A 72,089-nucleotide genomic window follows, 5' to 3' on the forward strand; every position below is an offset into this window, starting at 1 on the left:
TGGGCAGTGCTACCCATAGACAACCTGCTGAGAGAATCAGCAACAACATTAGCTTTACCTGGATGGTAGAGGATGCTCATATCATAGTCTTTGAGTAGCTCGAGCCATCTTCTTTGCCTCAGATTGAGTTCCTTCTGGCTGAAGACGTATTGCAAACTCTTGTGATCGGTGAACACATCAACATGCACTCCATACAACTAGTGGCGCCAAATTTTTAGAGAAAATACCAAAGCTGCCAACTCAAGGTCATGAGTTGGGTAATTCCTCTCATGAACCTTAAGTTGTCTTGAAGTATAGGCTATCACCTTCCCCCTCTGCATCAACACACAGCCCAAACCGATCCTAGATGCATCACAATAGATCACAAAACCCTTTGTTCTATCGGGCAAAGTTAAAACAGGAGCAGTGGTTAGCTTGGTCTTTAATTTTTGGAAACTCTCACAAGCATCGGACCATTGGAACTTAATATTCTTTTGGGTCAGCTTGGTCAATAGTGATGATATGGATGAGAATCCCCCTACGAACCTTCGATAATAGCCGGCCAAACCCAAGAAGCTCCTTATCTCTGTCGGGGATGTGGGTCTGGGCTAATTTTTCACTGTCTCAATCTTTTGAGCATCAACCCGAATACCCTCTCCAGATACAATGTGGCCTAGAAAGGCCACTGATGCAAGCCAAAATTCACATTTTGAGAACTTTGCATACAATACCTAGACTTTCAAAGTTTACAAGACGACTCTAAGATGATGGACGTGCTCCTCCTCATTCTTGGAGTAAACCAAAATATCATCTATGAATACAATCACAAACATATCAAGATATGGTTTAAATACTCGGTTTATGAGATCCATAATAGTTGTGAGGGCATTAGTCAATCCAAAGGACATGACCAAAAATTTAAAGTGGCCATAACGGGTCCGAAAAGCTGTCTTTGGGATATCACACTCCCTCACCTTCAACTGATGGTAGCCCGATCTTAGGTCTATCTTTGAGAAACAGGTGGCACTCTGAAGTTGGTCGAATAAATCATCTATCTTGGGGAGAGGGTATTTGTTCTTTATGGTGACCTTGTTCAGCTGCCTGTAGTCAATACACATTCTAAGGGACCCATCTTTTTTTCGCACAAATAGGACCGGAGCACCCCATGGTGAGACACTCGGTCTAATGAATCCCTTATCTAACAAGTCTTTCAACTGTTCCTTTAACTCTTTTAACTCAGCTGGAGCCATTCTATACGGAGGGATAGAGATAGGCTGGGTATCAGGAAGAACATCAATCCCAAAGTCGATCTCTCTATCAGGAGGGACTCTAGGCAGATCTTCAGGAAAGACGTCAGGGAACTCGTTGACAATCGGAACCGACTCAAGGGATGGAGACTCAATACTGTCATCCCTCACCCAGACAAGGTGATAAATACACCCTTTTGAGATTAGCTTCATGGTCCTAAGGTAGGAAATAAACTTACCCTTAGGCACGACAGGACTCCCCTTCCACTCTATGACAGCCTCGTTCGAGAATTTGAACTTAACAATCCGAGTCCTACAATCAATAGAGGCATAACAGACATAAAGTCAGTCCATGCCAAGGATCACATCAAAATCAAACATGTCCAACTCAACCAAGTCAGCCAAGGTATCCCTGTGATGAATTGACGCAGTGCAATCTTTATAGACTCTCTCAGCTAAGACAAAATCACTGACAAGAGTAGCTACACTAAAAGGCTCAAAGAGACACTCAGGGATTTTATTGAATTTACTTGCCACGTAAGGAGTCACGAAAGATATGGTGTCACCCAGATCCATCAAAACATAAAAGTCAAGAGAAGAGACTCGAATCATACCCGTCACGACATTTGAAGAGTTCTCCTAATCTTGACGACTACCCATGGCATATAGATGGTTTGTACCTCCGCTCGTACTTGAAGTAGTGCATCTCTGATTACCTCTAGCTGGTGGTGCGGTGGTAGAATAGTGGGCTCTGTTCCCCCATGCTGGACATTCCTTCTGAAAATGGTCTATTTTGCCGTATTTATAACAACCAACCCTTCCCGCTCTACACTCTCCCAAGTGGAGCTTACCGCACTTGACGCATGGCGGCTTCCCTTGCGAACCTTGACCCACGCTAGCCTGGGACTGAGAACCCGAGGGTCTGAAATTCTGGCGACTCTCTCCCTGCCGATCATACCTGTTCTGCGGCATAAGTGCACTGGCGGTAGATGAGACATAGTTGGAAGGCCTCTTCTGGAAGAAGGACCTGTTGCCCTTGTTTTACCTCTGTTCATTCTCATGCCCCAATGATTTTGCCTTCTTGATCAGATACTCCTCTCTGTCTTTCCTCTTCTCTTCCTCCACTTGTTGAGCATACACCATTAATCTGGAAATATCCATGTCAGAGATCAATAATGCTGCCTTGCACTCCTTTTTCACATGTCTCCCCAATCTCGAGATGAACTTCCTCATCTTCGACCTTATATCTGGGATCATTTCTAGAGCATACCTAGACAGCTGGATGAACTTCAGGCTGTACTCCTTAAGAGTCATACCTTCTTGTTTCAGATTCACAAACTCCTCCACTTTCGCTTCCCTCAATTCTCGGGGAAAGAAGTGGTCAAGAAAGGCTCCCTCAAATTCATCCCACATAGCAGGTTCAGCATCCTCACCTCTACCTTGTTCCCATTGGTTATACCAGATGTTTGCCACGTCCTTGAGATGGTACGACACCAACTCAACCCTCTCAATCTCCGTAGCATGCATAGCTTTCAGGATCTTCCACATCTCATAAATAAAATTTTGGGGGTCTTCATCAACCGTAGAACCCGTGAATGCCGGCGGATTCATTCTCAGAAAGTCTCTAATCCTGGTGGCAACAGATGGCTCTTGGGAACTAGAGCTAAGAGTTGGAAAACTCTGGTTACCATTTCGGGCAGCCACTAATTGAGTAAGCATAGCAATCGCCCCTCAAAATGCTGCCTCTGAAGTGGGTGAGGCGGAGCAGCAGGCACTAGAGGTGCCTCCGCATATCTCGCAGGTCGGCCTCTAGCCCTCGATGGCCGTACCTCTGACTGGGGCATCTCTGCGTTATCAGTGTTCCTTTGGCTAGCAGTATATTTAGGAGGCATTATCTGTAACGTATAAACGCACAAATTAGAAAGGAATTTTATAGAGTTTAACTCTATCGCACGAATTCAAAATATGAAAGAAGTGAAACAATTCTTAATGTCTTATAGCCTCCTGATTATAAGTGTGGTGTACAACACACCCATAAGCAAGACTCTACTAGATACGGCTTCATAGACTCCCTAGGACTCTTGAACTCTGTGCTCTGATACCATATTTGTCACGCCCTGGGAGGGTACCCTAGGCGTGGCCGGCACTCGAAAGCCATTTCTGGCCTCCAAGCGAACCACCTAGTCCAGTCACACATTCATTCAAACACACTCTCTCAGCAGAAGACTCAATCAATGAAGTATTATTCATAATTTAGGGCCAAAGGCCAAATAACTATCAAATCAACCAACAGTTATAGAAGAACTACTCAAAAGAACAATCCAACATTTCTACGCTCCGGTCTATGAAGCCTCTATCAACAATCTAGGAGGTGCCAATGACAAGTCCATGGCTACCAACAATCAAAATAAGGAAATAACACAAAACTATACAGGAAACTCAACATCCTCTGGAAACTAGGAGGACTCACCAACTAGCTGGGAGCGTGTGGATCTTCAACGGTGCACTGGTTGATGATCTCTAGTACCTGTGTCTGCATCATGAAACAATGCAGGCCAAATGGCTTCAGTACATGTAATGTACGAGTATGTAAGATGGCCGAATGAAATAATATCAGAAAGGACCGAATCAACTCGGGAATCTCAACTCAAGAGAAATAACAACTCAATCAAGTGTCTTAAGTCTAAATAAGAATATAATTTAGACGGGACCAATCACATACAATTCAACTCAATTTGACTCAGAGTACTATCAAGACTTATATGGGAGTTTCTCTTACTCAACAACCATCACTTATGAGCCAGTGACAGTACAACAAACCGACGTTGTTGCCACGTCCGTTCATACTTTGCCAGGATATGAACGAATCAACCAATCATGGATCCAATCCAACTAAGTCCTATAATGTCAGGACAATAAATTTGGGGAAGCATCCGACTTTAACGATTCAATCCCTTCCTACGTTTGGCGACGTAGTTATTGGGTTCGAGTATGGACTATACTCTTACCCAATTCGGTGCTCGATACTCCTTCCAAGACTTAATGCGCATAAAACTCTATCCAATAAACTCAATCGAATCATATCGACAAGTATCATTAACAACCTTGTCAACTCATCAACTCATCAACTCTATCACAATCAAACCTCTCCCAATCATACTATCCGATCAATCTCAATCATATCTTTCAAAAGTAGATTAAATATGTATTTATAACAACATTTAAACCTATCCAATCGTTCCTCTATTCATTTAACAAATCTTTTGGGACTCAACACAACTCTAAGATTTTAAATCAACAATTCAAGATAAACAACATATTTAAGAAAATTAACATTTCTTTATCAAAATCAACATAGTTAGGAAATTAACAATATATGATCGACACCTCATCTCAATCAACTCATAACAACATGAAGCACATCACTTTCTTGACTCCACAATATCACCATAATGGAAATTAGGGTAATAGATGAAAATGACCTATTTGGACCTACCTCTATCAATAAGCTTCATTCTTATGGACAATAAATCAAAAGAAGATGTAGGGCACATGGGTGGACTCAACCCATGTTTTGAATAGCCTTACATACCTTAGTGAAGACTTGAAGAAAACCTTGATGTTGGGTCTTCAATGGAAAGCTTGAATCTTAAAGCTCTTGGAGGCACTTCTTGTTGGAGAAGGATTTGGAGAAGAAGAAGAAGAAGAAGAAGAAGAAGAGAGGGATTTCTAGGGCTTTTAGAGAGAGAGGGGGGGATTGAAAATGGTCCCAAAAATGTCCCAAGGCTGTGTATATATAATTTAGGGAAATACCCAAATTGCTCTTTCTTCGAAAATCTGGAAAAACGGCTAAAAACACCCTTGGCGCGATAGTGACGCATCGCGCCACTGCGGTGCCAAGTCGAATAGGCTAAAAACCCGCACATCTGCTAGTGGCGCGTCGCGCCAAGGACCAAACTACTGAGGCTATTTTATGGCGCGTTGCGCCCTTACAACGCCAAGCCCAAGTTTTCTAGGTTCTGGAAATTAGGCTTGAAAACCCTGCACATCTCGTAGTGGCGCGCCGCGCCAGAGACCAAACTACTGAGGCTTGTTCCTGACGCGATAGTGGCGCATCGCGCCACTGCGGCGCCAATCCCAGATTTCTAGCAGTTGCAACCCAGACCTGAAATTCCTGCCGTGCTAGTTCGTCTTAGGATCGCTATATCTTTTGACTCCGAACTCCAAATTTTGTTTTCAGTTTTGCTTTTTTGAGTTTCACTATGTTTTTCTTTTTCAAATTATCCTAAATTTATTATTTTTATAAAAATAATTCAATTTAAATGTTTAGACCATATTCAAATAATTAAATATTATTTGCTAAAATTATAACCAAACACAACTTCTTCAACTCCAATTTCAAAAATTTTAAATAAAGAGAAAAAACATTTTTGATAGTATATAGTAGCTCTTATAAATGTGACTATTTATTTTTGAGATATTACTCTTTTACAATAAATTTAATTAATATTTTTGAGATAAATTAATCAAATTGGATGTTTTTTTCGGTTTTTAAAAATTGAAAGATATAAAACATATTTTAGAAAAGTATATTTAAATTCTAAATATTTTCTTATAAAAGATATTATTAAAAATCTCTATTGAAAACGTCCCTTGTTTCTCTTTTTTATTTTTAAATCCAACACCTTATCCTCTTCACTCCCCAAAATAGCAAACTTCCATTAACTGTCCACTGTTGTCCTCCGTCTTCTGCCCGCTTCCACCGGAAAACTTTTTCTCCGACGGTAATGAATTCTCACAGCTTAACCGGAACCCGTATATTTCCTTTTTATCCATCTCTCCCAGTTCGCCGTACAATCATCAATGTCACCGATTACAACCATTTTCCCTTACCCACTTCCCGGCGCTTCAGTCTGCATCGTCTCTGCAAAACCCCAAACTTTCAGGTTGTGTACGTCTCTCATATTGTCTTACAATAACTTTTTTTTAAAATAATAATAATTAATTCTGGTGTTTTCTAATTGTGTACGTAGGTAGTTCGCTGTTCAATTCAAGAAAACAGAATATTGGAACCAGAGGATGCAGCATTGTTGATTTCGACGTGCATTACTCGTAATTTGTCTCCAGCATTAACTTTAGAACAAGGATTGGAAAAGATTAAGGAGGCTGTTGAGGAGCTTAAGGCCAAACCTCCTTGTTCTTCTATTGGGATGTTTAGATTCCAGGTACTTCGAGGCTGCACCCACGAATGATATAAATACTACTGTTGTAGTTTCCTTGTAGTTATTCCTTTTGATTCCAGTGAACTTTGTCTAGCTATTTTAAAAAAGCACCTTAATTTAGGTGATGTGCACCTTTAAGGAATGACAGCTGTGCTGCTCTGAGTCTGATCTTATTTGGTAATTAGTCTAAGATTAGTAGTAATTGTACAACTTTACTTATTAAACTATCCCTTTGGGGACATCCAATAAAATAGGGGATATTGAGATGGTTAGCAACTTAGCATAGCCGTTGCATCGCTCAAGGATGCTGCATAAAAATCTAGAAGTGATCCAAAAAGAAAACAAGAAACTTATATGTTTTCATCTGAATATGTTCAAACTAATGTCTATGGGTGCAGTATATGCATGTTTGCTTGGTTTAACTTTTAGTGTCTACTTGATGATATGTTGTGAGGAACATATACTGCCATGGGGTTACATAGGATTGGAATCTATTCCGAACATAGACAATCAAACATGGCTACACGAGTGCATTCATTTTTCAATGTTTTTCTTTTCTATCGGAGTGGATCTTCTTTCTTGATTAGTGAGAGGATGATTGCTTATATGTAGGTTGCTGTTCCTCCCAGTGCAAAATCTTTGAATTGGTTTTGCTGTCAACCAGAGTCATCAGGAGTATTCCCACAATTTTTCCTTTCCAAGGAGAGGCAAAACCCATCATGTGAATCAGTTGTATTGAGTCATACACGCGGGATCTTTGGAATTGGGGCAGCAATCAACTTGAAGGGATTTTCTTCCACTAAAGAATATGGTGAATTTGGAAGGTAATTTCAGAGCTTCATCACTGCTTCAACTTCAGCTCTGACATAACTGATTATTTTCATATTCCCTTTGAACTTTTGAACATTTATGTTATCACATTCTTGCCGATCATTTTATATGAATCCAGCTTGATTAAGGTAAGTGTAATTCGAATCAATTATTCGTGGAAATGGAGCAACCTGAGTTTCCATCTTATTATGTTTATCCTCAAAGAGTTGGTGATATAATAAAATTCATCATGAAGAGGCAATGAATGCAAACAAGTATCCTCTTCTAGTCGGATTAGAGTTAGTGAAGGTTTAATGGAGGAAAGCCTTATTTCTTCTCTGTTTGAGGAACTTGTATAAAAATGGATGTAAGAAGGAGAATGAGTGTTCCTATAGATAATTGAGGAGACATGTCCCTGCTTGAGAAAATTCAATTTTTCCTTGCTTATCATGCGAAAAGGTGGAAGAGATGCGAAAGTATGTTGGTCAGAGCTCAAGAATGTTCCTGCATAAGCATTGAAGACAATGATCCATTTCAGGAAACTTGTATATTGTTTTCTGTAAAAAATGATTCAATTATGGGAACCCGGACTAGTCCAAATATTGCTGATAAGAAATAGTTTTATTGTATAAACATCTTGAAGGTATAAACCTCAAATTTTGTCAGTGAAAATGGACACTTCTGGCTGACTCTGCATTAATGGCAATGCTTTATATGGTCCCAGCAGTAAAGCTGCAACTATCTCTCCTAAAGGTGAACATTTTTTCTTTGAAAACATGGGGGCAGTTTCATTGGAGGTAGTTTGACATATGAGATTGCTTAATAATGAAATAGATGATTTTGGAGTGCTCCTGTTGGATTAGATGATTCTGGAGTGCTGCTTATGGATACCACGGATGATTGTAATCTTGAATGAAGATAAATGGGACCCTACATTTGCTACAAGGAATTGAACACAATATAATCTTTGGGATAAATACAGGAAGCATGTGCTATATCTAGATATGGGAGAGTATTTATTATACTTTTGTGCATTATACGTGCAAGTTTTTCTGCTATCAAGATGTTTGTGGATCGTTCGTAATCTGAAAGTGCATTTTATGGCCAAAGGAATTCTTTATCTAAGTATTATGGATTCAGGATTTAATTAATTTTTGAACCCTTGAATTGGATTCTTGTAGATTTCTATTTGGTAGGTAGTATTTCCAAGCTTGCCTTAAATGTTAGTAAATTTTGGTGATAGCATCATGACTGGACTTTGTATAGTCCACTACTGTGAGTTACTCCATGACCCCTACATGAACAAAAAGCTCGTTTTTCCTACAGAGCAGATTATCAATAGTATCCCTTGTAGTTGTTCTTTGTATTAACAAGGTACCTTTCTGGATGAAAGGCCATAAGAGATGGAGATATTGAGGTTTTTTTTTTTTGGGGGGGGGGGGGGGGGGGGGGGGGGGAAGGAGAGAGCATGCTTGGAAGGTTTGCCTTGCTATTGAATTCAAATAGGTTATAGAGTGGTCTCTGACATCCAACTCTCCACATCAGGTGGTTATCACATTCTAATGGCTGAAACTGCGATTATGTCCTTGTAATTCCAGAATTATGAAAATTCTGATATCAGCATTTGTGTGTTGTTAGTAATCAAGTTGAATACCGATTATAAGGGGTTAGTTCTTGGCTAGTACCCTCAATGAAGTGCGCCAGTTGCTGTTTTACCCCACTTTCTGTCTTTCAGAAGAAAATTGCATGTGATTCTGATATCTCTTAAGAAAGAGGATGGTTTAGAAATATCATGGTTCCACACTTTACAATCATATGAAGGAACTGTGTGATTTTTCTGTCGTCTTTAATAGACATCAATAGGTTTATATTACACTGGTGCTGCTGCAGATGTTGTGCTGTTGAATCAACATCAGTGGTGGCTTATGGCTTTTTGGACCTAAGTTTTGATACAATATCATCTTCCACGAAGCAAGAAGCTGGGTTATTCTACTTCTTCGTTCCCCAGGTAAGTGAGATCTTCTTGCATGGCCATGGTTTACGCTTGAATATTTCTTCTGTTCTATCTAATGTTCATTGTTCTTTATGTGTTGAACTAATATCACCTTAGATTGAATTAGCGGAGTTCGAAGGTGCTTCTATCTTATCTGCAATGGTGGCATGGAATGACTCTTGTATATGTACCTTCGAGGAGGCTCTTCAAGCGTATGAGTCATCACTTTTGCAGGTAATATTCTATTTTCGTGTATTGTCTGCGACAATTAGACCTGAAGTTTTTCTTCAGTTAAACTGTAGCATGAGAGTTTTTCTTTTTCGTGGGATGTCATGGTCATCTCTTTGGTACTCAACTACCCTTCTTCTCGAAAGAGTATCAGCCATATTGAACCGGTTCAAATAAAAGGGAGCAATTGTGAAATGCTAATGTGTATGAGTTATTATATGTAGAAGCCGTGCTTGAAGTGATTTCTCAGTGCTCACACTAACTAGCGGAGAAGTAGGGTAGCAAATATGGCGTCTTATGCCACTTGCAACAAGTTGTCTTTGGTCAACTTTCCCATTTAAGAACCTTACTTTCACGGGATTAAATGCTCTTTCAATCTGGCCTAACCTTTTGTATTTTGCGTCATAACAAGTAATCTAGTTTTGTTCTACTACTGCTGAGAAGTTTGTTCTAGTAACAAATCATTTCCTCCATTTTCTTTCTGAGAAACCAGATAATCTGAAACCAGTAACATCCAGATTAAAAACTGTACTTTTGGTTTAATATAAGGAATAACATATCAAAAAGTATAAGGAATAACAAGGTGAAAAAGGAAATTAACTTTTCCATTCTTCATCTTATTATCTTATGCCTTGTGTATATTTAGTTCAACAACCATAATAGAAAAGTTTATAGAGATATCTGATTTCACCTATATTATTTGTTCAAGGATTAAAGCATGTTTTTCCTAACTATAAATGACAACTTTTACTAATATATCAGAAAAGTCACATCAAGATGAGGGGACGTCCTGCACATCGTCATAGCAGTATCAATCAATAACTATTACTCAATCCTAAAATAGTTGGATTCAGATACATGATCCTTGATATCCACTCCGCTCTATTCCAGCCAATTTTAGTCCTATACTGGTAAATAATATATTTTAAAGTGATTTAAGGATTGTCTAAACCTTAAAGTTCTGTAAATCTCACACTTATCCCTACCTAATATAATTAGGTGTCACAATAATTAACCCTTAATACATACTAGGTATCGCCTATATGGATCATCTGCTACCCTTGTGCTGGTCTTAGTTAAATCTACAGGTCTTTTGAGGTAACTTCCGTACATGTGATTTTAATCCACCTTGTCCCCCTTTAGCACCTAAGCCATCATAGTGTTGCATCTATGAGGTGGTGAATTTGGAGGTCTATGTGAACTATAGCTAAACCATCTCATGCACATTCTATTGCTTTATCATCTTTGTGTGTGACCTACACCCTCTATCTAAGGTGATCAATTCTAATCTTATCCTGTTTTGTGTGGCTGTAATTTATCTTAAAATATGTTGGGCTTCTAGTGTCCTACATTCATTCTCATATTGGTGGAATCTCAACCCTAGGACTTGCCCTGAATTAGGTATCCTTCTAGGGATATATTCCCGAAGACAAATCTATTTGACTAAATTTGACTCCTGTTGCTCTTGTTATCAGGAGTTGTTAACAATAAACATTATGTTGGATGTCTCTGCTTTTTCAAAAGCCCAATAGTATCTTGAGCATTGTTGTTTTATATGTCATCATGCTATGTGCAACTGACTCAACCTTTTCTCAATTTTTTCAGGCTGAACGTAATTTTACTTCTGTAGAAGATGGATACTGCAGCAATCACATTGATGCGACTATTAGAAAAGTCCATTCACAGGAGGGACAAGTCCAAATGGTAATACTAAGTTTTAAGATTGCACTATGACAAAGGGGTATTGCCTAGGAAAGGAGAAAGTAGAAATGATGGAAGAACCAGCAATTTGCCTTGACCCCCTTTGAGAAAATGCAATAATTTCATTTTGGTTCTCTCCTTCGTAAGGGTTGAAAAGAGAAAACATTTTCTAGACTTCAGAAAGAGTGCAAAAAATGAGGGAATGCCTGAGCCCACGTAACTTCCTTTATCTAATTTCCTCCAACTTCTCTTGTGCCAAACAATGTGAACTCTTTCCTTCCATTTGCTTTCCGCTTGCTGCTCCTCTTTCTTCCAATTTCCAGCCAAAGCACACCATAAGGTTCATGCTCAAAACTCTTCCTTGTTTCTCCATCTTTACAAATTCTTGTCTACTCTTCCTTTGATAAACAACAATCGTCTACACTGTATTACGACTTTCCAGATGTGCTTTCTAACAGTTATTGTTGCTAGAATGCTTTTCTGCACTGCAAACTTTTAATTTGATAGCAAGAGATTCGACAGAGTGATGATTATTCCATCACCTGACTGTTGTTTTTTCCTTAAAAGATCACTGATTAATTCATTTTTTAGGTATATGCAAATCTTCACAAACTGTTTGGAAAATACGTTGGGCCTGGTGCTGTGGAACTGGTATCCCCTTTATCCTGGTAATTATCCTTCCTCAGATACTTTTCATGTCTCATGTTTGATATGCAACAAGAAATGATCTGTCTTCTGCCATTTCTGTTCCGAAAAAAGTAGCTAACAAAAGATCATGTTCTTATCACTCATGAGCTGTGCTTTGTTTATTTATTAATTTATTTTTTCTAATTGTATTTGCTTCACACAGAAAGATGCCTCATGCTATTCCAGCCAGTTCGTTGTGAGACTATCACCTGTTCTTGCAATTTCAAATCACATGGTATGCTAATTTATGAATATTGTGAGTTAGGAGCCTTTTGTATGAATATGAAATTGCACATGCTCCCTTTCTTTTATTTTATTTTCTTCTTTGTGCTAAATTTGATGCTGCATGAGTTGCAGATCATGTGCATAGATTTGTTGTAACTTGGCAATGATTTGGAATGATGAATATCTTTAGATTCATGTGCTTATGGCCAAAGTTCTAGCAGAGATTATGTTTGGAGAATACAAATTTCTTTTACTGTCTGGTTAGTTAAGTAATGTTTATTTATATTATGCTTAATGTGTCTTGGTACTATTAAAACCTGGTGGTGGTGGCCGCTTCCGGTAAATATGGCTATGCAAATTTCAAGTATAAAGATTCAGGAAGATATATTTCCAGGAAATATGATGCCGGTGATGTTGTCTTTGCTTGTTAACTAATTTGGTGATTTAGTACTGATGTGTTTCCACACCAGTATCCCTCAGATAAGGTTACATTGGAACAGATTTACAATAGAAGTACCAAAAAGCAGCTAGCTTTGAGTTGACAAGAAAATTACCATTATATTCTAACTTGCAGGAAGAAAAACAGTTACATTTTTTTTTTATAAGGTAAAAAAAAAGGAAGTGCGCTATTGTTCTCCTCTTAGTTACCATATGTTAGCATCTAAATGCACTGTTACCACATGTGAGGAAGTAGGATATATTCCTATGTTCTCTTCAGATGTCCTTAGTTTGAGGTAAATGAGAAAAAGCTCAGCAGTAGAATCTAGTGCTGGTTCTTTTGACGTTTACTAATCCTGCATTGACCAGATTAATATTAGTTTGCAAAATATTTATGCCAAAGAAACAGTGGTTTATCCTCATTTTGGTGAAACATCTTTGTATAGCAGTAGAATCTAATACTGGGTATTATTCTTTTTTTTTTTCACCGCATAAATATTTTGCAAACTAACATTCATCTGGTCATCCTGCATTGACCAGATGAATATTAGTTGGCAAAATATTTATGCCAAAGAAACGGTGGTTTATCCTCATTTTGGTGAAACTTCTTTGTATCATGTGCAAGAATTTTTTTATTCTAAATTCAATTGCATTACCTACCGAAAAATTGCTTCTTATCACACAAATCCTTATAGGCAATTGCAGATGGTTTTGGCCTGAGCAATTTGACATGAACAAAGATCCCATATTTACCTATTGTACATATTTGAAATTATGATTTTTGAAATCTGTTGATTGAAAGATTCCATGATTTTTTTTTTCAAAAAATAAAATAAAAAATCCGTTGATTCAAAATCCTTTCTCAATCTTGTAGTTTACCAAATAATTTTTCATAGAGAAAGCTTCTTTTGTATCTTCCATCTTTTATGTCTTGTGATTTTCAAGTTCGAAACTGAGATTATTTTGCCATTTTTCTTGTGCCATTGTCCTAGCCCGTTTAATTACTTCCGTATTCCCCTTTAATTTGAAGGTCACTCTCATCCGTCATTGAGGTATTCTTTGATTCATTGGAATGCTCTGGACTGATAAACTATTACAATTAAAACCTCTAAAGGCTTTATTTTTCAGTTGTCAGTAATTAGTTAGTGAGCCTGTCCTTTATTTCTATGTTGTTCCTTTGCTAGCTCATATTGATGGAGCTTTTCTGACATTTGGGAAAGTTTTCTGCCTTTTTCAGTATCATAAGAGTTGTCACAAATTATTATAAATCTTTGCTTTACCAATGCTTTTTGTGGACTTGACTGTAATGTTAGTGTTTTCCATTTCAAAATATGTTTGTACGCACTATGAACAATATGAATCCCTTTTCGATAGATGACATTTCTATCTGTATCCAAGTAATTGGTTGAATTCATGACTAGTCACAACTTCTAGTGGCAGGGTCTTCCTTTTCTAGAAAATGCTTCTTTCATTCTAGTTGCTCTTTTTGATGTATGTTCAACTGAAAACCGTTGAGGTACTACTTTGGGTCTGTTAGAATAGAAATAGGAACAAGAATAGTATATTGAATCCTACTTAGAAAAGGATTAGTGTATAGTATCCTACTTGGAAAAGGATTGTACTTTTGTACTACAGTGTTTATAAATAGGGTCTTAATGTAATAATGTAGAGAGACAATTTAATAATACTTTTCTTCTATATTTCTCACATGGTATCAGAGCTTCTACAATCTTGGTAGAGAATCAAAAATCTTCCGTTGCCGGCAGGTGGCTCTATCCAATATGTGCTGCCCGGTTGGCCAATGATTATGTTAACAAAAGTAGGACCAATGATATATGCATGAAAACAATCATGTTGAGAGGAAGGACGAACAAAAAATAATTGAAAGAAAGTAAGACAAAACAGCCGTCGTGAGTCAAATTTTGGCTGCTTCCTAGTGTTTTGTTGTGTCAACCCCGTATCCATTATTGTTGTGCGAAAACCAACACCACCACGGGGTCCCCCAACCTCTCGCGACCATAACCACAAAATTCCACCTGCAGAAAACCTTCCATGCACTCCCACGCATTGTCGGAAGCAGCCTTGTCAAGTGAGATCTACACCACGTGCGTGAGCCTCTTTCTGACCACTTTTTCGAAAACTATCTCTGTGCATTATTCCAGCGAAATCAGCTGTCACTATGCAAATTCCGATGACTACTCGCAACTCTCTCTGTTTCTATTGGTGTTATGCAAAATCCAACACCACCACAAGGTCCAATAACCTCTGGTGACCTATGTTGCTCGAACTCTTCAAAAATGTCAACGGTTGCTTGTTGGATTCTCCAAAATTAGTGTATTTTTGGAGTATCCAACATGGATGCGACAACTAAAGTGAAGAGTCCTCGCAACTTAGCCGGTGACCAAAGCCTAATCAGCGTCGCCGATCACAGATCCCTCACGTGTAGCTAGATCTAAGGTTCCAGCGACCACGTAAATACCACACGTCGGTGCGTGAGCCTGTTCTGACTAGTTTTCTGGTGACTTTCTCGTTCAACATTTAGATATTGTGTTTTGGTAGGATGTAATTTGGTGTCCTATAAGTGTAAGAAACAAAGTGTGGTTGCTTGATCTGGTGACTTGTGAGCTAGTGTGGATCAAATAGTTGCTGAGAGAACTAAAATTTGGAGAAATCGATTAGATGAAACTTTTGTGTGTTAATCAAGCGGCCCTTCTTATTGCATCAAATCCAGTATTTCATGAGAGGACTAAGCACATTGAGATTGACTGCCACTTTCTCAGAGAAAAGATACTCTCAGGAGATATTGTTACAAAATTGTGAAGTCGAATGTTCAACTTGCAGATACCTTCACTAAGCCCCTCACTGGTCCTTGTATTAATTACATTTGTAACAAGTTTAGTACATATGACTAGTATGCATCAACTTGTGGGGAAGTGTTTGAATAGGAATAGGAACAAGAATAGTATATAGAATCTTATTTGGAAAAGGATTAGTATATAGTATCCTACTTGGAAAAGGATTGCACTATAGTATCTATAAATAGGGTTTCATTGTAATAATGTAGAGACACAATTCAACAATATTTTTCTCCTGTATTTCTCATAGGTTCATTACTGTTTTCAGCATCGACACAATGATCAGACACAATTTAGTTGCCGCTTGAAAGATTGCGCAAACATCAATATCTTGTGGGCATCGCTAATAATTGAGGAATGCACTCGACTTGGTCTGACGGTAAGACTATCTGTAACTTCTTAAATTTTATTTAATTGGACTACAAGTATCTGATTCTTCCACATATAGTATTTTTGTGTAGCTCCAGGATCACGGTCATCTCCTCTTGCTATTGCTGCTTCTACTCATCCTACTACAAGTTGTATTGCATGCATCGATGAACGCTCACTTGCATTTCATGCTGTTGGTTATGCCAGAAGTTCTCATAAACCTGCTGTTATCATCACGTCATCAGGCACAGCTGTTTCAAATCTTCATCCTGCTGTGAGTACTAAGACTTAATATTCATATTCATTCCAGCAGTTTTCAATACTATTTTGTTTCCTCATTATTTACATGTTAATTCAAATTTTAATTGACGACAACTATATTCCACAAGTAGCTTATATAAAGCAGCCAGCTTTTGCTAGTATGCTACTTCTTTAGGAGATATATATCTGCGGCTGCATGGACATGCATGTATCAGTTTAAATGTATCATATATTGCAATAGGGTAAGATGTAATATTAACCTAAGAAAGTTATCTGGCCTAGTTATGCATCATTTTAAGTTCCTCTTTAAAGCATCCACTTATAAAAAAATAAAAAATAAAAAATAAAAAGGGCAGCCCGGTGCACTAAAGCTCCCAGTATGCGCAGGGTCAGGGGAAGGGCCCTACCACAAGGGTCTATTGTATATAGCCTTACCTTGCATTTTTGCTAGAGGCTGTTTCCAAAGCATCCACTTATACAAAAACAACAACATACGCAGTGAAATCCCACAAGTGGGGTCTGGGGAGGGTAAGATGTACGCAGACCTTACCACTACCTCATGGAGATAGAGAGGTTGTTTCCGAAAGACCCTCGGCTCAAAAACATCCACTTATATTTGAGGAAAAAGTTTAATTTTCTTTAGAGATTCCCCTTCTTGAAGGTAGTATTCTATTTAGTTGCAATGTTGCATCAAGTCGTTTTAAAACTGATCCATGGAAATGCACAGGTCGTGGAAGCCAGTCAAGAATTTGTTCCGCTGCTGTTACTTACAGCAGATCGACCTCCAGAGCTGCATAATGTTGGAGCAAACCAAGCCATCAATCAGGTCAATCATTTCGGTTCATTTGTGAGGCACTTCCTCAGTCTTCCTGCGCCCAGTGATGATATTCCTGCAAGAATGGTGCTTACCTCCATTGACTCCGCTGTTCATATTGCAACTTCTTCACCAAGTGGTCCAGTTCATATCAACTGTCCTTTTCGAGAACCGCTGGAAAATAGTCCAAGAACATGGAACCCTATTTGTTTAAAAGGGTTAGACTCTTGGATGTCAACCAGTGTACCTTTTACCAGCTATATTCGAGTTCAACATTCTTATAGATGCAATCACAATACCTTTATGGATGAAGCTCTGAAGGTGATAAAAAAGGCAAATAGAGGCCTTCTATTGCTTGGCGCTATACACCGGGAGGATGACATATGGGCTTCTCTTCTCCTTGCTAAACACCTTTCATGGCCTGTTGTAGTTGACATTCTGTCAGGTCTCCGACTGAGAAAATATTTTGTTCCATTTCCGGAATTTGAAGATAGAATTCTTTTTATCGATCATCTAGATCATATGCTACTTTCAGACTCCATCAAGGATTGGATGAAGGCAGATGTGATAATCCAGGTATCTGCTTGAGTAGGTTCTCTCTGATCTAGCTGCATGCACTATGTTTGGGATGAACCTGTTTCTGTCATTGGTTCTTGACTCCTTAGGAGAAGATGTCCTTGGTTCACTTTCTCCATTTCATGCCTGTGTCTAACAATATAAAAATATTGATAGTATGATAGGAATAATACTTCTGGTTCTATCCTTCAAAATTCGGGCAAGTTGGAGCAACGTATTTTGTGATTGAAATAGGAATGACTCTTAAGAGAATTAATTTCCTGGGTCTTTCAAAATTGCTGATTATTGACCTTTCCATAGTGTCTAGTTTATTAATGACGGATGACTTATCTTAATTTCTCTTATTGTATTGAAAATGACGTGGAACCTTCTGGTTGTATATGGCCAACTAAGCAATTCAATATCATAATCGAATGAGTGGAGAAAGACTACTTTGATTTCTATATATAAGGACAAAGGATATATAAAGTCGTACACTTATTGTGGCATTAAACTAATGAATCATGTTAAAGGAATGGATCTTGGACCTAACTCAATCCGAAAAGCTAGCTCAAGAGGTGAGGATTGCCAAGTCATTTAAAGAGACCTAACATCCCGTAAGAGCCTGACGGAACAGTGACACCTCCGCATGCCTAGGACTGGACATCTGGAGTGTGGATAATATAAGATGGGCCAAACACCGGGTAAACAATGAATTGGGATGGGCATGACTTTGATACCATGTTAAAGAAATGAACTTTGAGCCTACTCAACCCCAAAGGTAGCTCAAGAGGTAAGGATTGCCCAAGCTGTAAAGAGAGATCTCCCGTCACATAAGAGTCATATGTGGGACTCTAACAAGTCATACGATGAATGTTTGCAAAAGAGTGACATAGCAACATTAAGCTTATGAATCATATGGTGAAGTTTCCGAAAGAGTGACATAGCATACATGGTAGGTAATTAGTTTGGTTTATGCCTAGTAAATTTTCAACAAAGGCAAAAGTTTTGCTCGATATTCATTTGTAGAGAGAGAACATATGATAGGGTGCCCAAAAAAGTCTTTTGGTGGTATCATATAGTGAAGTTTCCCAAAGAGTGACATAGCATACGTGGTAGGTAATTAGTCTGGTTTATGCCTAGTAAATTTGCAACAAAGGCAATAGTTTTGCTCAAAAGATTGATGGAAATGTATAGAAAGAGAAAAAAAGATTTTTATATGGTATTCATTCGCAGAGAGAGAACATATGATAGGGTGCCAAACTCAAAATGGGGAAACCACCTCGAGTTTGCTTATTTTGTAAACATCGAAAAATTGATACCAAAATCTCGCTACAATAGTGCACAATCAACAAAAAGAAAAGTAGCGAAGGAATGCTTTCCTCCATAAAGTTAAATGTAAGTACACAAAAAAATAATTTTTTTGCAATATGTTAAAGAGTCCCACATCGGTGGGATGATGCAATTATGGACTCCTAATATGGACTTGGGCAATCCTCTCTTCATAAGCTATCTTTTGGGGTTAAGTTAGGCCTAAGTGTCATTTCTTTACATGGTATCTGAGCCAAATCCATTCCAATTCTTTGTTCACTGATGTTGGGGCCCTATATTAAATTGTCCATAGGCGTGCGGGGGAGTGTTAAGAGTCCTACATCGCAAAAGGTTTGGACAATTGGTCTCCTTATATGCACTTGTACAATCCTCACCCTTTGGAGGGAGGATTGCCCAAGTTCATACAAGGAGTCCATAATTGCCTCATCCCACCGATGTGGGGCTTAACACCCTGCCTCACGCCCAGGAATGGACCTCTAGTGTGTGGACAATTTAATATGGGGACCCAACACCGGTAAATCATAAATTGGGATGGACCCTCTGATACCATGTAGAATTAGGCTTTCGACCTGACTTACACCCCAAAATCTAGCTTTTGAGGTTGGGTTAGGCCGAAGGTCCATTTCTTTACATAACAACAACAAACACGTTGAAAGTAATCTATTCTTAATCATTGAAAACAAATATGGTGTTGCAAATTTCAAAGATATTGTCAATGTAACTTTAATTGACAGAACAATGACAAGAATGTCAAGATTTAGAGGAGGGTGTTGATCACGTAGAAAGTAGAAGCATCGCCGCTAGAGAGATAGTGGCACTGGAACAGTCCCTGAAGAAATAAACTTTGCTTGAACGATTATAAAGAAATGAGCAAAAGTTGAATGACTGCTAGAAAGGAGCAATGCATGAATTTTCACAGCTGAGACGAGCGACTCCTGACACCAAAAAAGGGAAAAAGGACAGCGGGAGCTATTTTGGTTATCTACCAAGATCCTTCATAGAAAAACGGATTTGCATGTGCTAGTTCAATGAAAATAATCTCGCTCGGTGATGGGACATGTTAAAGACCATATAAATGAATACATATTTCTTGTATTAAGAGCTTAAAGTTTTAGCTGAGAGTGGAGGCAAATAACTGAAGGAGTATACTGTAGTGATGTAAATGGGGGGGGGGGGGGGGGCGTTGACCTGCTAAGATTTTGACCCGTGCTGCTGCCTTTATGCTTTCTTTCATATTTTTCTCTACATTTTTAGTTTGCAGTATTCTCTTTAGTTTTTAACTTTTTGATTTTTTATTTGAACTGTATATATTTGAAATACCAACCTTATACAATATAACCAAATTTAACCGCAATTGTTACTTTTCTCTTACTAAAGCACTAGACACGATTATGAAAAGCAAAATTAAAATTTTATTATATTCAAATTAAACAGTTGTCTATTTGATACATAATAGAAATGTTTCTTTTTTGATCCAGTCTTGTAAATTGGGTGTGAGAATTTATTACTCCAGCTCCACTTGAATTTGATAACATATATTTATGTAACTACAGAATAATGTTTCTTTAAGACAAATTGTAATTTTCCTTTTTTCTGTTGATAATGATCCTTATTTCTTTAAGACATATTATATACTAATGTTGTAATGAAATGTGCTCGCATAAAGCGGAATGGATATAAGATTATATAACACGATTGATACTCTGCTAACTTTGTGGGCTTAGGCCGTTTCTCTGAAACCCACCACCCGCCCTGCCCCATTGAAATTTTTACCAAAATAAATTTTGCCCTGCTCCACCCCATTTATGTCCTCCCCTGCCTTGCCCTGGACAGCACCTCTCTACCCCATTGCCATCCCTAAGGATACAATACTAAATCATTTGATGTCTTATTCTGACTTTCTTAAGTGAATGTATGAGCATTTGCTGGGTGTAGTTGATTTGCAGATAACTTTCCTCCATTGCTTGAAAACCTCCCCTTTGTTCATGAGTGATTGTTCTTTCTTGTAGGAAACTTTGTATTGTTTGAATCATGTATTGGAGATGAAATTAGTATTGCTAAAGTTGGATTTCAACGAGTAGGAGCAATATATTCTGATAAATTATGTGTATATGAAATTATGCTTCATGGTACATGTATTTAGTTAATTATGGACAAACAAGGAACTTCATTCAGTTGGTATATATAACAGATTGGAAGTCGGATAACAAGCAAGCGTGTGGCTCAACTGATAGAGAGCTGCTTTCCGTGTTCATATATAATGGTTGACAATCATCCAAGTCGTCATGATCCTTCACATATTGTGACACATAGAATCCAGTGTGCGATTCCTCAATTTGCAGATTATTTGATCACAGCTTGCACACCACATGCTAGGAGAAAATGGGAATGTTTTTTACAAACGTTGAATAGTGTGGTATGTAATTTAATTGACTTCATGTCATCTTCCATACTGCAAATCGTGAATCTCCATATAATGTCTATTTTTCCTGTATGTGACATATTTCCTTGAACTTCTACTCTGCCCCTTCCTCCAAATATAAGTAAAAGATAGAAAAGGATAACTCTGACATCATCAACTCTTAATTGCAGGTCTATCATTTTACTGTAATAGATATTATAGAACGAGTCTTAAAGTACCAGGAGATGTGTAGATCAAAGCTGAAACTTTTGATATTTTCCATGAATTTCTCTCTCTCTCTCTCTCTCTCTCTCTATCTATCTATCTATCTATCTATCTATCTATCTATCTATCTATCTAAGTGTGTGCTTTGTCTGCAAGCACGTGTGATATCAAATATGCGTGTATTTCTATAGATATGTTCCTCAAAATCTATTGCCAGTGTTAGTAATGCATCTGATTTTCCAGATTCCACATTTCCAGATATTGCCTTCATGGCATTGCAAAGCATCAGACAAAGCTATGAGCTGCTAAGTTAAGACTGAGGACTTTAACAGAACACTTCCTCCTATTAAGTGCCTGCATGGAATTTTATTAGAATGCAATAATATGATGCTTGCTACATAAAATCCTCAGTTTTGATGCACCCAAGGGTATGATGTAGTGGCACTCAAGGGTGTAGCCTACTGGTCAATGAAGTGGGAAGAGAACCATGAGGTCTTTGGTTCAAATCCCAGCGGAGACAAAAAACACTAGGTTATTTTTCTCATCTGTCTAATTCTTAGTGGATAGAGTACCCAGTACCTATTGCTGGTGGGAGGTAGCAGGTATCCTGTGGAATTGGTTGAGGTGAGCGCAAGTTGGTCTGGACACCGCGGTTATAAAAAAAAGTATGGTTTAGTGGTCAATAAAGTAGAAGAACCATAAGGTCTCAGGTTCAAATCCCACTAGAGGCAAAATCCACTAGATGATTTTTTTCCCATTTGCCTAAGCCTTGGGTGACAAAGTTACTCGGTGCCAGTGTTGGTGGGGGTAGCAGGTACTGGTGTAATAGTCAAGGTGTGTGCGAGCTGGCCCAGACACCACTGTCATAAAAAGAAATCCTCAATTATGATGTGGTTATTTTTGAAAGTTTCTCGAGAGAAAGTGCATAAGCTATCAGTAGTGATCGCCGATGCATTCGCCGGTCCGGTGAAGTTGTCGTCGCCTAGAATTTGCTCTCAGATCTGGGCTGCTGGAATAATTAATTAAGGAAACCAGTCAAAGAGAAAAGTAGTACAACCAGGAGCACTCATTCTAGTCTCTAGAGCCTTTTGTCTATTGTGCATATGTTTTATCCTAGGTGACAAAGTGTTTGATGAAAATCCTCAGAGAGTTTCTTTGAACAATCACTTGCTATTTGAGTATTCCCGTAACGTTTACTTTTAACTTTTAGTGTTTTTCGACGGCAACCAGGTTCATTTCAACTGGAGTTGGTACCTCCAGTTTCCATATCTTTCCATATTTATTCTTTGCTCATACAATTGTATTTACATTTTGCTGACTTTAGAACTTTGAATAATTTATTAGTTCATACGCGTTTTCGTGGCTTTGGGTAGTGATGGTAGACTAAGGTCATGTTCTCGCTCAGGGACGGGGATTGGGACAGGGACGAGGGTAAGGAGGGGTAAGTGGGTTAAAGGAGCGTCTAGACTGTGAGTAGGTTCTTGGAACATTGGGATGTTAACGGGAAAATCCATAGAGCTAGTTAAGATTCTAAAGAAGAGGAAGATTAACATAGCTTGTGTCCAAGAGACCAAATGGGTAGGTTCTAAAGCTAAGGAGGTAGACGGATATAGGCTTTGGTTCTCTGGTAGATCGAAGTATAGGAATGTGGTAGGCATTTTAGTAGACAGTGATTTAAGGGATCAGGTTGTGGAGGTTAGGAGAGTCACTGATAGGATGATGTCGATTAAGGTGGTCGTTGAAGGGATCACGTTGAACATTATTAGTGCTTATGCGCCCCAAGCGGGCTTAGGTGAGGAGGATAAGAGGCGCTTTTGGGAGGATTTGGACGAGTTAGTGGGAGGCATACCGCCTACTAAGAAGCTTTTCGTAGGAGGGGATTTCAATGGGCACATCGAGTCTATTTCGGGAGGGTATGATGATGTGCATGGAGGCTTTGGCTTCGGGGACAAATGGAGGAGGAGTTTCACTTTTGGATTTCGCAAGAGCTTTTGGGTTGTTGATAGCCAATTCAAGTTTCCCAAAGAAGGAGGACCACTTGGTAACCTTCCGTAGTTCGGTGGCTAAGACTCAGATAGATTTTTTACTCCATAGGAAGGATGATAAAGGTTTGTGCAAAGACTGTAAGGTCATTCCGATCGACAATCTTACGACCCAACATAAGCTCTTGGTGATGGATTTAGGAATCAAGATGACGAGGAAGAAGAGGGTCGGGGATGACCGACCTAGGATCAGATGGGGGAGTCTGACCACTACTAGTGCCCTAGAGATGGGAGAGAAATTGAAGGATATGGGGGCCTGAGATAGTAGTGGGGATGCGAACAGTATGTGGGATAGGACGGCTAGTTGTATTAGGGTTGTAGTAAGAAAAGTGTTGGGAGTCTCGATAGGTAGCCGTGGTCGGTATCGAGGGGACTGGTGGTGGAATGGAGAAGTTCAAGGGAAGGTAGAAGCAAAGAAGATGGCGTATGCAAAGTTGATAGAAAGCAAGGATGAGGTGAAGTGGACGAATAGGGAACTTTATAAGATAGCAAGGAAGGAGGCGAAGTCGGGGGTTTCGACGGCAAAAACGACAGCTTTTGAACGCCTTTATGCGGAACTAGAAGAGAAAGGCGGGGATAGGAAATTGTTCAGGCTAGCCAGGGCGCGGGAGAGATGGGCACGCGATGTGGATCAAGTGAAGTGCATTAAGGATGAGCATGGAAAAGTATTGGTAGAAGAGACCCTCATTAAACAGAGATGGCGGTCATACTTTCATAAACTCTTGAATGAAGAAGGGGACAGAGATTGTGTTGGGAGATTTGGAACATACAGGGAGGCGTCACGATTTTGGGTGTTGCAGGAGTATTATGGTCGAAGAGGTTAAGGGTGTTGTGCGTAGGATGCTCTAGGGAAGAGCGACCGGACCTAATGAGATTCTTGGGAAATTTTGGAAGAGTGCGAGCTCAGTAGGTTTGGAGTGGCTGACTAAGTTATTTAATGTCATCTTTAAGATGACAACGATGCCCGAAAAATGGAGGTCGAGTGTAATGATCCCTCTATACAAAAACAAGGGGGATATCCAGAGCTGCAACAACTATAGAGGTATCAAGCTTCTAAGCCATACTATGAAAGTGTGGGAAAGAGTGGTGGAGATGAGGGTGAGGAGAGGCGTGTCTATTTCAGAGAACCAGTTCGGATTTATGCCGGGTCGCTCAACTACAGAAGCCATCCATCTTATGAGGAGACTAGTAGAGCAGTATAGGGAGAGGAAGAGGGACTTGCATATGGTATTCATCGACCTAGAAAAGGCTTACGATAAATTTCCACGAGAGATACTATGGAGATGTTTGGAGGCTAAAGGTGTACCTATGACGTACATTACGGTGATCATGTATGAGGGTGCCAAAACCAGGGTAAGGACAGTAGGAGGGGACTCAGAGCACTTCCCAGTTGTGATGGGGTTGCATCAAGGATCAGCTCTTAGTCCTTTTTTATTTGCCTTGGTGATGGATGGATTGACGCGACAAATTCAAGGTGAGGTGCCATGGTGTATACTTTTCGCGGACGACATAGTCATGATCGATGAGACTTGTAGCGGAATTAACGCTAAGCTGGAGGATTGGAGACATACCTTGGAGTCTAAAGGGTTTAAGCTGAGTAGTACCAAGATAGAGTACTTAGAGTGCAAGTTCAGTGAGACACCTCAGGAGGTTGGCACGGAAGTTAGGCTTGGTGACCAGGTCATCTAAAAGAAAAGTAGTTTCAAGTACCTTGGGTCTATCATGCAAGGCAGCGGGGAGATTGACGATGATGTCACGCATCGTATTAGGGCAGGGTGGATGAAATGGAGACTCGCTTCCGGTGTGCTATGTGACAAGGTGTCACCACAACTTAAGAGCAAGTTCTACAAAGTGGTGGATAGACCGGCTATGTTATATGGGGCGGAGTGTTGGCTAGTTAAGGTCTCTCATGTTCAAAAGATGAAAGTTGCCGAGATGAGAATGTTGAGATGGATGTGTGGGCATACCAGGAGCGACAGGATTAGAAATAAGGCTATTCGGGACAAGGTAGGAGTGGCCTCGGTGGAAGACAAGATGTGGGAAATGCGACTGAGATGGTTTGGGCATGTGAAGAGGAGAGACACAGATGCCTCAGTGCGGAGGCGTGAGAGGTTGACCATGGATGATTTCAGAAGAGGTAGGGGTAGGCCGAAGAAATATTGGGGAGATGTGATTAGATAGGACATGGTGCAGTTACAGCTTACCGAGGACATGACCTTAGATAGGAGGGTGTGGAGGACCCATATTATGGTAGAAGGCTAGTACATAGTCTCGTTATTCTTCCGTATTAGTAGGCGCATTAGCGCACTATAATTTCTTGTGCTTTGATTTCTATTATTATCTATTACTTTCTGTACTTTGATTACTCTATTTTATCTGTGTCGCTTTCGTTATTTGCTTTCCCATATCGCTTTGAACTTCTTAGCCTTATCTGACCTCTTTTTATTCTTTTATTGAGCCGATGGTCTCTCGGAAACAACCGTCCTACCTTGGTAGGAGTAAGGTCTGCGTACACTTTACCCTCCCCAGACCCCACGTTGTGGGATTTCACTGGGTTGTTGTTGTCTCGAGAGAAAGTGCATGTTTATTTCTTGTTAAGTCAGCTAGTAATTATTTGAGTTTCTGGTTCCTCTTATAGTATGACTATTGCTTGTGTTTATTATTCATCCAATTCTCATAACTATTCCTTGCCACAGTCTTAGTTATTTTGTTGACTTTCATTCCTGTTATATAGGCTGCATGGGATATCTCATTTCTAATCAATTCTGAGTACTCCTTGACTGAACCTTGTGTTGCACAAATGACTCTGGAAGCTATTCACTGCGAGTCTGCTGTATTTTTGGGTAACAGCATGCCAATACGTGATGCAGACATGTATGCATGTAACGGCAACTGGGTAGAGCATACCCAGGATGCAGTCATATTCAGCTCAGAATTAGCTTGCCACTTTATTCAGGTCGCTGCTAATAGAGGAGCTAGTGGTATTGATGGTCTGCTTAGCACAGCTGTTGGTTTTGCAGTTGGATGCAACAAAAGAGTGAGTGGAGTAAACTTTGATCTAAATAACAATATTTGGTTAATAATCATTGCATTCATTGGAATCTAATTACCGAATCACATTGCTCTTACCAAGAATGTAGTGTAATAAGAACTACCATTGTGTTGGCCTTTTCTTTTTTTCATTGTATATGGTCACTGAAGTTGGTGACTTTTGTTTACTTCTTGTAACTGCTTCTCACTACAATTCTTATGCTGATTTATTTTATAGCTATTTGTGTCAAGAACAATCTTGGAGCAAATATTTTCCTTCACTGGCTGAGGTGTGGTGTAAGATATAGAATAGGCTGGCATCAATGAAAAGTAGTATGAAATATGAATATCGCACTCCACTATGGCTGGCAAAGACACCTCATATATTTTTCAAGATTGCTAAAAGCCCATTTAGTTTCTAAAACTAATACAGTTCTTAGCAATTAGATTATCACTCAGTTCAATTTACTCTAGCGTCCAGTCCCTGTACAATGTTCAACCTTCAAAACTATTAGCATGAAGTGATATCATTATCCTTTTTCTGTGGTTCACCTTTGTTCTGGAGTCTTTTCTTCTGTTATTTCATCCATTATGCACAGATGATTGTGTGGAATTTAACGTTGTGCTTCTTTTAAGGTACTTTGTGTAGTTGGAGATGTTTCTTTTCTGCATGACACAAATGGGCTGTCCCTTTTGAGAAAGCAGTGAGTAGTGTTATTTTTCTTCTCTTTCCATTCTGTTTGACATGCTTCAATGCTGCTTTGTTAGAGCTGATTCAATTATTCTCATAGAAAAATGAAGTTATGATGTGAAATTACCATTTTTAGTTTTCTTTTTCATTATCCTTATTCGCCTTTTGGGTTTTGGATGAAACATGTCATTACTTCTTATGAATGCTCCTTAAATACTGTAAACCTCCTTATCCATTGCTTGTTATGATAGGTAGTAGATTGTTTTGGTTCCTAGTACAGATCGTATGAATCATGCTTGAATTTTTCATGTGGTAGACAGATAGGCTATATATGGTTTTTACTTCTAACATAACATATGATTTTGATGATATATTATTATGTTAAGATCTTTCTGCTTCATGTATGGAAAATTACATGAAAAGTTATACTCACCAAATGATACATATTTCTATTATGTTTGAAGGATGCTGCGGAAGCCCATGACTATAGTTGTTATTAACAACCATGGTGGCGCCATATTCAGTCTTCTTCCTCTTGCGAATATGACTGCAAGAAGCATTTTAGACCAGTATTTCTACACGTCTCATAATGTTTCAATTCACAACCTATGCATGGCACATGGGTAAGAAATGTTTGTTGCCACTTCCATTAAACATCAATTTTTTTATTTGTTTGTGTTACGTATATACTGCTATTAATATGTGAGATATTAATTTTGTATTAATGTCGCAATTTCACTTCCAGTTTTCATCTCTAAAGTACATCTTGATTTTTTGCTGCTTCTGCCAACATTGACCTTCTTATCTTCTTATTCCTGATAAGATTATTCCTATGAGGTAACTGATAAGAAAATGGACCTTGCCTAACTCAACTGCAAAAGTTAGCTCATATAGTGAGGATCGCCCAAGACCATATAAAGAGACCAAGTTACACCTCCCAAACTGGTGTAGGATTCAACATCCTCCTCTCCCTTGCCCAAGACTGAACATCTGGAGCATGGAACATATAATATGAGAGTCCAACATTGCGTAAACCAATAATTGACATGGGATTAACTTTTTTCTATTTTTTTGATTGTTTTACATTGACATGGGATTAACTTTAATACAACAACAATGGACCTTGGACCTAACTCAACTCTAAATGAGCTTTGAGGATTGCCCAAGACCATATAAAGAGACTAAATTACATCTCCTACTCCGATGTGGGACTCAACAGTATCAAACGAGGTGCCAGAGTATCGTGGACAACTTGTAGAAACACCCTTGAGATGTCTCCCCTGTACAATAATCTATTCTCCTCATTGTCTTCTTTGGTTGCTACTCTCTCACAGTGTATGTTGTCCCTTCTTGGACTTGTGCCTTCCATTGCTTCGTTCTTGAGCACGGCATGTGCATGACTCAAATTTCTTGAAGAACACACATTTCTATGAGCTCAAACTGCCCGCCTTATCTCCGACTTGGATTCTGGGACCTTCATTTTTAACTTCTAGAGAGCCAATATATATCTATAACATCGCTGTTTCTGTCAGTTGCTCCATTTAATCTCTTATTATTTTCTTTTTTCCTCATTATCAGTTGCTCTTGAAACATCTATTACATGTCCTGTTCAAGTGTGACGAGGAACCTGTTGCTCCCCTTCAACTTGAATTCCCGGAACAATACGTGTCTTAGTGTGTAAGGGACCTTTATTGAAGCAAGCAGGTTCGCAGCTTCTTATCATTGAAATCAGTGTTGCATCAGGATATCTCCCCCTTTTATGATATTTTGTGCTTAATCTACTAACAAAATCTTGGACTCAAGATGTATATATGAATATCTGTTCATAAAGATTATAGTACTTCCTACTCTAGCAGCTACTTTATTATGAAGTTCACATTTTTATGTTGGGGACACTTTCGATGGGGAACTTCTTTCCTTATAGATTACTAGTTTTTTTCATTCCCCTATATCCATCCGTCATCATGCTGTCTAGAATTTAGCCACGAAGGACAAGCATTTTGTAGTGAAATTAATATGCTTCTTGTATGTTGTTTTGTTTAAATGACAATATAATTTGTATATTACTCCTTTAAAGATGGATGCATGAATTTTCTGGTTTTGACCCAAGTATATTACATCTTTAAAGATGATTCATATTATGTCTTGTTTCAGAGTTCATAATCTTAGTAGAGACTTAGTAGCTTTTGCCTATCGGCAGGGGCCGCTTAACGAAACTTTTGTTTCTCTTATTGTGAGGTAGTTAGAGGTTGAATGAATATGTTTGATGACTACTAGACAGCTGCAGGTGTCAAACATAATACAACATGTGAGTTTGTCCAATGTGAGACAATATCCAACTTAAGTACTTAAGACTTTGAGTATTCTTACTTCTAACATTACAAGACTAACACAATACTCTGACATGCCTTCTGAATGTCGAGGTGCCAAAACCGACTTGGATTTGCTTATTTTGAAAAGAGAATACATCAAATTACCCTTGAACTTGGCAGTCAAACTTACTTTAGCACTTCAACTGCACGAGCATTTATTTACCCCCCTTAACAACCTTAACAACTTTGAAGTGAATTAAATACCACCCACATAGATGATGTGGCAAATAATTTTTTAGACGTGTAAAAACGATAAAAATAAAGAAAAAAAACAAATGGGGCCCTTTCTTTTCTTTTCATTAAATATATTGTCCATTTTTCTTCCTCACACCCACCAGCCCATGCACACCCGCCCCATTCCCTTTTCTCTTTTTTCAGCCAGCACCTCCATTCCTTCTTCTTCCTCACACCCCCCGCCACCCCATCCCTGCCCTGGCCATATCTTCTTCTTCTTCTTAATCCCCACCCCCTTTCTCTTCTTCAAACGCCCTATCCCCACCCTCTTTTTCCTTTTACAAACTCCACACCACACATAATGTACATTATCCATCACTTTTTCATCAAACACACATAAAAGTCACAAGAAACTTCAACACCCACATAAAAAAAATTATTCTATACTTCCAAAATTCAAATTTAGAAAATTTTAAATTTTCTTGAAAAATAAGGACTCCCAATAGAGAAAAATGAGATTTTATCAGACAATTCAAATTTAAGAACTAATGATGACAATGGCGATGCAAGTGATTGGTAGGGAAGAAAAAAAACTTACAGTCGTCTTTTCCAACAAGCTGAATTGAAAACTTTTAATACATTTTCATGCAACTCAATTTTTTTAATTTTTTTTTATATTTTTAAAAAATTAATTAGCTTTGAAAAATCGTGCATAAACAAAAAGAAATGAAAAAAAAAAATAACAAATCAAAATTAAAATAATTTTTTACGTGGTGCTGATATGGCGCTGATGTGTTGTTGATGTAGCAATGACATGGCGCGCGTGTAATGTACTATCCATTGTGAGACTGGTATTATATTCTAAGGGTGGTATTTAATTCACTTCAAAGTTGTTAAGGGGGCAAATAAACGTCCGTATAGTTAAAGTGCTAAAATAAATTAGGCTGCCAAGTTCAAGGGTGATTTGATGTATTTTCTCTTTTGAAAAATATAAATTAGGTTGATGATGGAAAGTTTGTTCGAAAAACTTATGGAAAAGTTATTATCACCGAATATCGATGAAAAAGTTATAGTGGCAGGCATCCTGAGGAAAAACTGGCTTCCTGAGAATGGCTGGAAAGAAATATGATACCACCTAAATGGCCACTGAATAAAGAGGCAATGTGCTGCCAGAACAGTTGCCAGAAAAAAGGTGTTATGCTTCTTGAATGGTCATCGCGAATAGATGCCTCGCCATTAGAACAACCATAGAAAAGAGGCTATGTTTTGCCAAAATGATTACCGGAAAGAAACATGGTGCAGCATAACAGTCATCAAAAAAGGGTTTGATGTGGCCAGAATGTTCAGATGAAATAAAACTTGTACCGCTATAATGGTTGCCGAAAATAGAAAAGAATAGTTATACGAGGGAAAGTTAGTATGTTAGGGTGCCATGTCATATCATCCCATACTGTAGTATGGCTTGTTTCTCACACCATAATTATGTGTCTTATATCACAAAGTTATCATTACATTCTTCTAGAACTTATTTCTTTAGTAAGAAATTCGTTCTAATAAACTGAGACAAGTTTCTTCAAATTGTTTGATACAAATATTGGTTTTTAGTTGATATTGCCTTTTCACAGCCCATAGCCTTGAACATTCTTTGTCTCGAACCCCATATCCCTATAATAATGGTAGAGTCAGGGGTGGCCCCAAAGCGGAATTGACCGGTGGTGCTTGGTCGAAGCTCCAATAGGTAGCCACTCCCTTCTCAGAGAACCGTACGTGAGACTTCCGCCTCATACGGCTCCGTCCCGAGCTTCCGTCGTCGGCCTTGGCATTAAACCACTATCTATGCATGTATTTTCAGCCTGGACTGACGAATCTTTTGCTTCTTTAACCAGACTTGGTTCCTTAAATTTTTTATACTTTGTTTGCAGTGTGAAGCATTTGAAAGTACAGAGCAAAATGGAACTACAAGATGCTCTGTTAGCGTCTCAAGTGGACAAGGAAGATTTTGTTATAGAGGTTGATAGCACCATTGATGCCAATGCGGCCTTTCATAGGTAGTTATGTTAAAATCCAATGTCTTATTAATTTAACTGGTGAGAACATTCTCAACTAAGACATTTTCTTCTTTCAGTATGCTTAGAAAAGTTTCACAGAAAGGAGTGGATCATGCTTTCAATAGCCTTTCAAAACTAACTGTGTTGAATTCTACGAATGATGGGTTCATACCCCGCAAAGTTGGTAAAATGCAGTACTCAAAATATAGGTTAGTATTTATATACTGCACAGACATTTCTGTCTGGGGTCCTGAAAAGTTTACATGACTCTTCATACTGTTTTATGGTAGAATTCAGCTGTCCTCTCCTCCTACTTCATCTTCTGCAAGTCACAGATCCACTTACTACCGAGAAGGCTTTATTATAAGTTTGTATCTTGAAGATGGTAATACTGGATATGGAGAGGTAATTCACCATCATTTTTTATTCTCACCATCCTCGGGGAGGATCTCATGTTTGGTAGATAGTCTGGCATAAGCAGCTATTTGATGCATGGTTCTAGCATTTGTTCTTGAAATTTTCGTAGGTAGTATTTAGCTATGTTACATGGATCCTTTGTTTGCTTTGACGTATCAATATTGAGTGGTTATGAAATAGGTATGAGTACTTTGTACGGATTCTCCAAAATGTACTAAAAATTAACCAAATAAAATAAAATAAATGAATTAAAAGCAACTGTACTGCACCCTTATCAGAAACATATTCTTAGCTGGATTGATGCGATTTTGACTGTCCTGATGGAAGGTAGGATAATGAGGATGGGTCAAAAGGAAAGAATGGCAAGCTTTTGGGAAAAGAGGTACACATTACACCTTAGGCAATCCCACATCAAAAGGGAGAAAAAGGCGAAGTACTACATAAGATGGATCACAAGTTCACATGGTACGCGTGCTTTTGGGCTTGATGACCGCAAAGTTCATGGGACAAGTCCGTGATGCCTGTTGGGCCACAGTGGACAGTACACTTGGATTGTGACAAAATAAGTATTAGAGTCAGATTCCCATAGTATGATGGTGGGCGAACCTCGGTGAGAAAACTTAGTCCCTAAAAGGAGGTGTATGTGACGCCCTTGACAGAGGGCGGACTGATGAGAGCATGTTAAGAAGAAAGGGTAGACATCTAGTATGACGAGCTTATGAAGTAGAGTTACACATGACACCTTAGGCAAATCCACATCTGAAAGAGAGAGAAAATGCTATATAATATAGAGCACAAGTTCACATGGTGCCCATGCTTTTGGACTCGATGATGACGTAGCCCAAGGCACAAACTTGTGAGGTCTGTTGGGCCAAGGCAGACAATACGTGCCATGGACTTGGGCTGTGACAGCGGCATATACTGCGTAGAGTGCACAATTACAGCTAAATGTAAAACCTCATGATTGATATAGTATATAACATTGAGGTTGAAACCATAAACTGTTGGTGGTGATTTCAAAGTCCATGTTTTCATTCAACTCCCTTCGTTATTTGTGAATGCTTTCCAGTCCTGGGATTGCGAAATCATCTTACTATTTCTTGATATATGGTTTTTTCTTGCATACGGATGATTGACTGTGTCAATCTAATAAACTGGTCAGTGGTCATGGAAAAGGTTGACCTTAAATATTAAGTTCTCATGATGGGCTTCTCACAAGTCACAACAGAAGTTGGATGGCATGGTAATTCTCATCTTTGGCCTTGCCTTTAAGCATCATAGTCTTATTATCTAATAATCCCATTATATCATACATGCAAATTAATAGAAATATGAGAAGCTTTTAGCGTAGAGAAGGGTTACATGCAATCCAAAGTCAATAACAATGTCTTGAGCATGTCAAAAATTAGCTGCTCTAAAACTGTGATAGCCTATCAGCTTGCAACAGGAAATGATGAAGTGAGATATGCTTAGCTGAAGGTGACTGCTAATATTGCTTTTAGGCTTTGAGGATAGCTTTTCTTTTTCATACTATGATATTCCAGTTTGATACAGATGGTGCAGCTCTTCAGTAGTTAAAGGCTCAGTTGAACATTCCTTTTTGTACATAGATGCTAATAATACATGACATTGTCAGAACAGACATATTGTCGGAACAGCCATGATTTCTTTTGAAGTTGAATCAGAACAGGCATAATTTACGAGTCATTAATAGGAAACCTCGTCTGCCTCATAATTAGGATCAGGAGAAGGTGTGAAATATTGTAAACCAACAGAATCGGATATAGTAAATTGATGAGCTTTTCCTTGTATTGCTTCAGAAACATTAATTGAAGATACTTATCTAAAGTAGGCAACTTAGTCTATTTAACTTATTAAAGCATGTCATCTTGCTGTTTGTACTTTTTCACTTGAGAGAAATGAAGAGCATATACAATATTCAACTTGTAACCCAGATTTTCTTGATAAACCTAGTTTTCAAGAATAAGCTTTAAAGTATTGACAATGTATTGCTTTGTTCCTTCGTCTCCGTCTCTTAGTCCCCTTGCCTTCCTCTCTCCAATTCCTAGACAGAACTCTGGAAAGCTGAAAATTTCGCAGTTGTTATCCAATATATAAACAGGTTGCACCGCTTGAGATCCACCAAGAAAACCTACTTGATGTGGAAGAGCAGCTTCAATACCTTATTCATGTTGTGGAAGGAGCTACTATTGACCACTCCCTTCCTTTGCTGAAGGGTTCATTTTCTCGTTGGTTGTGGCAAAGCTTAGGTATCCAGGTAGGTTGATGCATCTTTTTTTTTTCTTTGAGGGATAGTTATAGGCACATCGAGAGATGTTGCAATTGAAGGGGAGCCTTGGTGTAACTGGTAAATTTTCTGCCATGTGACCAGGAGGTCATAGGTTTAAGCTGTGGAAACAACCTCTTGCAGAAATGCAAGGCAGGGCTGCGTACAATTGACCCTTGTGATCCAGCCCTTCCATGGACCCCGCACATGGCAGGAGATTAGTCCACTGGACTGCCCCTTATATCTCTCCAAATTTACTACTTCTGAATTATGTTCACTTCATTTCTAGCCCAATTCAATCTTCCCTAGTGTGAGATTTGGCTTGGAGATGGCTGTCCTCAATGCTATTGCAGCTAGAGAAGGTTCAAGCCTGTTGAATGTACTCTGCGGACAAACAGAAGAATCAACTGGGAGTTCTTTAGATGTCAAAGTTTGTGCACTGCTTGAGTCTAATGGTGGTCCCAATGAAATGGCTCTTGTTGCAACAACAGTTGTCAAAGAAGGATTTACTGCTATAAAGCTAAAGGTGGGAGTATCATTTACAAAATGTGAAACTTGGTAGTAATTTTTTAACTTCCAGTGGAAGCTTTGGTGATTCCCATTTATAAAAAAGTTTGACTACTTTTTTTCCACACAGGTGGCACGTCAAGCAGATCCCACTGTGGACATTGCAATTATAAAAGAGGTAAGAAAGAAAGTTGGTTGGGAGATTGAGCTGCGTGCTGATGCAAATCGACGTTGGAACTATGATGAAGCTGTTAAATTTGGCCTTTCTGTAAAAGATAGTGGCCTGCAGTATATTGAGGTAACTCACCAAAACACTTGTTAGATGTTTGTAAGGTAGTTATAATATCCAGCAGTTAGGGAACAAAATGCCCTCTTTAGGGCCACAACCACTGAGAACACTTCCAAGATGGAGGGAATAAGTGAAATTTGAGAAAAGAAGAAAAAGATTCTTTGTATTTCAGTATGTTCTTAGGTGCAATTACAATCTTCCTACAATCAAACTAGTAATTAAATAGGACTACACTTCCCCTCAAGTTGGTGCATAGATGTCGCACATGCCCAACTGCAAACTAGTGTATGAAAAGTTTATTTGTTGAGACCTTTGGTAAACACATCAGCTAACTGTTTTTCTGATGACACATGAAACTAACTCAAGATATCACTTGAAATCTTTTCTTTAATGAAGTGTCGATCAATTTCGATATGTTTTGTTTGATCATTCTGAACAGGATTATGAGCTATACTGATGGCAATCTTGTTGTCACAGTACAAAAAAAAAATTCCCTTTTCTAGACAGTCTCAATTCCTCTAGCAAATTTTGTAGCTAAAGAAGTTCACAAATACCTTGGGCCATAACTCCATATTCTGCTTTCGCACTTGATCTAGCAACTACACTTTGCTTCTTGTTTCTCCAAGTAGCTATGTTTCCTCCTTCAAGTGTACAATAACCAGATGTAGATCTTCTATCATCTAGAGATCCATCTCGATGCCGTCTGTAAAGGCTTCTATTTGGAGGTTATCATGTTTGGAGAAAAACAAACATTTTTCCTGGAGCAGACTTCAGATATTGCAAAATGTGGACGACACCTTACATATGAGGATCTAGGGGATCGTGCATTTACTGAATCACCAAGCTGACTAAATAGGCTATGACTGGTCTAGCATGGGAGAGAAAAAAGTGTCTACCAACTTGTGACATTTCTCCTTATCAATTGACTTCCAACCCTTGTTTCTAAATTGTGATTGCTTTCGATGGGCAATTATGTTGGTTTGTAGCTGTGAGAAATATACGAGAATTTTTTTTGTTGAATTGTGTATCTACATTATTACACTGAGCCCTATTTATAGACAATATATGACATTCCTTCTCCAAGTAGGATAATATATACAAATCATATTCCTATTCCTAGTCTAACACTCTCCGTCAAGCTGGTGCATACAAATCATATGTAATGGGCTTGCACAGATTTAGTGAGGGACTTGGTGAAAATATCTGCAAGCTGATCGTTCAATTTCACAAATTTTGTCACAATATCTCCGGAGAGTATTTGTTCTTTGACAAAGTGATAGTCAATCTCAATGTGCTTAGTCCTCTCATGAAATATCGGATTTGATGCGATATAAAGAGCCGCTTGGTTATCACACACAAGTTCCATTTGACTAATTTCTGCAAATTTTAGCTCTCTAAGCAACTGTTTAATCCAAACTAGCTCAAAGGTTGCTACAACCATTGCTCGATATTCTACTTCTGCACTAGATCGAGCAACCACACTTTGTTTCTTACTTTTCCAGGATACCAAATTACTTCCTACTAAAACACAATATCCAGATGCAGAATGTCTAATCATAATGTGATCCTGCTCAATCAACATATGAACATATCCAACAATCGGCTCATGACCTCGATCCTTAAAGAATAGTCAGTCACCCGTAGTTGACTTTATATATCACAAAATGCAAACAACTGCATTCCAATGACTATTACAGGAAGAATCCATAAATTGACTTACAACACTCACAGGAAAAGAAATGTCAGGTATGGTCACTGTGAGATAATTCAACTTACCAACTAGACGACTATATCTTCCAGGATCACTGCGTGACTCCTTCTATTCTGACATGAGTATAGCATTCAGATCCATAGGAGTGTCAATGGGTCTAAATCCCACCATTTATGTTTCCTCAAGAATGTCTAAGGCATACTTGCGTTGGAAAATAACAATACCTGATTTGGTCTAAGCAATCCTAATACCTAGAAAGTACTTTAGTCTGGAAATGCTGAAAGAGATGTTGTTTTAAATTATTGATACCATCTTGATCATTGCCAGTTACAGCGATACCTTCAACACAAACCACCAAATAAATATACAGATTTAGAGCAAAATGTTGATAAAACACAGTGTAATCAACTTCACTACGAGTCATGTCAAATTCTTGAATTACTATGCCAAACTTTCTGAACCAAGCCCGAGGATACTATTTTCGACCATAAATTGACCAGCGCAATCGACCCACTAGGCTACTAGACCTCTCCCCCCGCAGCAAAACCAGGTGGTTGCTCCATATAAACTTACTCCTCAAAGTCACCATGGAGAAAAGTAATCCTAATGTCCAGTTGATAAATAAGAGGCCAATGTCGGACAACAAGCATGGATAGAAAAAGACGGACAAATGCGATTTTAGCCACGTGAGAGAAAGTAGCACTGTATTCAATCCCAAATATCGAGTATACCCTTTGGCAACTAGGGGAGCCTTAAGTTGATCAATTTGGCCGTCCGAACCTACTTTGAATGCCTAAACCTAACGATAACCAATGTTAGATTTACTTGAGGAAGAGGAACAAGCTCAAGTGTATCAAATCCAAATAGAGGAGGAAGAAAACAATGAAAAAAGCATATTTATTAATAAGAAACGCAATGCAAAGTCTACAAGAAAGGAATACTAACAAATATCAAAATAGTGTGATAATTGAAAACACAATAAGTGACAAGAACTACAAGGGTACGACTACTATCCATTTACCCTAATACGCGACCTCCACTCCTTCCTATCTAGAGTCATGTCCTCGGTAATATGAAGTTGCGCCATGTCGTATCTAATCACCTCTCCCCAGTACTTCTTCGGCCTACCTCTACCCTTCCGCGTACTCTCTGTGACCAACCAGCTTCTTGTCATGTGGTGAAGTGACAAGTTCCTAAGTCTCATTTTCTTTCAAAGCTTCATTTCTCTACTCATAACATGCTTCTATTTAGGATCGACAATAGCTTCCCTCTAATTCTAGGAATAGACACAAAAGTATTAGGTAAAGCAAATGCTCTATAGGAGGGGGACAAGAAATTGTAGGAGACAAATTAGATAAAGGATGTTTGGTGCAAGATCTGGCTCCTTTCTTGTGAGCAAGAGGCAAATCTAACTCATTAGGAAATGTAGATAACTCACCAGTAGAAGAGGATTCCGCTTCAGGATATTGCATGATGTCTTCTTTCTGCTCTATTTCTCCTTGAGTACATAAATGCCCAATAGTCTGCTCCTAAATTCTTTCTCCAACTTTTTCCTTTATGATAATGGTATCAAGTGTTTCAATATTGAAACTAGGGAGGATCATCTCTTCCTCCTTATATTTATCTCCCTCTAAAGAGGTGCTCGTGCAATATTGAAATAGGGCTCTAATCTGAAAGGTAATATCCATGTTTCCAAAGGATCTCCTAGAGGAAGGACGATTGCATATGTACCCTTAATGTGTTGGAGAATACCCATTAAATACACATTTAAGAGCTCTAGGATCGAGTTTTTTAGAGTTACCTACTAGTGTAAAAAAAAACAGACAGACTTAAACACCTTCGAAGAAACAATATATATTTATCCTCAACCTTTAAAGCCTCTAGAGGACTCTGAAAGTTGAGGGTTTTAAGTTGTATTATATTAAAAAGATAGACAACAACTAGAATGACATCCCCAGTAAGTTTTTGGTAAATTCATGGTAAACATAAGAGATTTTGTCACTTGTAATAAAATGCATTTTTTCCGGCAACCTCAATTTATGCACAAGTGTAAGGGCTACATTGATGGATTATCCCATTGAACTCTAGATAAACACCAAAACTTTTATCCATGTATTCTGTGTCATTTTCTGTATGTAAGATTTTTATCTTTAGTCTCAAATTGAGTACAAATCATCTTATGAAATGACTAAAAGCAAGAGAAAACTACATTTTTTGGCCTTGAATAAATATACTGAAGTCATTCTAGTGCAACAAGCAATAAAAGTAACAAACCATAGACTTTCAGACAAAAACAGTTTGAGTAGAATCCACACATTAGAATGAATAAAAAATCATAAAAGGAGTTGTACTTTTATTATCAGCCAAAGGGTTAGAGTTTCTAGTATGTTTGTCATATTTACAAGCATCATAAAACAAAGATTCAAACACAGTTTTGGAAAATAAACTATGACATAAATTCTTTAAAACAAAAAATAATGTTCCTAGAGACAGATGTCAAAGAGCCAGTGGCTATTCTGACATAATTCCCATTGAGACATGGAAAGTAGTTTTGGAAGTTTAGGAGAACCTGTCATGTTTCTTTTCGAGGCAGTATCAATAATTCAGAATCAAGGTGAGTAGAATAAGCAGTACCTGATTGCACATAATTGGAAGTGGCAACCGCAGTGGAGTCAAGTTTGATCAGGAGTTGGCAGAGATGTTGAGTTTCATCTGAATAAGGATTATCCAAAGGAAGTCTCCCGTAGGTGTCTCCACATTTTCTGCCATATTAGATTGAACCCTTGATGGGCCTACTCGTTTTTCCTCACGATCTCTAGTTGGTCTAGCATGTAGCTTCCAACATGTCTCTTTATATGTCTTGTCTTTCCGCAATAATCATTTGCAAGTGAAATTTATCAGAAGTGAATTGTCTTTGGTTGTTCACGTGAGAAAGTTAACCCAGACTTCTTGGTTGGAGCTTGATAAAGAATGATTCCTTGTTGGCTCTCTTCCTGTTGAATATACGAGTATGGATCCTCAAGAAAAACAAAAGAAGTTTTACTGAGAACTTGACCTGTTATGGTCTTACTTCTGGTTCAAACCGGCAAAAAAGTTATAGACTCACTCGTTCTCAACCAAAATTCTTGGAATAAGACTGCATCCTAAGTACACTATGCTTGAAAATGCTGATAGTAGTCTATATCCTGCCATAACCCACTCAATTTAAATTAATAATTAGTGATGGTCAACACACCTTGCTCGGTGTCCAATTAAGGTGTGTCCAATTTTCAAAGATCTGCGCATCATTTCCCTTGCCAGAGTAAATGCGTCCAGTTGAATTCTAGATTTTATAAGCAATGTCAAGCAATAGGTACTGTTTGAAAATTTCGGGTGCACAGTATTTGAAGGCCATGTCATAGCAATTGAATTTTCAGATTCCTATTGACCATAGACATTATTCTAGCAGGTTGTTTCTTTTCTCCAGTAATCTAACCAAGCATTTTCCTAGACTTAATAAACAAGCAAGCAAGGTACGTACCAGCCTGATCCACTTTCAAAATACTGATTTTTGAAAGAGTTATTATCTACTGCCTTGTGTCCCCCATAGTTTAAACAGGACCCCATATAAAAAGAGTTTCTTAAAACTTAGAAAAGATATTATCGTCAAACATATTCCTTTGAGAAATATTTTGATTTAAAGAAAATAAAAGCTGGAAAATTTTGCCATAAAAGGGATGCTTTGTTAGAACCTAGCTCCGGTGATTGGAAAAAGTTGTAATTGGACTGGGTGCAGTCGGAATTGACAGGTGAGTCCCAAGCAAAAGAATTTAGAAAATCTTTGCCGGAAATGGCCTCATGCCCGACGCTTGACAGTGCGTTGCCAAAGTCGGACCTTCTGGTGGCGTGTGACGATACGTCTGGCATTGTTTCTGGGAGTGGCTAGGGCCTGTGGTGGTATGAGTTTTTTTTTACAACTCTGACAGTAGCAGAGATTAGTTACAAGTAGCTTCAAGAAGGGGAAAAACTCAACCTTCTTTTTAAAAAAAAGGAACCTTAGTGTTTCGAGGAAGAAAGACTCATAGACTCACCTTAAAAGGGATCAATGACTCTGATACCATGTAGAATTTGAGTGAGAAGAGAAGGCTTCTTTGTATTTCAGTTTATCCTTGCATCTCATGAGTATGGGTATTTATACAAAGAGTTCTACGACTATTCTGGGAAAGAAAAATATAAGAGAGTAGTTTGGTTTCATCTAATTAGGATACAAAGTTCCTACAATCAAGCCAGTAATTAAACTAAGATTCATCTGTTACTATTAAACTTGTCAGCAGATTTAAACTCATTTTGTCATCTATTTCTTCAGAAGCCATTGATCTTTCCTCTTTTCCCTCTTTCCTTCCTTTGATGTTGTAGAATCAACTAATATTCGTGCTGAAGCTCAACTTATCTTGGTGTTTACATCAAAATATGCAGCTTTACTGGCATATCAGAATACTTATATTCTATGAACTATATGTTTCTACACCACACAAATAGAGCAATACGGTCATAACAAAGAGTTACTAAGCTATGTTACTGAAGAGGTATAAAAGAGATTTTGGTTTTGAATAAAATAAAAGTTAAGATAGTTGCAAAAAGCAATAATAAGACGTGACTTGTGAAGAAATCCATTAAAGAAATAACATCCTGAGGCGTTAAATTACCGTAACTAAGAGGCAGCATTATAATCTTTAAGTTGTAAAGGTTCAATCTACTGGATACCTAATTTCAGGGATTGATAGTTTAGAAAAGGGTAAATTGCTTGTGCCCTGTTCCTCGGCCATTGTTTTGATGTTCAGACAACTCAACATCATGTTTGCCTAAATGTTAGGCATTCATTTCTCTGTCATAATTTCTTAGTTCCTATAATATTTGGTACTTAGATTAAATTTTGGTTATTTCAGGAGCCTGTTAATGATGAAGATGATATAATCAAGTTCTGCGAGGAGACTGGCTTACCAGTAGCTCTGGATGAAACTATCAACAGCATAAGAAAAAATCACCTTAAAGTGCTTGCAAAGTACACTCACCCAATGATAGTTGCTTTTGTAAGTCTGCAGGGTATTATGGTCTATCATAACTTAGCATGTGGCATGTTTTTAATTGTTGCACATTGGTATTATATTTGGAAATTGTCCCTATTAGATACTTATTTAAAAAAGGAATTCTTCCTATTAGATTTGTATATATATGAGTCAATGTTGTAATGATCTGCATAAAAATTTCAATCTTATTGGTCCAAAGTAATTAATGAAATGACTCATCCAGTCTCTCGAAACCCAAATCATGTCAGGTTATCAAACCAAGCGTCATTGGCGGTTTCGAAAATGCAGCATTGCTTGCGCGATGGGCTCACCAGCAGGGGAAAATGGCTGTTATCAGTGCCACATATGAAAGTTCTTTGGGCTTGTCAGCTCTAATTCTGTTCTCACGGTATGTTGACCTGATGAAGTTAGATACAGGTAGAATGCTTAACAAGGAAGAGAACTCTTGCATAGCCCATGGTCTTGGAACTTATCAATGGCTTAGGGAAGATGTTAGCAGAAGGCCTTTAATGATTGGCTATAATCCTTGCAATGGTGTCGTGGAGGCATCTGTTACTGATGCTGCTCAACTCCTGCAGCATTTTCAATTCAACCCAGATGCAGTTGTTCCTGATTGTTCTTCCAGAGAACTTCATGCATATGAATTTGTGGCAGATCTTGAAGGTGCCTCCGTCTGTCTTAACGTGCAAGAAATTGGAAAGAAAGATGATGTAAGTAGTCAAATTATGTATTCTGGTAATGCTTAATAGCTAGTTGAAGAAGTTTCCTGCAATCTAATTATGCTGAATCTGGCTGGACAAAAAATAGGGAAAAATGATTGAAAATGGGTACCAAATGTTATCTTATTTTTGCTGCTTGATTGCTTTCACTATAAGTCCATTTCTAGCAATTGTGATTGTAAAATATTGTTATTTAGCAGCACCCAAGGGTGTGGCTAGGGCTGCGTATCGTTTGGTTCGGTTCGGTTTTGAAGTTTTGTCTTATCGGTTATCGATTTGTAGACATGCTAAACCGTTATAGATTCATTAAGATATTGTCTGGTTATTGGTTATTGATCGTTATCGGTTCGGTTATCAGTTTAACCCTTTAGATTTAACACAAAATCATTGAAAATCACGTAGAAACAAGGTGACAAACCAAATGAATCATGCACATGAGTTGATAGATTGCATGTTGATCAAACGCAAACACTAGCACATGGTAGAGTAACCGAGAGTTTGACACAACTAGAAATAAAAGTATGGAACTAAACACTAAATCAAGGACTTTATATATCGAATGGTATAAATATAATTTATTAATTTATTGTCGGGTTATCGGTTAATTCGTTAAGAAAAAAACCTCAAATTGTTAAGAATCGATAACCTGACAATAAAAAAAATCAAAACCATTATCAAAACCACTAAATCGATAATCCATTATCGATAAATCAATAACTTTTTATTGGTTAGGTTTATCGGTTTCAGTTCGGTTTTAAACAGCATTAGGTGTGACCTATTGGTCAATGAAGTGGATTGAGAACATGAGGTCTCAGGTTCAAATTCCAGCAACAGCGAAAATACTAGGGGATTTCTTCCCATCCATCCTAACCTTGGTGGACAGAGTTACCTGTTACTTGTTGCTGGTGGGAGGTGGCAGGTATCTTGTGAAATAGTGGAGGTGTGCGCAAGCTAGCTCGGACAACACGGTTATCAATAAAGGAATATTGTTATTTAACATGGTGATAAGTTTTCTATTTCTCATTAACCTTGAAGTACCCAATGATATACTTTTATGCACAATCTGAGCTATGCAGAGCAGTGTAGTAGTATTTCTTCATGGCTTCCTCGGAACTGGAGGAGATTGGATCTCTATTATGAAAGCTATATCAGGCTCAGCTAGATGCATTGCAGTGGACCTACCTGGACATGGAAGATCAAAGTTGCTCGGCCAGGATTATGATTTGGAGGAACCAAGGTTGTCAATTATGGCCTTTGCAAAAATATTGCAGCAGTTGTTTGACAGTCTACAGTGTCGAAAAGTTGTTCTTGTTGGATATTCTATGGGAGCAAGGATTTCACTCTACATGGCTCTAAGATACAATTACAAGGTATACTGTACAAATATTTTCCACGATATGTTGCAGAAAATTTCTCAGTTAATATGATTGTTCAATATTCTTGACGGAAGGTTGCTGGAGCTGTTATAATATCTGGAAGTCCTGGATTGATGGATGAAGAGGAAAGAAAAGTACGTAGAGCCAAGGATGATTTTTTTGCCTACGCTCTTGCTTCTTCTGGCTTAGAGCCATTTTTAGATGCTTGGTATTCTGGAGATCTCTGGAATAGGTATTGATGAGATTCTCTCTATTGGAGTTTGCATCTACTCTTGCTTTGTGCTACATGAGATATTTGTGCCATATCAATTGCTAACATGTTAAATATGTTTGCATCCTGCAGTTTAAGAACTCATCCACATTTCAATAAAATACTTGCGAGCCGATTGCAGCATTGTGATCTGAAAAATCTTGGGAGAGTGTTAGCAGATCTGAGTGTTGGGAGACAACCGTAAGTTGATGAGAAATCCTTTGCTGTTTTCAATTTGTGGTTTAAATTCTCTTATTTTTCCTTTCTAATTTTCGGGAAAGAGCTTAAAAAGGAAAACAGAAAGTTCAAGAAGGAAAACCTATTAGACTAAATAGAAAGGAAAAAAGGACAGCCTTTTAGGAAGAAAATTTCATTCAGACATTCACTAGTGTCTAAGTGAGTCAGTTCCATATTTCATCCATGACGTCACTTCAGAATTCTCATATTTGGTTTCAGAAGAGCTAATGGATGAATTGCTGAACATTAGTACCGTTAGAAATAGCATGCTTATATGGGTCTTAGTTAATGGTCAAAAGCTTCTCCAGTAAGGAAAAGTGCAAAGTTTGTACTTAGAGAGAAAATAATTCCTGACTGAGAAGTGATTAATTTCTGCTAGAATTGTCATAAAGATAGGAAATGCATAGAATCCATTGATAGAGCAGTCCCTTTAAAATGATTTTTTTCTTCATGTAAGTTCTAATCAATTGATTGAAATGTTCATATTTCTCCAAGTAACCTTTAGAGACATGCTTCTCATCTTTGGATTTTGAATTTTCCAAGGCGTTATGATCTTTTGCTATAGTAAGTAACTCTCTAGTTAGACGGCATGGTATGATGTGATCCTTTAGCTAGTCAATATGTGTATCTCAGTATCTTGAGTATATCTTCAACTGATACCCTCATATTCCCAAACACATTGATGCATCTTCTATTTTTTTCCTTTTTCCAAGTCCCCACGTTCTAATTGTCCTCTGCATGTATAACAGGCCATTATGGGAGGATCTAAAGAGCTGCAGAGTACCTCTTCAGTTCATTGTTGGAGAGAAAGATGTTAAATTTAAGAACATTGCTCAAAAGATGAGTGAAACAATGAACCAGAGCACAGAGACTACGAACGTTCCAGAAATAGTTGAAATTCCATATTCTGGTCATGCTGCACATATAGAGAATCCTCTCACTGTGATCAGTGCAATAAGTCAGTTTATCGGAGAAGTTGAGTTCAAATCATAATGAAGTTCATTTTCAACATGTATCACTCACTTGAAAGAACAAACAACATTGGATGGAAGAAACATTTTCATGGTTACTATGGCTTCAATTGGAGTCTGGTTTTTTCTCGTCATATTTGTCCACAACTAGCATCGTTTTTTTCTGAGCGAGCAATGCCAATAATATAAACTTCCCTTCCTGGAAGATAGAATTGGAGCCTACTGCTGTATGGAAAGAGAGTCATTCTTTTCTTATTTGTGTTTTTTCAGTTGTGAAGCAGAGTACTTCAAGACATTTGCACAAGTTATTAAGACAACTCCACGGCCAGCACGCCAAAATGTGCAGAATGATTGACAATCTTTATCAAAATTACATGATGGTGGCTCTTAGGTTGAACTTTTTACTTCTGCTATTCCACCCATCTAATCAAACCCTGCAAATTATTACACAAAATATCAAATTAATTTATCACTATACCTTTTTAAATACATCAGGCTGAAAGAATTCTTTTTTTCCCCTTCCTGTGTCAAGCTTCCAAAACAAATAATCTAACAAAAAAAAAGGGTAAAGTTAGAGCACATACAAGGAAATGTTATTTCGATACGACAAAGGAATTCATCAAATAGGTCAGTCTTTTAGACCTATGTCCCAACTATGTGAATGAGTTTGTAGTATAAAGACGAAAACCCTTTGTTTTGATTATGAAGTAGGTGATAAATTTTAATAAAATTTATATATATGAAAATTACATGAAGAGTATTTCAAATCAACATAGCTAATGATTTAATATATTTTTTTTTAAAAAAAACAAACTATTTGAGTCCCCAAACAGTAACATGAAACTATGGGAGTATTAGTTATCTTCTATTAGCATATCTCAAGACAGAGATGACTTGATTCCAAGGCTAAAAAGACGATGAGAGACACCCTAAACTATAGCATGTCATAAAAGAGACGCATTAGACGAGGAATGCAAGAAGGATCATGCAGTTTCATGCATATGATTTATATTGTTTGAGAGAAGTAAGAACAAACCAGTTGCAACAAGCCAGAAAGTGATTAAGTGTCTGTTTGGCTTAACTTATTTAAAACAGTTTATAAGTTGCTTATAATGATTTCTAATGTTTGAGAGAAGTAAGAACAAACCAGTTGCAACAAGCCAGAAAGTGACTAAGTACATGTTTGACTTAACTTATCTAAAACAGTTTATAAGTTCTTTCAGTTTATAAGCTATTTTAGATAAGCTAAGCCAAACAGACAGTTATTTTTTGGCTTGTTGCAAGTGGTTTATAAGTTGTTTTAGATAAGTTAAATCAAACAGATCCAATTATTTTTTTTTGGTTTATTTTAAGCACAAAATAATTTAAGATTGTCCAACCAAACATTTAAAAAAACTGAAAACAAACTTATAAATTGTCTTGAGCAACTTATAAGCCCATCTGAATAGACTCTAAGAAGAGCAATTTCCTTGAAGCCTTTTCCATGATGATTTGTTGTATAAACTTATATTTTGTTATGAATTATGGAGGCGATTGTAATAGCATATATATATATATATATATATATATATATCACAAAACAAAAAAGACCAGTTCAAGCGCTAATTAAATATTTTATATTGGCTAATAATTATTATAAATTTTCTACCAAAATCCTCCATTCAATTTTTTCTTCTATTTCAGGTCACTTTAACCATCTCAAATTCAAAATAAATTATGTCAAATATCTTAAATTGATTGTCTTAATTAATGTCTCTAACGAATCTGTTCATGTTGTCGTGTGTTTATCTTTTTCCAAAACCTTTAAATCTGAATATATTTAATAATAATTGAAATCTATTGGAAATTAGTTCACTTACAGTCTATATTATATGGTGCTTTTAACATTCATTTCCAATACTGATCGTGAAAAACCATGAGCAGGATGATGTTGAGGTCCGAAATTCGAGCACACCTTTTAAAGAAATTACTCTTTCCTAGAAAGTAAGAGGTGTTTTACTAAATTATTCTAAATTGAATAGCACCTATTTAATATGATTTTTTGGTTATGTAGAAAAAATCACTCATTTAAATAAGATAAATTTGAAAAATAACACTCCCCCTCCCTATTTAATGTGATATTTTTTTTTTAGTCTGTCCCAAAAAGAATGTCACCTTACTAATTTAAAAATAATTTAACTCTAAAATTTTCATTTTACCCTTAATAAAATAATTTACAACCACACAAATATCTAAGGTCGTCTTCTGCCCCTAACTGGGGCTTTCTTTGTGGGCTTGAGTTCATTGCCCCCGCCACTAAGCCACGCATGCGAGCCATTCTGCGAAAGAATGAAACAAGTAAGATTCTAGAAGCCAATAGGATAACCAAACGCATGACAATGAACCAAAATAGAGAATGTTCCTAAAGATATCTTGTAGCCTCTCGAAGATAGGATACAAACTTCTCTGCATCGATCCACAAGACTTTACTAGCTATTAGCTCTATACTAGGAACATCGGTGAACCTGGGCTCTGATACCAACTTGTCATGACCCGAACTCTCGAGTCATGATGGCACCTACCACAATCCACATCCCTAAACGGCAAGTAACAAGCATATTGGGAAGAAACAACAAATAATCAAAGATGCCACAATAATTAGAGAAAAGACAACAAAAGAAGGGGAAAATGACATAGATGTATACAACATCACACGATCCAATTCCAAAACCTGGTAGTCACATGTACAAAGCTATTATAAAAGAGTAAAAGTCCCAAAAGTGGATCAAAAATAAATACAGACTTGTCTCAAAAGTAAAAAAAACTACTCAAAACTAAAACACAATGAGACAGGCTGATACAGGACGTCATAAGTCCACCCTCAGTCGCCGAATAACCTACAGCTGGCTCGATATCAACGCTAGTGACTGGTGCTCGGACTTGCATCACGAAAATAGACTCAGAGTGTAGTATGAGTACTAAAACAGATACCCAGTAAGCATCATAGGTTGACTGATCTTGGGAAGTAAAGAAAATACTGAATAGCGAGAAATAACACCATACAAAGGTCAAATGAGCAGAATGGTACCTACAGTCTAATTGAGAAGTACACAGTCTAGAAATGAATAGAAATGAAAGATAAGTAACTAGCTATAACCTAACTAGAGCCCCATAAGCTTAGAAGGTACACTCGTGTGCAATTTAAGTAAAAAAAAATAATCAAATGGGTCTCCATAAGCCTGATGAGTACACAGAAAAGTTACAACTATTTATGAATGAGAATCAATGAATCCAGAATAAGGGAGTGTATAAGCTGGACCTCGAACCACGACTGGCACACCCAAAGAAACCAATAGAACCATGCTGCCAATTGATGGCATGCTTCAAACAAAAAGGCCAAGATATGCATGATCGAATCCCCAAAAACCCGAAATATAAGGTTAAGGCATAAATTCTAATATCTAAACATGACCTCACAAGCCACCACAATTCAGACTAATTAACGTGAATCTACATTTACAAGCTCAATCTAAAGTCTGAAAAGTCGTGGCCTACCTCAAAGCAGATTACACATATTCTAAAACCTCTATCCTAAAGCATTACCCTTTCGAACGGCCTCTCATCGATGTCACGCTATTAAAAATATGATCACAATGTCAATACGGATGTTTAGACACCAAAATTGCAGCAATTGAAGACAGGCCAAAAATCAAGTCAAAATGAAATTGTGGGACCAGCATCAAGAATACCAAAATTGATTCTTTCAATGAGTCCTAAAGATCTTACTAAACTTGTCCCCTAGAAATGGGCACAATTCAAGCTCAGAATCAAGCTAAAATGGGCCATGCACGAATTAATCACAAAAGACACCATTAAAGAGCTTAAGTAGTCCTTCAAGACAGAAATTACCTTAAAAACACACTCCCCGCACTATTACAATGAACCCAATGCGTAGCCATGCCAATTGCCAAACTAACGCAACCAAAATCACTCACTTCAAAGATCTCTAGCTCAAGAAATCACCTTTGCAATATTTGAAATAAGGCTGAAATCGTGTCTGATCTTTATTTAAAAGACCAGATAATTGACTTCCGCGAATGCGGTGGTCAATAGGGTCAGGTCAACCTTGACCCTTCTTTGCGAATGCAGGGTAGCCTTCCACAAATGTGAAGGGTTGAGCTCTTATATCTCCGCAAATGAAGAGCTGAGCCTGCGAACGCGATGACCAAAACTCTTAGTCTCCGCGATCGCGGCTCGAAGATTGCGAACACGAAGGGTAAATTGAGGTGCACCAGATACTGTTGCATCAACTAGATCACAAAGTTAGAAAATTCTCCAATAGAGTGCTCGAAATTCATTCGAAATCCTGCGAGCGCAAACGAGCTATGCTACTCCACCAAATTCAATATTTTGGACTCAATGACAATGTGGAAACCTCCAACGGAGGTCTTCTCGATAAAAAGTGGGTCTCACATCCAAACTTTATTTTAGCCATAAGCCGCAAGCTTGCTCAAAATGAGTCTAGAAGCTTCAGGACCTGAACAAAAGGTCCTTCTAGACCAACTCGACGTTTCGGAGCTAATGGGGCTGTCAAAATTGCATTTTGAGGTTGTTTACCTGAAGCGTTGACAAAAGTCAACCATTTCAACTTTAGAAGTTCCAAAACACATTAACTTTCACAAAAACCAAACAAACGACCAGACGATCGAATTGTCAATCCCAATAAGTCATAAATGACTTGGATCGCTATAGGAAAATTCTAAACGCCGAAAATAACACAAATACGAGCATGTTAGTATGTACTTTGGAGGTTCCCACGTTAATATAAAATATGATAATATAATATAATTATTAACTATTTAACATTTATATTTTTATGATTTAGTGTAAGGATAAAATGACAATCCAACTTTCCAAAAATATTTTTTTGTTGTTGATTGTTATCAATTATTTTATAAGTTTTTTTAACGGAACATGTTCATTATAAAATGATATATGATACAAACATATTGATATTTTTAATAATTTTTAAAACTTACGGGTACAGAATAATATTTTTTAAAACAGTCAAGTATTCTTGGAAAAAATTGTGACTAAACACATAATAAAATATCACTAAAACTTTACCCAAAAATAATTTACCAAGAATATTTGAGAATTTAGAGGCAAACGCCAGCTTTATAGATGTGATGATACGTAATAAAAAGACAAGGAACTACAATCAAGAGGATGTGGTGGGTTGAAATGTGTTTCCTCCATCTATTAATAAAACATCTCAAGTGTTCAAACTTTTAAAATGAAGAAACCCCTGATACTGAGTGGTTTCTTTTTAAATGGATCCTACAAGACATAAATTTATATTAATCAATACATACAAAATAGTTATAAAAAAAAAAGACTCCAAAATACTAATTTATATCACCAGACCATATACCTGTGCTAACGAAAAATAACAAAGAATTCGGTAAAATAATTGAGGTGTGCATAAGTGGCCAGTGGCCACTGAACGGCAATAACGTGCTATTCTGGAAAAAAAAAACGTTAACCAGATTAGTCCTATTTATCGTACAACTTTAATACACAATTTCCTTCTATAGATAATAAATGCAAAATTGCAGTTTGGATGTGGAAAAAAGAGATGAGTAGCACTATGAATACGCATCAAATTTGGCCAAAAACCACTATTGATTGATGTTGCTTCTGACCTGTACTTACTGCATGCCATTGTCAAGCCTGTAATAAGGATTAGTGATAGTGTCACTATATCTTGTCTTGCTATGTATAGATGTTCCTTATCTTCTACTAAGTTTCAAAAACAACAACAAAATATCCAATGACATTCCACAAGTAGAATTTGGAGAGATTAAAGTATACACAAACTCTATCACTACCTCGTGTAAGTAGAGCGTTTTGATTATGGGGGACCCATGGTTCAAGTACAATAAATTAACGTAAGTATGAAAAGGTAAAAAAAGATAGTGAAGAAAACATAGCAACTAATACGAAAACAGTAACAATAACAAAATAGTGCAATAATCGAAATACGATAAACAACAGATGATGATAGAAATCAAAAGCAAGATACTACAACAATAAAGCTAATACAATGTCAAACACCACCAAGCCTAATATCGTTAGGGGGCAGGACAACATTTCACTACATGCTAACCTTCTATCCTAATTTGTGATCTCTATATCCTTCTATCTATGGTTATGCCTTCGGTGAACTGAAATTGTGCCATGCCTGATGCCTATTTATTCACCTCTTCCCAGTACTTTTTTGATCTACCTCTCTCTCCTCGTAGCCACTATATGCAACCTTTTGCACCTACTCACTAGAGCATCTATGCATCTCCTCTTCACATACTCAAGTCATCTCATCAATTGCTTTCCTCATCTTGTCCAGAACGGAGGCCACTCTCTCCTCATCTCGGATATCCTTATTCCTGATCTTATTGCTTCTAATAATCCCTTACATTCATCTAAGCATCCTCATTTTCGAAACTTGCACGGGCATTTTGAATATGAGAGTTGTGTACTGGCCAACACTCCATCTCATACGACAAAGTCAATCTAACTACCACTCTATAGACTTATATTTAAGTTTTGATAGTACCTTTTTGTCACACAAGACTTCGGAGACAAGCCTCCACTTTATACACATCACATTAAAACTATATGCGACATCATCGTCGATGTCCACACTTTGCTAGATTAAGGACCCAATATACTTGAAAATATCTCTCTTGAGGATAGCTCGTGTTTCAAGTTTCACTTCCATTCTTGTTTCATGCATTGCATCACTGAATTGCACTTCAAATATTATATTTTGGTCCTACTCAACTCGAACCCTTTAGGCTCCAAAATTTATTTCCACACCTTGAACCTAGCATTAACTCTGATGTATATCTCCTCAATGAATTGTATGTCATTTGTAAATATAATGCACCATATATGACACTTCATCTTGAATATACCGCATCAATTCATCAATTACCAAGACAAACAGAAATGGACTAAGTGTTGATCCGTAGTGCAACCCCATCTCCATTGAAAATTGCTTTGAGTTGTCTTCTCTCCCATTGTTCTAACTTCTAACCGTAGTCATGGATGCATCATATATGTCTTTCATCGCCTAGTGTAAATCACCGATATACCTCTAGCCTCTAGGCATCTCTAGAAGATTTTCCTTAAGACATTTTCGTATGCCTTTTCAAGGTCAATGAACAACATATGCAAGTCCCTCTTTCTTTTTCTATATTTCTCTATCATTATCCTCAAAAGATGAACGATTTCTATAGTAGAATGTCCCGATATGAATCTGAACTAGTTCTAGAAAATGGACACACTGCTTCTCATCCTCATCTTCACTACCCTCTCCCAAACTTTCACAATGTTGGTAGCAATATGATACCTTTGTAATTATTACAATTTTGACCATGACTCTTATTCTTATATAACAAAATCATCATACTCTATCTTCACTCTCCAAACATTTTTATTATCTTGAAAATGACATTAAACTACCTACTACTAAGTTCCACTACAACAAGAAAAAGGTGTATGAAATTTAAGGATGGCAACCCGCCCACTCCATTTAAGTTAGGGCGGGTTATTGACCCACTCATTATTAGTTTAATCCATTTCTATCCAATCCATTTCAACCCATTAAAATTTGATTGATATGTAGTCTAAATAATTGGCTCATGAAATTTTTTATCAAAATATATTTTTAATTTTTTATTTGATATATTATATATAGCCATAATAAAGAAAATAATAATTTTATTTGATACTAAAATATTTTTAAAAAACAAATAAAATAAATAAAACTTAATTGAATTGAATGAAGTATTGACTCATTTTATGACTCATCACCTGACCCATTTTGCCACAAACAAATTTAAATTCAGTTGGATTTTATCCTATTTGTTATTTTAATCCATTATCACATGTCTAAATTTAATACAACCTGCCTAATTACCACCCCCAATAAAATTACTTGCTTGGCAGAGGAAAAGCATCAACAGAGAGACAACAGCCTTCCAAGATAGGACCTCACCAACACAGCATCCCTACACCCATACATATTCCATCCCTGCAACACCTGCAGCAGATCCAATGCTTCCCAAAACTCTTGAACCTCCTTGCTCTTTTAATTGTTATGTGCAGGCACATAAGATACCCTCAAAGGAGCTACTCAATCCTTCCTTGGAGACAACAAGAAGATGCCTACAGGTTTGCAACAACCCCCACAACTATCACACTTGTTTGTCTCTTTGTTTGCTTGTTTGTGCAGGTAAACAAAGTCACAGTTAAAGGGACATAACAGCCACAATTGCAAGGGCCTCACCTACTACCACCAACTCTCCATGCATACATGTTGTATACCTTCAACACCTGCAGCAGCCTACTTTCATCCAAGTATTTTGGAACTCCTTGACTGTTTTCATTGATGAGAAGACAAGAAGATGGAGCACCAACAGACACAATGCTGAGTATACAACCTCCACCTGGAACTCTTGGCTTGCTTACTTGCTGATGTGCAGGCATATCAAACAGCAACAATGGACCCTTCCAAAGTGCAAGGCACCTTCAGACATACATTTAAGCCAGGGATTCACCCTTGGAAATCTTTCTTGGTTTAATTGTGGATGTGCAGGTACATCCCTGATCAGTCGACAACACTGGAACCCCAACCAGCTGGTCAAGTCAGGGCTGCACCACATACAAAATGCATGTTACACATACTCTGTCCCTCAGCTTCCTTAACTACAACCCCAAGAAAGCTGAATGCTATGGCTCCATTTATTTCCTATCATTTCACCCCCCTTAAGCTGCTATTGTTGTTGCTGCATAACTCCTTGTACCTACTTGGTACGATATGACTAAAAAGGGCAAAGATGAAAAGAATTTCCCCAACCCATGCGAGATAGAAGGTTCGTATACTTGTTCTTCTCAATGTAGCTATGCCTGAGTCATAGCATAATTGAATAGGACTAGTGTAGGTTACTTTCTTGTATTCTCATGGAAGGGGAGAGTCTCCCTCATTTATGCTTTCTTAGTCGATTTGTATTGGGAGGAGTCCTCTCATAGGTTTACTGCTTTCTAGTTATAGTTAGCCCTTTTTGTATCGGGGATGAGTTAGCCGACCTTAGTAGGTTAGCCGACTTATGTACCAACATAGGATCGGAGGTAAGGTTTTATGTCCCCCTCCTTGTATTTTTCTGTTTTATTTTTATGTTAAGGCTTGGGGGTGATGCTCAACCCCTGACTGTGCACGAGAAGTGGGAGCCTCGTGTAGGGTCTGTTCCAAAAAAAAAAAAAAATTACTTGCTGATGAGAAAAAAACACTCTTCAGTTTGGCATCGTTTTGAGGAAAAACTAAAGGATGAAAGAGTTTTTGTTACTCATGATCCTGAAAAGAAGAGCTATTGGATAAGACTTCCCTGAAGTATTATATTTTTATTGAAAAATGGTCAAAAGAATTTCTAAATTATGTGAAATTGAATTAAACTGTCTTTAATTATTAGTTTGATCTATAAATTTTTGTTGCCTTCACTTGTTTGAATCGAAAAATACTTCTACTATTATTTAATGGATCAAATTTATTTTTTTTATATTTAAAATATTTATCCTACTTCAATTTAAAAAAGATTAAAAAATACAAATAGTTTTCGTGACCAAAATAAATTAATGATAGGGTCATATATTATTAATTAAAAGGTCATTTGGTGTGAAGGATGACATCAAATAGCTCCGGGATTAAATTATAGTGCCACTCAATTTATCGTTTGGTTGGCAAGTCCAGGATAACTTATCCCGGGATTAATAATTAATACCGGGACAAGTTATCCCTCTTCTTGGGTGATATAGTAATTCCGGGATAGCTTATCCTAGGATAAGTAGGTAAATGAGAAAAATATCCCTTTAAACCCTTTTTATACATCACTTTTCATATTCATAAATGATATTTTTGTAAACATAATTTATTCTTAAAATTTATGTAATGCAGATTATTTTGAATGCAACAAACCAAACACTCAATAAGAAATAATTTCATCACAACTTATCTCATTATAACTAATCTCATCATAACTTATCCCGTCATAACTAATCTCATCATAACTTGTATTCAAACCTAATGACCCCTTAAAAGTACATGAAGTTATTTAATTTTAAATAATAATTAAGAAGAGAAAAAAATTATTTCTTACTTATTTATTAGTTAAAGTGATAAAAAAAGCAACAAAAATATAGTTCTTTAAAAGTAGTATTTTTATTAGAAATAAATGTGTTTAAAATAAAAAATAATATTGTATTTATCAGAAAATGGATATTTTTAATCCATTAAATAACAATAGGGACATTTTAAAACCAAACTACAGAGACATTTTTAGATCAGATTATTAACTGAGAGCATTTTTTTTCCAGTTTCACATAGTTCAAAGGCATTTTGACCATTTTCTGTATTTTTATTATTAGTTTCATACTGAATTATGTTCATTTTACGTTACTCTGAACTTTAGCGGTGAGGTAAATTTTTTAAGAATAAATAACTAAAGCTTGGAAAGAAAATATAAAAAAATAATAATAAGGTGGAGGGTATTTTTGTAAACAAACAACTTATTCTTAGAAATTGTGCAATGAATATAATTTTGAATATGACAAACCAAAAAAGCAATAAAAACTATTCTCGGTATAACTAATTTCAGCATAACTTATCCATAATAACTAATCTCATCATAACTTGTATCCAAACCAAACGACCCCTAAAAGCCATATACCGTAATATATTTGGTTGACTCTTCAAATTTTATCTATGTCACATAAATTTGGACAGAGTGAATAACACATATTATTTTAAAATAACATAAAAAAAATTATAAATTACAATAATTAATAGCTTCAAATGTTTCAAAACACATATACAAAAATTAATAAACTCTTCACATTTTATCTGTGTCACATAAATTTGGACATAGTGAGTAATACATATAATTTTTTTAACTCTAGAAATTCTATCAATACCAAATAAATTGCGATAGGAGAGTAACATATATTATTTGAAGATTATGTAAAAAGTATTATTAATTGCAATAACTAATAATTTAAAAGTCATATACTGTAAAATATTTGGTTGACTCTTCCAATTTTATTTGTGCCAAATAAATTTGGACAAAGTGAGTAACACATACTATTTTAAAATGACATAAAATAAATTATAAATTACAATAATTAATAACTTCAAATATTTTAAACACATATACAAAACTTAATTAACTGTCCGAATTTCACATGTATCATTTAAATTAAAACTAAAAAAAATTATATATATTGAATTCATACTTACACAAAATCCTATATCTAGGCTTGCATCTATATAAGCTAGGGGAGTTATCAAAATAAATGCAAAGATCTAAACTTGGTAGATGTAGGTCGCCTGTAATAGCAACCCAAGTGGTCATAAAAGTATGATAAAACAAGCTGATGAGAGTAGTTGTCAACTGACCAAACAAACCAAATAAAGATTATGTAAATAAGCTCCTCTCAAGGCATAAAGAATAGGCAGAGCATATATCAATAGATAAAAATAATGTCGGGCAAGAGTTAGCAATGTCAGTTGCCTGGCTCAAAAGAATCAACTTTAAAATGATCTTCCAAGATACTCTTACCAAATGTTTTCAGTTGAATTAATCAACACTGCTATTTTTAACATTAAAATAGAAAAATTGTCACAATCCAAATCCGAGTGTGATAGCACTTGTTCTTTCCCACCGGACAAGTCAACTTAAAACCTACAATTTCAAAAATAAGGCGGAAAACAATTTAAATAGGCAAGTAATAACCAAAAATGGAAGTCTTTCAACTCAAATACCCCCCAAGATTGATTGTCACATGTACAAGCCACTAAATGACAAGACGGAAATGAAATACAAGTCTCAATATGTCTTCAACTCTCAAATAGAGTAAAGTATAAAAGTACAGGAAATTTGAGAGTCTGCTGGATGACAATATCTACCTCTCACAATCTCCTGAAAGCCTCGGATAATCAGAAGGAACGAGTGATCAAAGTCTAGGCTCAAAACCTACACAAGTATAGAAGCAAGGGTGAGTCCAAACAATACGGTACCCAGCAAGCTAACTAGCAAAACTAAATAAATTTAATAGTATACACGAACTCCTTTCCAACCCAACCAAACCTCCATAACTATAACCTGCACAGAAATCAGCCTAATATAACAGTTTGTACTAAACAGTTCAATAAAGTTCAGATCACAGCCCAATATCACAAGATATAATATACAAGTAGTCACAAGTCACATATAAGCATCAAGTCTGTCACACACAGATATGCAGGGAATATATATGCATACTCATTGATCATGTATGTGTGCAATCATCGGCAAAGACCTCAACACCATAATCTCTGACCGGAAATGACCTCAGTCTTACAATCTCTCACCAAAAATGACCTCGGTCTCACAATCTCTGACCGAAAATGACCTCGGTCCCATAATCTCCCACCAAAAATGACCTCGACCTAATAGTCTATCATGAAAAATGACCTCGGCATCATAATATCTCTGAACGGAAATGATGTCGGCCTCTCAATCATGTACATCTCATCATAGTGTCTCAGAACCAATGCAATCAGCATGCTCACACAAGTAATGAGGAATAATCAATTCAAACAATCCGCAATCATAATCAGACTATCAAGTATTTCATCAAAGACACATAGATATCTAAATCACGGTATATATCATTTAAATCTTTACAATAACACACATCATCTTTTATTAACCCCGTCAATCAATTTAGATTAGTACATATCACAATTCAACCCATAACCTCATCCCCATTACGCTCCAACACACATACACAAGGGAAATTCGGAATTCTAATACATTTATGGAGTTTTAAGAGTCCACTTGCCTTAACCCAAATGCGACCAATCAATCCACGTGAGCTTTTCCCTTCCGAATATATTTCGAATTGCCACAATCTAGTCAAATGGTGTTTCACAATAAGAAGCCAAGTCCAATGATACTAAGAACGCGAAATTCGGCGAAAAAGGGTAAAAATGGCTCAAAATCTGATTCTGAAAAATGGGGGTTTAAATCTTGGAATATTTACATGGAACATCCCTCATATCCTTAGGAACTCTATGATGAAAATTGTTTCAAAAAATAAGCTCAAATCGAATCAGAATCATCATTTAAAGAAACTTTCCAAAGTTTTTTCCACTAATTGAAATCCTCAAATTCATGTTACAATTCACAATTAGGCAATGGGTTATGAAGATTAGGGGTTAAAATCACTTACCCAATAGGTTCCACGCAAAAATCCTCTCCCAAATCGCCTACCCAAGCCTTCCAAGATCGAAAATGGTTAAAAACACCAAAACCCCATCTAAACCCAGTTGATGTCGCTTAAGTGACTGGGGTTTGCTTAAGCGAACCATCACGATCGAAATATTCTTGATCTCTTTTGCTACCCCCACGTCATTGCTTTCGCGATGACTTCGTCGATTTCACGACCTGCCTGCCAGTGCTGACTTCGCTTTCATGCTGGAGGACTCGCTAAAACAAGTGTCGCGATCGCGACCATCCCCTTCGCGATTGCGAGTCCTACACCAGTGGGGACTAATCACAGCAGTCACACTCTTCCAAATTCCCCGAATTGACCCTTGGAATTTGATTAGAATCTTGTATACACCAACCATATATGCAACCCTATTAAATTCGATTTTTCAGACTCAACAGAACCATCAAAATTCGATTTAGAGGTCTTCTTGACCCGAAACTCGATAAGTGGCAACCAAATCATTTTCTAACCTCAAAAAGACCAAAATGCCCTCAGAACTTCCAAAAATACACAAGAACTCTCTCTAGCCCTAAAATTATTCTCTGAATCCAACAGAGTCGTCGGAATTCAATTCCGCACATTCGATCCTCAAATATTGATCAAAGTCAACCTTATGGATAAAAACTCAAATATTTTCAACTCAACACTTCAAATCCACGATATAACTCCAAATTTGATTTCGTCAACTCTCTTAGACTAATTTTAATATTTTTAAGCTGATGGAATCGATGAAATTTCATTTTGAGACCCGAGACTCTGAATGACCTCAAAGACCACTCTTGAGTCATTTTAAACCTCTAAACTCAAAGTTTACCAAAAATCTCAACTTTTCAAGAAAGACCGTGAAGCCAAAATCGGATATCAATCAAATATGACTCGAAAAAACTATAGGGTAAAATGGTTATTTTACAAAAAAATTCTAAAAATGACCTTCAAGGTCGTTACATCATTCACCACTAAAAATCATGTTTTTCCTCGAATATAAAGTAAAATAAGTACACGGAGCCTCGAAAAGCTGGGATATCAGGCACGCATGTCATCCTCTAACTCCCAAGTCGCCTCTCCAACTGAACGGTGCCTCCACTGTACCTTCACTAAAGTAATCTCCCTGGTCCTAAGCTTACGGATCTGTCTATCAAGGATGGCCATGGTCTCCTCAAAATTCAAATTTGGACCCGACTCAACCAAATCAAGGGAGATCATATGAGACTTGTTCGGGACATGCCTCTAGAGGATGCTATTGCAGCATAAATGGTCATATGTCAAATAATAGTCCATAGGTCTCGCTTTGATTCTAGGTTAGGTCCGCCCTTTTTTTTATTTTTTTGATGAAGTCTATTGGTTGGAAACGATGTCATTTCATACCGGAATGTATGTAGCATTAAACTCTAGACAACCATTAATGTTAGACGTCTACACAATCTTCAATCATTATTTTATTTAATAGGCAGGATGAATTTTAAATGTAAGCATTAATCTTCAATAAATTTTTCTTCTTATGATGTTCTTGTTTCACTTATAAAAATAGGAATTAAATCTAGTTAGAGTTTGACAAAAAATATTCTCACTTGGAAGAAGTTTTTCTTTTTATATTAAATTAATGTCCTTTTTATTTGTTTCTCACTAGCTTGCTTACGATATACAACACATACAACCAATTCATAAGTTCGACATCATATTAGTTTATTGATGAAAGTTATATATATATACACACACTATATTAAAAGCATGAAGACCTTAATAATGTTGATTGAACTTTTTACACTTCATTAAAAGACTTCACTTTAGACAAAATTATTTTTTTCTATATGTTATTTTAATATTTAGAATTTTAAAAGTAACTAAATTTTGTGTATTAAATTTTTTCTTATTTAAATTATGTAATATAATAAATTTATTTAAAAAAAGGAACAAAGAAAATGTTGAAGTGTAATATAATAAATTTATACGAAAAAAGAACAAAGAAAATATTGAATAGAAACCTTCAGCACTTAGAACTCCTTTTAGGTTTAGGTCATTCTTTGTTATATATTACAAAATATTATTCTTGCAATATAACTCCACCCTACTCTATTACTCCCACAAAAAAAATTAATATTGCAGGTATGTACACGGTTAGTCTCAATTTTTTTCTACGGGTAGTCTATAATTTTATTGAACATTCTTTCAAATTTTATATATGAAGTCAAGAAAAAACATGTATATACAATAGACGATGAATTGTTTTGTTGTTTATTATATTTTTGTTTTCATACTGTTTTTGTTAATTGACGATAATTGTATTTAGCTATTACTATTTGTTCTTTATTATATTTTAATTTTCACACTATTTTTGTTGTTGTTATTATCATGTATGATTTTCCTTATTAGTTAAGTTGTTATGTTTGCCTCTTCTATTGGCTTCTAATAGGATTTTCTTTAGGTTAATTTTTGTCAATCTTTAGGTTTATCAGAAATAGCCAATCTATCTCACAAATATGTAAGCTAAAGTCTGTGTGCATCCTATCCTCTCTAAATTCCACTTGTAAAATTACATTGAGTATTTTGTTATTGTTCTTATTGTTAATAAAAGTGTAATTACCTGTTTGAACCAAATTTTAACGTTTAAAAACTTTTTCTAATATTAATTTAATTTGTGTAAAGTTCTAAAACTAATCAACTCTACTACCTTTTGTTTTAAGTTGTAAACTCATAAAAATTCTACTTATAATGAAGCAACACTTTGATCTACCTCTTATCCCTGTATAAAAGGTATATTGCAGTCTTATTTTTAATTAGACCTTTTTTATTTGGATTTGGATTTGTATTGATTTCGTATGTATCTAGATGTTTTTATAATGTTATGCTGCTTTGGGCATAGATTACACTGTTGAATGATAAAAATATAAATAACTTACATTTTTAAAGTGAAAGAAAGCTATACTCCCGAATTTGTTAGCCATGTTTTGATTTAACACAAAGTTTAATAAATTAAAGAATAATTTTAAATTTTTTGGTCTTAAATTAAAGATATATCAAATGTACCAAAATTATCCTTTAATTTTGTGGCTTTAAATATGATATGTGAAAAATTAGAAGAGTTGTCAAAACAAGAAAGAAACATGCATTTCAAATAGATTAAAAAAACAGGACAAATAAATTAAAATCAGAGTTACTAATAGTTGAAACATTTTTTTGGTGATTTTATGATTAGATAAATCTTTTATATCATAAGTCAGTGATCAGAGTAGATTAAATAGGTGTGTGGGCTGATGCATTCACAACTTTACTATTAAAGTTGTCTAACTATAGAAGAATTGTAAATATAAAAGTCAGTAAACTAAATATTATTAATCAAATAATTAATTAATATATAATTATTATCCAATGAGGCCAGACACCAGAAAAGGGAGATGATTATGGAAGTAATAAAACTTGAATTTAAGCTTTTCAGAGGCAATGAGGAGTTTGAAAATTAAAAACCATTTTTCGCTTTTGTTTAAAGAAAAAATCTGAATAGTGTAGTTTTTCTTTTAATGGATTACACTTATCTATATATTTAAAGAGTTTTAGTAAATTATTTTATGTATATTGGAAAAGAGTAAACAAAGGATATGAATTGGAGTCGGATAAAGATTAAGAATCATTGAATATGAATTTTTTTTCGATATCAAGGTTTTTAAAAGAGAACAAAATATTATCAAAATTTTCACCTATTTTTGACCTTTAAAGTTAGATACTTCCTCCATGATGAAATTTAATCTGGGATATGACTATAATATTGGAGAGAATGAGACTCAATTCATCCCTTAATCAAGGAGTAATAAAAAAGTTAAATGTAAATTAGTAAAACCTTGTTCTGTTTGGACTCAACTTCTTTTATAATTAAGAGCTACAATCAAAATTTATAAATAACTGAGTGATCAAGTGTTATCCTCCCTTTTATAATAGTAACAACATCTTTTGATTTATTACGGAGATATACATGCTATAAATGCAAATATAAATGTTGATTGTTTAAAATCTTAATTTTTTTTCTATAAACGAACTAAAAAGAAAAGTAAAACAAACAAATTATAAAGAAAAAATTATTAATTAATATTGCAAATCACGTACACTTAACTATAAACTTATTTGATATTAATGTGTGAAAACACCCTCTAAACAATAAGGTTGTATTTTGTATGAGCAGAATAATATAATACAATTATTTATAACAATTATAATAATTATATAAAAAGTTAAAATTAATGTTTGATACCATTAATTTATAGTTACAATTACAATTATTTATAGCAATTATTTAAGGAATGTTTTATTTGATACGTAACAATTTATACTATAGTAAAAACATAAAGGTCCTAAATAATGATATTTAAACTTTTTGCCCTTCATTAAAAAATCATACAATAGACACAATTGTGACAAAAATTATTACTATAGTACTGATTGTTTTGTAATTTTTTTTCTTTGTTTAGGGTTAAGATTCACTTTGGTTTAGGAACCTTTTATCAAAATTGATTTAAGATTTTTCTCCAATTAATATTATTTATGTAGAATTTTAAAATTAAAAAGATTCAGATTACGGAGAAATGGATGAATACTATAAACGTAGCAAGTGTTCTACATTATTATTAAAACTCTTGATAATCTCGACTAGCTTTAACAAGGTAAAACTTGCTTGTATATTCTTGATAGACAATTGCAAATCAAAATATTATTATTTGTAGTTTTTTATTTACAATATTTCATATAAAATTCTAGGTAAACTTATAAACCTTTATCTATTCTACAAATTATGTAGTACTAGACGTTCATATATTTTAACCGTCAATTTCAAAGTAAAATATTGCCAATTATGATTTTTATTTATTGCATTGCATACATGATTATCAAATAAAAATTGACTTATTAACAAATGTACAAGTTATTTAGATAATTGCATTTTGTAGTAAAAAATGCTTGAACATTCTAATTCATATTAATTCAATATATTATTAATTCAATATTGATTGACGTTAAACACACGTGCAAATAATGTACAATAAATTAGTGTGTGTATATATATATATATATATATATATATATATATATATATATATATATGCTTCAAACTCTATGTTTATAGTAGTTCCTTTTTCATGTATATTTTCTTAATTATAATTGCAAGACTAGAGTGTGCATAACTGAGTTATGTATGTGGAATTGTAATAAATTAACATTTTATTATGAACTTACCAAATTCGGAATGTTCCATTTTATATCTATCATATTAGTTCTTCTTCAAACAACTTCATCTTTCATTTGTCTCATTTATGAAGTTGAATGTAGATTGTTATAAAGTTAACAATCTGTCACAATCCAAATTCGGGCCATGATGACGTCTACTATAACCCCCGAGTAGGCAAGCCAAACCCAACTAATACGAAAGTCAAACCTCAATTTTAAATAAGCAATCAATAACATAAGAAGGCGGAAGAAAGACGAATATAACAAAAGAAATCGGGAAAGGTCTAGTTATTTAAATACGATACAAAATATACAAAAAGGCCCGAAAGTGACTAAAAAAATACCGGACTGACGCTAGACCAAACCCTGGACCTGGTGTCACCTATACATGAGCTACTAAGTACAAAAACTGACAATATATGAATATACAATGCAGAACGGATTGTCCAAAATTTAAAAGACAAGTCAGTGCAATAGAGGGAATGTATCAAGTCTCTAAACACCGGGAGCTCACCACAATCCGAACCTGGTACAACTACAGATGATCAGGCGCACACTGGGGGTGGCTCTAACTGGGAATTGCATCAAAAAGATGCAGAAGTGCAGTATGAGTATCAAAACACGGGGTACTAAGTAGGCATCATAGGCCGACCGAGCTTAGAAAGAATAAATATATAATAAGCAGCACGATGATACTAATAATAACAGGGAAGAAGAAAAAATTTACGATCTTGGAGAAAAGGGTACGGGAAGATCATATAATAATTAAATAAATCCAACAAATCATGTAATCACTTCAATAATCTCAACTCATAAAATACCAGAAGAATGCCCAAATGTAAACTCGTAGTTATGGCTTATTATTCTTTAAAATATCATGAAGCACCCAGAATAACCCTCGAGCTCATCAATAAAAGTGCCACCCGGAATCATACTTCAAGCTCATCAAAATCAAAATAATAACCCATAATATGTATCAATGGGCCGCTCAAAATTTACACCTCGAGCTTATCAAATGAAATAAAGTGTATCTCAAAGTCAATAAAAGGGTCACCCGAAATTATGCCCCGAGCTCATCAACCATGAAATGCCATAAATAAGATATCATCGTATTTTCCTAAATTCCTCCTAATTATTCATCCACCGAAAGTATTAATCTCATCATTTATTCTTCCTTTTAAAAAAAGATTGCTTTTAACACCGACGGGGTAAATAAGACAAGTAGCATGTCAAAAATCATATATCACTCACCCTAGACTTCGGTATACCGAAAGCACGGCCTCGGTCCCAACATTTCAATATCATGAGCAAACAAGGCACAAGCATAAGGTAAAATCATGGCAAAAAGCCAACTGAAATCACACAAGTCAAACAAGCGGCATCCTAAGTTCAAACTACCTAGGAGCAAGTTCTAAGGATTCTGAATGATGTAAACAAGTCAAGGTAGCACCTAGACTAAGGTTCCAACAGCTAAAATCCAAACTAGATACTAGCGATGATCATCGACTACAAAATGCTCAATAGCATATCAACACCTAAATCACCAACCCAATCACACTTTACTACCCAAAATATATCAATTCCAACCAAGCCAAGTCTAACAAAAGGATGTCATAACCTACCTTAAAGCGAAACCGCACACGAACCGCTAAACCTGAGCATTTCCCTTCCGGGACGCCTCCGAATGATACCACTCAATTAAATTATTGAAAAACACATCATAACAAATTCAACAATACCCATATTACCATAATGTAAAATGGAACCCAAATTGGGTAAAAATTCAACATTGGGACCCGCACACGAAATCAAAAAATCAACTCCATCACAAGGTCCCAAATAACTCAAGGAACTTGTGCCCTAAAAAATGGGCACATTTCGAGCACCGAAAGAGCACAACCAATCCCACCAAATTTATCAACTTAGAACAAGAACTACAAAAATTTCTAGGAAAAAAGGCAATTTACCTCTAAAGAAGCCTTTGCTCCTAATTGTGAACCCACCAATGGATTCCCTCAAAAATCCACTTAAATTAGCTTTTTGAATCACCCAAATTTCCCAAATATAGAGAGAAATATCAATTTTGGAAGTTAGGACTCAAATCTGGAAACAAAGACCAAAAATAGGCCTCTGATGTTGCTTAAGAGAACCCCCGGTGTTCGCTTAAGCGACGGGAATTGATTTAGCGGCCCTTGATCGCTTAAGTGATGGTGTGTCACTTTAGCAACCCCCAGCCCCAGGTGCCTTGTCGCTTTAGCGGCACTCTCTTTAGCGACCAGGAGTCGCTTTAGCGATGGCACCAGCTTCTTGCTGGTGCAAAAAGATCTTCGCATACTAAATTTTCCGACGGAGTGTTTTAGGTTTGTTCAAAATCTCGTGCGTACAAACGAGATATGTTACCCCACCAAAATCGATGTTTCGAACTCAATGGCACATTTGAAATTCCCATACAAGGTCATTTTACTGAAAAGTGGGCCTCACATATAAGTGCCATTTTCCATAACCAATCTTGGGATTAGACTGAAAGCCTCAAGAAGAAAACGAAAGGTCATTATAGACCAAAATCGATATTTCAAAACTAATCACACTGTCAGAATTTTCATCCAGGCATAATTTCCAAGAATATTGACCAAAGTCAATCATAGGCTAATTTTCAAAGTCAAAAGCGCCAAATGACCCCAAACTCCTACTGATTGCCTCGATAATTAGGCCAACCCTACTACCAGCTTAATTTGGCCAATTCATAGTTGATTAAACCGTCAGAATTCCATTTTGAGATCATTTACTATAGGCTATGACTAAAGTCATCTTTTCAAGTTATAAAGGTTCCAAAATAGGGAAACAAGCCTAAAACCATTTCAAGCACCTTGAGAACTGAACCAAAGGTCATTCTAAAACAAACTTGGCATTCTGAAGCCAACAACACTAGAGAAATTTTCATCCAAGCGCGTTTACTAAAAAAGTTGACTGAAGTCAAAGTTGGCCAAAATTTCAAGGTTAAAATGCCTAATCGCATAAACTCAAAATAAAGACTCCAAAATCCAAACCAACCTTCCTTCAAGACCAAAATGACCCTTTCGGAGCTGATGGAACTGAAGTAATCGCCATTCGACTTCAGAATCTCCGAAGGTTGGATCAAGTCAATTGTTTCAAGTCTTAAGCTTTAAGAATGGCCAAACCTCCTAAAAACCTCAACTGAATACTTTTTGGGAGCATGCTACCCATTCCAACATCACATAAGAGCTATAAAGGATCTATGAGAAGGAGTAAAATAGTAAAAATACGGAGAAGCATGAATATGACCTTAGAGGTCATTACACAATCCAGGCTTGCTACTAAGTCATCTAACAAATTCGAAAGTATAGTCAAAACAAATGGAAGACAAATAAACTAGATTATCCAAAAAAAATACACAAAATAAAAGTGTTTGATGTACAAAAAAAATGCGACACAATAGTCATAAAATAAGCTACACACGTCATTGAGAAGATAATGAATTTCCTATTGATAAGAGCAACCACGACAGTTGACATCAACCTCACTATAGGCAAGAGGCCAGCCATTCCCCCTAATGCGATGCACAATGGTGCAACAAATAGGTACTACCCCCCCCCCCCCCACACACACGCATACACCATAAATAGGAGATTATCCCACCAATAATATTTCTTGATTTGTTGCAAAGTTTGTTTGCAAGGAACTCGCCTTGTCTCATCTTCCCAATGAATATGATCCCTCGTCACTTGTCTTCACCCTCCAGGAAGACAACAATTAGAGATTTGGCATAAGAGGCCCCCTTGTGGCCTGCGCTTGTTGCTAGATGCAGCAAGTCAAGTGCAACACTTGACCTACTATTGTGGAAAAATCAACCTGAGAACAAACACGTTTGAAATTACACACGAATAAAAATTAAATTAAAATTACATAGAAGAAGAAATTGCTACTGATTGTTACCACGACTTTTCTGTTGAATGCTTCCAAATTTACTGCTTCCATGCATTTCTGCACAACCCTACGTACCTCATCGTCGTGCTGTCTATTCCATTTGAGAATGATGGGAAACTCATTCAGCGTTAGATACTGGTATACGAAGTTTGCATCTCCATCACAATTTAACAACTTGCTACTACAAGATAATCGATTAGTAAACAAAAAAAATGGTGAGTTGGGATTATATAAATAAATTCAGTAAAATCACACGTCATTCGCAAGTTGAGTATATTATTGTAAGATGCCGAACCAACCCTGACACAAATTTTAGTGAGCAGCGACTCATCAAGCAACTTAGTGAAAGAAGACTAGTGTTCTTCCACTTTCACTTCCACAACTTTGTCCCTCTTTCTTTTCGCTGCCCTCCTCTTCCTAGATTTCCTCGAACTCTTAGTCAATAGGTACATGGAGAAATTCATTGTTTGATTCTTTGAGGGGACTTGAAACTTTTTGGAGGATCTAGGGTTGAAAGTGAAAAGGTTTTGTGTAGAAAATGAAAGGTCTAGAAATGAAAAGGTGTGATATAGGAAAGGAAGCAACCTTTTAGTGGGGTTTGAAAAGGAGGCAATCCCATCATTAGTAATAGTGTATGATATGTATTCATCTTAATTGAAATTTACAGCCCATAGTTTATTTACAATAATTTAATTTAATTATTATATTTACAAAAAATTAATTATTGTATTTATAATATTTTATGTATAATAATGTTTTATGACTTAATTTTTTTAAAAATTGCAAATATATATATATATATGCATTATTAATTAAGATAAATTAACCAAGGTTAATTACATTATTTGATATTGAATTGATCATTTACTCACCTCATCAATCAATGTAGTTTAGTTGATCACCCGACTACTCTACTTAATTCTTTGTGATTGTGTTATAAGGCGATGTTTAATAATTAAGTGGCGGTGCTGTAACATTGATCCTCATTCAATCAAGGTTAGTTGTAGCATTTGTCATTGAATTGATCATTGTTATTGGTGCTCAATCCTTGCTTCTACATTTATGTAGGATTTGAGCCTGCCACCTCCTGCTCATAGTACTATTTGATCGGTCCGAGCTTCTGAATGCTTGAAAGGTAGCAACTTGATCTCTTTGGTAGACTCTCAACATCCATTACTTTATGTTTTGTTCTACTTGGGAACTGAGACATTTATACTTGTATCTTCTTCATTTCTGTTGAAATAACGGCTTGTACATTTGACACCAAGTCTTGGATAGTTTAGAATCTATTTTTCGCTTATTCTTATCTATGTCATTTTAGACTTTATATTTCCTCTTTCAATTTCATTTATTTTAAATTGTTTAGACTTTTAGGCTGACTCATCTTGGAGGGTTTGGCGAGTGCCATCACACCTGAATCCAGGTCATGACAAATTGGTATCAGATCCCAGGTTCATAGGTCTCACGTATGTATAAGCCAAGTCTAGTAAAATCTTGAGAATCAGTGCAGAGACGTCCGTACTTATCTTCGATAGGCTATGAAGACTGTTAGGAAATACTTTCACTTCTTGATTTTTTATCATGCACCCTTTATCCGATCTAATTATTATCGTTTCACTTTGTACTCTCTTTTATAGCGATGAATCGTGCTTGTTCCTGCGTGTGAGAAATTGAGGTGTCATCACTTGGGGTTAGTGTCAGATCTGACATGGAGGTGAAAATGATATATTTATGGGATGGATGTGTAGTCAGAGTTGGAATGTTCTGCGACACGAAGGGGATGAGTAAGGTTTTGATTCAATGATATATTTCGAGGTTATGTCATTGAAAGGTAAACAATTGGTAAGAGACTCCATGAGCATCTCATCCCGTCCGGTTAGTTATTCAACAATGAAAAATAATATTGGTGTGGCTTATTCTACATCTGAAGTAGTTTGACATTGAAGAATGATATAATTAGGGGAAAAAGTATGCAGTAAGCACTGTGAGTTTAGGGACTACAGAGTATAAAATTCATCATAATAGGATAGGTTGCATGGTGGATGATGATGATAATGTTACGTTAATCGAGACTAGATTTTCTATAATGATTTTATAGAGTGAGTGTATATCAGGAAAGGTTATGACATGGCTACTGCCGAGATACCTGTGTTTACTTAGGTGAGGTTATGGGCTGTGTTGCTTCTGCTAGTGACCTGACTTACGGAATGGTGCATATCGCTTTTGGCCGGAGACTGAAATGCTTTGGTAATGTTTTGTAGCTATTTAATGGGTATAAATATGTGGGCTAATTGAGTACGACCTTCTCAATGGATATGATGTGATATAGCGGTGGATCTAACGGATATTCGCAGTGTGGTACTAGTGATTCATGGAAACAAAGATATCTATGGAGTTATCAACTGTTTTACCTACTCGGGTAATGAGGTTAAGGTTGCATTCTCAGTTGAGAAATCAAGTAGTTGTTACAATGAACACTTGGATTAAGCATTAATAATAAAGAAAGTTATAGTGGTGGATAGAGTGAATCGATCCTGTTCTATCTCTTCAGTAAGGTGTGATATTTGATTGACATAGTTAAGTTGGGGACTGGTTACATCATGATAAGACAAAAGGAGCAGACTGATATTGAATTGACAAGTTTATGGGTAAGGAAAGTTCCAACAAGTATACTTGTATGAAAGACAATTATACCAAGGAGAAAGTACATATGAGAATTGGTTAATTCATGGGACTCGACTGTACTATGAGTTTGAGGTATCACACCGATGTTAGTATTAAATTCATGATGATGGCAAGGGCTGTTGAACATGGTAATAGAGTTCGAGATGGACTATAATTAGGGTACAACTATATGGTAATGGCTTTCGGTTAATTGGGTCCAGTATGATAATAACAACCTACGTGTATCGAAGGTCATGGCTGCCACCACTTGATGAGTAGTATAAATATATGGAAGTTGGTACGATATGCTGGAGATTACTCGAGTAGAATCGAGAAAAGTCTTAACTTATATTGGAATTTGAAGATGTAGTTTGGCCTTTGGAATAAGGCTAGGACAAGAATACTTACAAAGATTACAAAGTTCAAGGATTTAACTTAGGGGATTTTGGAGAGTTGGGTTCAGAAACATATGGCCTCATCTTTTTTATGCTGGTTACAAAAATAGCACCCGATGTTCATCAGTCTAGATGAGTATGCTTCGAGAGAGAGTCCACAGATACTCAGCTGTAGCATCGTGACAAGTTTTATATCAATATCGAGTTAGATGAATGGCACAGTTTTGGGCTCCTAATGAGGGACATAGAAAGATCGATGTATAAATGTTTAATGATAGGTTAAGGTAAGTGACAGCGTAAAAATCTTCAAGATATGGACTACTATCAATTGATAAGGGGAGTGGTTTGCATGGTTGGGATAAAATTCAAGTTTTGCATCATAAAATCTACCTTCTTGGTAGTTGATTTTCTTAAGGTATGGCTTGGCAAGGTAAGGAATGATTAATTGTATCAATTGTTGAGCAATTGGAGGAACTTGTGCATGATTTGAGTGTGGAGTTATTACTTTCGGCTGTTTAAGAGTTTGATGAATTCTTCATTTGAGAAGTTTGATTTAATGTAAGAGGTAATACGTTGTAGAGTTTGCCCAAGAAATAATGATAATAAATGAGTTAAGGAAAGGAACACGAGCCTGGTGCATAAGAAGAGTTCAAGCGTTTGGTATTGGGTCATGAGTATGAGTTAAGAGTTTGAATTTTTTGGCCGTATTGCGCGGTGGATACAAGCTAAGAAATGCGAAGAAATAAGATCTCAAGTATGGATCCCTATGTTCAAAGTTGAAGGTTGTATGGGTTTTCTCCTTTGAGTTTAGATATTACAATACAAGGTGGGCTGGTTGAGCACGAATGTATGATGGGTCATTAATGACTTTCTGAAGGTTTGGTTTGTTTTAAGTTGGGTGACAGACAGTAAGGTATTAAAGATTTTGTATTTTATGTGGGGTTAGATTGATCAACTTATTGTACGTGACTTATGGGTGCGCTGCAGGAAGGGCTTAT

General features: G+C 36.5%; 1 protein-coding gene across 4 annotated transcripts; it reads left to right on the forward strand.

The window, feature by feature from the left end:
• Positions 1-5,887: 5,887 nt before the first annotated feature.
• Positions 5,888-45,926, forward strand: LOC129870594 (protein PHYLLO, chloroplastic). 4 transcript variants are annotated; one of them, XM_055945412.1, is made up of 27 exons: positions 5,888-6,172; positions 6,260-6,451; positions 7,061-7,272; positions 9,149-9,266; positions 9,369-9,485; positions 11,085-11,183; positions 11,772-11,831; positions 12,031-12,102; positions 15,636-15,764; positions 15,834-16,028; positions 16,743-17,405; positions 20,908-21,132; positions 26,119-26,421; positions 27,051-27,118; positions 27,570-27,728; positions 31,574-31,699; positions 31,777-31,908; positions 31,990-32,104; positions 34,239-34,394; positions 34,693-34,929; positions 35,041-35,208; positions 41,836-41,979; positions 42,225-42,686; positions 43,772-44,065; positions 44,146-44,303; positions 44,415-44,522; positions 45,308-45,926. In XM_055945412.1, the coding sequence occupies exons 1-27, from the start codon at positions 6,014-6,016 to the stop codon at positions 45,549-45,551; spliced, it is 5,115 nt and encodes a 1,704-aa protein (XP_055801387.1). In that variant the 5' UTR covers positions 5,888-6,013; the 3' UTR covers positions 45,552-45,926. The 4 variants fall into 4 exon arrangements, with proteins under 4 accessions (XP_055801387.1, XP_055801388.1, XP_055801389.1 ...); XM_055945413.1 differs by having other exon boundaries at positions 15,654-15,764; XM_055945414.1 differs by lacking the exons at positions 43,772-44,065; positions 44,146-44,303; positions 44,415-44,522; positions 45,308-45,926 and adding an exon at positions 43,458-43,761.
• Positions 45,927-72,089: the final 26,163 nt, after the last annotated feature.

Source organism: Solanum dulcamara, chromosome 10 (assembly GCF_947179165.1).
Source record: "Solanum dulcamara chromosome 10, daSolDulc1.2, whole genome shotgun sequence".
Taxonomy (NCBI): domain Eukaryota; kingdom Viridiplantae; phylum Streptophyta; class Magnoliopsida; order Solanales; family Solanaceae; genus Solanum; species Solanum dulcamara.

Coding starts and splice junctions, on each gene's coding strand:
- LOC129870594 (XM_055945412.1), top strand. CDS start 6,014: ATGAATTCTCACAGCTTAACCGGAACCCGTATATTTCCTTTTTATCCA. Junction 41,980..42,224: donor ACCCAATGATAGTTGCTTTT/GTAAGTCTGCAG, acceptor AAATCATGTCAG/GTTATCAAACCAAGCGTCAT. Junction 44,523..45,307: donor CTGAGTGTTGGGAGACAACC/GTAAGTTGATGA, acceptor CATGTATAACAG/GCCATTATGGGAGGATCTAA.